The 71116-nt window shown below is 37.5% G+C and overlaps 6 protein-coding genes across 8 annotated transcripts; 3 read left to right on the plus strand and 3 right to left on the minus strand.

Annotated features, from left to right (window-relative positions):
* Nucleotides 1-22752: 22752 nt before the first annotated feature.
* Nucleotides 22753-23295, minus strand: LOC138872754 (uncharacterized). Its single transcript, XM_070151172.1, has one exon. The coding sequence runs from the start codon at nucleotides 23293-23295 to the stop codon at nucleotides 22753-22755; it is 543 nt and encodes a 180-aa protein (XP_070007273.1).
* A 3329-nt stretch (nucleotides 23296-26624) lies between these two features.
* On the minus strand, nucleotides 26625-27666 carry LOC138872755 (uncharacterized). Its single transcript, XM_070151173.1, has 2 exons — nucleotides 27354-27666; nucleotides 26625-27076 (listed from the first exon to the last, which is right to left on the minus strand). The coding sequence occupies exons 1-2, from the start codon at nucleotides 27664-27666 to the stop codon at nucleotides 26625-26627; spliced, it is 765 nt and encodes a 254-aa protein (XP_070007274.1).
* Nucleotides 27667-33227: 5561 nt separating this feature from the next.
* Nucleotides 33228-33593, minus strand: LOC104210468 (zinc finger protein ZAT4). The gene has a single exon (XM_070151174.1). It carries the CDS (start codon nucleotides 33591-33593, stop codon nucleotides 33228-33230), a length of 366 nt encoding a protein of 121 aa, XP_070007275.1.
* Nucleotides 33594-35153: 1560 nt separating this feature from the next.
* On the plus strand, nucleotides 35154-40957 carry LOC104210469 (OVARIAN TUMOR DOMAIN-containing deubiquitinating enzyme 11-like). Of its 3 annotated transcripts, none has more exons than XM_009759373.2 (10): nucleotides 35154-35256; nucleotides 35497-35731; nucleotides 36890-36963; nucleotides 37278-37332; nucleotides 37448-37522; nucleotides 37884-37957; nucleotides 38038-38086; nucleotides 39151-39235; nucleotides 40549-40605; nucleotides 40708-40957. In XM_009759373.2, the coding sequence occupies exons 2-10, from the start codon at nucleotides 35546-35548 to the stop codon at nucleotides 40752-40754; spliced, it is 702 nt and encodes a 233-aa protein (XP_009757675.1). In that variant the 5' UTR covers nucleotides 35154-35256; nucleotides 35497-35545; the 3' UTR covers nucleotides 40755-40957. The 3 variants fall into 3 exon arrangements, with proteins under 3 accessions (XP_009757675.1, XP_009757676.1, XP_070006930.1); XM_009759374.2 differs by having other exon boundaries at nucleotides 35156-35256; nucleotides 35531-35731; XM_070150829.1 differs by lacking the exon at nucleotides 35154-35256 and having other exon boundaries at nucleotides 35309-35731.
* Nucleotides 40958-43579: 2622 nt separating this feature from the next.
* On the plus strand, nucleotides 43580-52979 carry LOC104210470 (protein PAT1 homolog 1-like). Its single transcript, XM_009759375.2, has 5 exons — nucleotides 43580-43971; nucleotides 44097-44251; nucleotides 45185-45241; nucleotides 46037-46112; nucleotides 50114-52979. Exons 1-5 carry the CDS (start codon nucleotides 43911-43913, stop codon nucleotides 52207-52209), a joined length of 2445 nt encoding a protein of 814 aa, XP_009757677.1. The 5' UTR covers nucleotides 43580-43910; the 3' UTR covers nucleotides 52210-52979.
* Nucleotides 52980-65372: 12393 nt separating this feature from the next.
* On the plus strand, nucleotides 65373-69992 carry LOC104210471 (UDP-arabinose 4-epimerase 1-like). Its single transcript, XM_009759376.2, has 10 exons — nucleotides 65373-65512; nucleotides 66829-66953; nucleotides 67070-67183; nucleotides 67262-67369; nucleotides 67503-67594; nucleotides 67817-67958; nucleotides 68185-68279; nucleotides 68685-68814; nucleotides 69004-69148; nucleotides 69451-69992. Exons 2-10 carry the CDS (start codon nucleotides 66831-66833, stop codon nucleotides 69666-69668), a joined length of 1167 nt encoding a protein of 388 aa, XP_009757678.1. The 5' UTR covers nucleotides 65373-65512; nucleotides 66829-66830; the 3' UTR covers nucleotides 69669-69992.
* Nucleotides 69993-71116: the final 1124 nt, after the last annotated feature.

A 71116-nucleotide genomic window follows, 5' to 3' on the forward strand; every position in this document is an offset into this window, starting at 1 on the left:
GCTACGCAGTGATTTGGAGTTACGAGGTAGTTGTTGACGTCTGCAGCCCCTTGTCTCTCTTATCCTCTATCATTTATGTTTTCATTAGACTGTTGTATCGGATTTCATACTTTGTAGACCTATAGCTGATTCTGTAGTAGCTCATGACTTGTGACACCCCAGTTTGGGCTGTGTCGGGATGGTTCCTGCTGTTATTATCGTTAAATTCCGCAATTTATGAGTATTATATTATATGTTATTACTGTTTATGATGATTAACTATTTAAAAGAGGTGTTCCGTTTTGGTCTGGCTGGCCTTGTCTTCACGAGAGGCGCCATCATGACCGGGTTCGGGGATTGGGTCGTGACAAGTTGGTATCAGAGCCTAGGTTACTTAGGTCTCACGAGTCATGAGCAGGTTTAGTAGAGTCTCGCGGATCGGTACGGAGACGTCTGTATTTATCCTCGAGAGGCTGCAGAACCTTTAGGAAAAATTTCATATTCTTGAAACTCTTGTCGTGCGAACTTGTTGGTCCGAGTACTAAACTTCTGATATTCCATTCTCTGACATATGGTGATGACGCGAGCTATTGGACGAGGTGGACGACCACCAGTGCCACCCACTGAGGCCACCAAAGGTAGTGGACGCGGTCGTGGACGTGGCAGAGGCAGAGCAGCGAGGGCAGCACCTGTTGATACACCGGCTGCCCCGGCTCCAGATCAGGCTCCCGCTATGGATGCTCCAGTAGCACCAGTTCAGGCACCAGTTGTGCCTATCGTGGTTCCGGGTCTTCAGGAGGCCTTGGAACAGATCTTATCAGTTTGCACTAGCCTAGCTCAGGCAGTTTCAGCCACTACAGCAGCAGCTACTTCACAGGCCGGGGGAGGCAACCAGACCCCCGCTGCTCGCACACCTGAGCAGGTAGTGCAGGGACTACAGACACCGGGGGCACCTCTAACTCAGTCGGTTGCACCAGCTCAGGAGTTTATTATGCCAGTTATGCCGGATGATGAGCAGCATCGTCTTGAGAGGTTTGGTAGACTCCAGCCTTCATCATTCAGTGGTGCCGAGGGAGAGGATGCCTAGGGTTTTCTTGATAAGTGTCAGCGGATGCTCTGTACAGCAGGAATTCTTGAAACTAGTGGTGTGGCATTTACTACCTTTCAGTTTACGGGGGCTGCCTTGACATGGTGGGAGGCATATGAGAGGCGTAGGCCGGTTGGAGTAGCGCCCCTTACTTGGTAGCAGTTCTCCACTCTCTTCCCGGAGAAGTATGTGTCGCAGTCCCGCAGAGAGGAGTTGCTTAGATAGTTTGAGTGGTTGCGACAGGGGGATATGACTGTGTCACAGTATGAGTCGAGGTTTTCTGAGTTGGCTCGTCATGCCATTTGGATGGTTCCGACAGATCGTGAGAGGATCAGGAGATTTTTTGATGGCCTTAACTATCACCTCCGTATTCTTATGACCCAAGAGAGGGTGTTGGGTGCTACGTTCGAGGAGGTGGTCAATATCGCTCGCGATATTGAGACGGTTCACCGTCAGGATCGAGAGGAGAGGGAGGCCAAGAAGCCTCGAGGATCTTCTAGTGATAGTGGTGCTTCTTTGAGGGGCCAGTTTCAGCATGGTAGAGGCCGTTCTTTCAGGCATGCTCAGTCAGCCCGCCTAGAGTATCACGGGGCATCTTCGGGTCATGGTCATCATGGATCTCAGCGGGGCCAGTCATCACTCAATGCCCTTCCAGCCCAAAGTTCATCTCGTGCCCCGTCAGCTCAGGGTTCTTCTATGTCGAGTGCATCAGCTGGTCATTTCGGTGTGAGCGGTTCCCTTCAGTCCCCTTCTCCAGCACCTGGGAGTTGTTATAAGTATGGAGAGTTTGGACATGTGTAGAGGCAGTGTCCTCGTCGTATGGCTAGTTCATCTTAGCAGAAGGGTCAGCCCTCGACTACTACTCCAGTTACCTCACCACCCGCCCAGCCAGCTAGGGGTGGAGGTCATGCAGCTAGGGGTCTCCCTAGAGGGGGAGGTCGGTCAGGGGGAGGTCAGGCCCGTTTCTATGTACTTCCTGGCAGGCCGGATGCTATTGCTTCAGATGCTATCATTACAGGTATTGTTTCAGTTTTCCACAGAGATGCCTCTGTATTATTTGATCCCGATTCCACCTTTTCTTATGTGTCATCATACTTTGCTCATTATTTGGGTATGCCCCGTGAGTTTCTGCTTTACCTGTTCATGTATCTACCCCAGTGGGCGATACTATTATTGTAGACCATGTGTACCGGTCATGTGTGGTGACTATTGGGGGTCTGGAGACCAGAGTGGATCTATTGCTATTGAGCATGGTGGATTTTGATGTCATCTTGGGCATGGATTGGCTATCTCCATGTCATGCTATTCTAGACTGTCATGCTAAGACAGTCACTTTGGCTATGTCGCGTGTACCGCGAATCGAGTGGCATGGTGTGACTGATTATATCCCTAGTAGAGTGATCTCTGTTTTGAAGGCCCAGCGTATGGTTGGGAAGGGTTGCCTTTCATATCTAGCATTTGTGAGGAATGTTGGGGCTGAGACTCCTAGTATTGATTCTGTCCCAGTTGTGAGGGATTTTCCCGATGTTTTTCCTGCAGACCTGTCGGGCATGCCACCGGACAGGGATATTGATTTTGGTATTGACCTGGTGCTGGGCACTCAGCCCATTTCTATTCTGCCATATTGTATGGCACCAGCAGAGTTGAAGGAATTGAAAGAACAGCTTCAGGAACTCCTAGATAAGGGGTTCATTCGGCCTAGTGTGTCCCCTTGGGGTGCACCGGTTTTGTTTGTGAAGAAGAAGGATGGCACGATGAGAATGTGCATTGATTATAGGCAATTGAACAAAGTAACAATCAAGAACAAGTATCCTTTGCCTCGCATTGATGATTTATTTGATCAGCTTCAGGGAGCGAGGGTGTTCTCCAAGATTGATCTCCGTTCGGGTTATCACCACTTGAAGATCAGGGATTCAGATATTCTTAAGACTGCTTTCAGGACCAGATATGGTCATTATGAGTTTCTTGTTATGTCCTTCGGGCTAACCAATTCCCCAGCAGCATTCATGCATTTGATGAACAGTGTATTTCGGCCTTATCTGGATTCGTTTGTTATTGTATTCATTGATGATATTCTGGTGTACTCGCGCAGTCAGGAGGAGCACGCGGAGCAATTGAGAGTTATATTGCAGAGATTGAGGGAGGAGAAGCATTATGCAAAATTCTCCAAGTGTGAGTTTTGGATTAGTTCAGTGGCTTTCTTGGGGCACGTGGTGTCCAGCGAGGGTATACAGGTTGATCTGAAGAAGATAGAGGTGGTTCAGAGTTGGCCCAGACCGTCCTCAGCCACAGAGATTCGTAGCTTTCTTGGGTTAGCAGGCTATTATCGCCGGTTTGTTCAGGGATTTTCATCCATTGCATCGCTCTTGACCAAGTTGACTTAGAAGGGTGCTCCATTTGTATGGTTGGACGAGAGTGAGGAGAGCTTTCAGAAGCTCAAGACAGCCTTGACCACAGCTCCAGTGTTGGTTTTGCCATCAGCTTCAGGTTCATATACTGTGTATTGTGATGCTTCAAGAGTTGTGATTGGTTGTGTGTTGATGTAGGAGGGTAGAGTTATTGCTTATGCTTCTCGGCAGTTGAAGCCCCATGAGAAGAACTACCCCATTCATGATTTGGAGTTGGTTGCCATAGTTCACGCATTGAAGATTTGGAGGCATTACTTGTATGGCGTATCTTGTGAGGTATTCAGTGATCATCGCAGTCTTCAGCATTTGTTCAAGCAAAAGGATCTTAATTTGAGTCAGCGGAGATGGTTAGAGTTGCTTAAGGATTATGATATCACTATTTTGTACTATTCGGGAAAGGCCAAAGTGGTGGTCGATGCTTTGAGCCGAAAGGCAGTGAGTATGGGGAGTTTGGCATATATTCCAGTTGGGGAAAGACCTCTTGCAGTTGATGTTCAGGCCTTGGCCAATCGGTACGTGAGGTTGGATATTTCGGAGCCCAGTCGGGTGTTGTCTTTTGTGGTTTCTCGGTCTTCTTTATATGATCGCATCAGAGAGTGCCAGTATGATGATCCACATTTGCTTGTCCTTAGGGACAGAGTCCAGCATGATGATGCCATAGATGTGACCATCGGTGATGATGGTGTGTTGAGGATGCAGGGCCGAATTTGTGTGCCTAATGTGGATGGGCTTAGAGATTTGATTCTGGAGGAGGCCCATAGCTCGCGGCATTCCATTCATCCGGGTGCCGCGAAGATATATCAGGATTTGAGGCAGCACTATTGGTGGAGAAGAATGAAGAAAGATATTGTGGGATTTGTAGCTCGGTGTCTCAACTGTCAGCAGGTGAAGTATGAGCATCAGAGACCGGGTGGCTTGTTTCAGCAGATGGTTATTCCCGAGTGGAAGTGGGAGAGAATCACTATGGACTTTGTGGTTGGACTTCCTCGGACTTTGAAGAAGTTCGATGCTATTTGGGTGATTGTGGATCGGCTGACCAAGTCTGCGCACTTCATTCCTGTGTGTACTACCTATTCTTCAGAGTGGTTGGCAGGGATTTATATCCGTGAGATTGTTCGGTTGCATGGCGTTCCTGTTTCCATCATCTCAGATAGAGGTACTCAATTTACTTCCAGTTTTGGAGAGCTGTGCAGAGAGAGTTGGGTACTCAAGTAGAGTTGAGCACAGCGTTTCATCCTCAGACGGATGGACAGTCCGAGCGTACTATTAAAATATTGGAGGACATGTTGCGTGCTTGTGTTATTGACTTTGGAGGTTTATGGGATAAGTTTCTACCACTTGCAGAGTTTGCTTACAACAACAACTACCAGTCGAGTATCCAGATGGCTCCATATGAGGCTTTGTACGGGAGGCGATGTAGATCTCTGGTTGGTTGGTTCGAGCCCGGCGAGGCTAAACTATTGGGGACAGATTTGGTTCAGGATGCCTTAGAGAAGGTAAAGGTGATTCAGGAGAGGCTTCGTATAGCGCAGTGACGTCAGAAGAGTTATGCGGACCGGAAGGTTCGAGATGTGTCCTACATGGTCGGTGAGAAGGTCTTGCTGAAGGTTTCGCCCATGAAGGGTGTTATGAGATTTGGGAAGAAAGGCAAGTTGAGTCCTCGGTTCATTGGGCCTTTTGAGGTGCTTCAGAGGATTGGGGAGGTGTCTTATGAGCTTGCTTTTCCACCTAGCCTGTCGAGTGTGCATCCGGTATTTCATGTTTCTATGCTCCGAAAGTATATTGGGGATCCATCTCATGTTTTGGACTTCAGCACGGTTCGGTTGTGTGATGATTTGACCTTTGATGTGGAGCCAGTAGCTATTTTGGATTGCCAGGTTCGGAAGTTGAGGTCAAAGGATATAGCTTCAGTGAAGGTGCAGTGGAGAGGTCGGCCCGTGGAGGAGGCTACCAGGGAGACCGAGCAGGAGATACGGAGCAGATATCCTCATCTGTTTGAGGCTTCAGGTATGTTTCTTGACTCGTTCGAGGATGAACGTATGTTTAAGTTGGGGGGGATGTGACGACCCAGCCAGTCGTCTCATGAGTTACCGCTCCATTTCCCCCATTTCAACTTCTTTACGCTTCGTTATCCATGTTTTATGTGATCGATTTTATTAGTTCGAGTTCGGAGAGGATTTGGTAAGAAATGAGCCACTTAGTCTCTTTTAAGAAGGCTTAAGTTGGAAAAGTCAACCGGATGTTGACTTATGTGTTAGGAGGCTCAGAAGTGAGTTCCGAGGGTTCGGTTAACTTCGGGAGGTGATTTGTGACTTAGGACCGCAATCGGAATGGGTTTGGGAGTTATAGAGAAGATTTAGGCTTGAATTGGCGAAATTGATATTTTGGCAAATTCCGGTTGATAGGCGAGATTTTGATATAGGGGTCGGAATGGAATTCCGAGAGTTGCAGTAGCTTCATTGTGTCATTTGGGATGTGTGTGCAAAATTTCAGGTCATTCGGACGAGATTTGATAGACCTTTTGATCGAAAGCATAATTTAAGAGTTCTTGGAGTTCTTAGGCATGAATCCTATGTTAAATTGGTGATTTGATGTTGTTGTAAGCGTTCCGGAGTTTTGAGCAAGTTTGAGCGATGTCATGAGATGTGTTGGTACAATTGATTTGAAGTTCCGGGAGTTCCGGGTAGGTTCCGGGATGTTTTAGTGCAAAAATCATAGCTGTAGTAGGTCTACAGGGGTTGCAGGCCCCAGAACTCACCCATGCGGTCCACACAAAAGTGAATGCGCCCGCGGTGAGTGTCGTGCGGCCCGCACAAAATGGTGTGCGGCCGCGGTAGGTATCATGCGGACCGCACAAAATGGTGTGCGATCGCGGTGGGGAACGATCCGCTGGTCCTACTTCGGAAGCTCATATCTTTTGATCTATAAGGAATTTTCAGATGATTCAAAAACGAAAGTTATAGCCCTTCGTGTCTAGTTTCCATAAAGATAACGATGTTGCAATTTGGACATCTTTAGCAAAGGTTATGGCCAAAATACTAAAGCCTATTACTGCAGAGGGAGGCCTATGCGGCCGCACGTTGCCTTTGCGCGGACCGCACTGGCTTGCGCGGACCGCGTGAGTTTTGGTGCGGCCCGCGGTAGCTGATACCTGAAGGGTACCTATAAATATGAGGTTTTGGGTTTTATTTAATATTTTGACCTAGAGAACTCGGATTTTGGCGATTTTTCGAAGGTTTTTCAAGAAATTCACCGGGGTAAGTGATTTTAACTCAGATTTGGCTAGAGTACATGAATCTATCACTGAATTCATCATTTAATTCGTGATTTGAGATGGAATTTGGGAAGAAAATTGTGAAACCTTTCAAAAATATAAATGATGATTTGAAGGACCAAATGGTATCAGAATTGGATAATTTTTGTATGGTTAGAATCGTGAGGGTATGAGGATTTTGGAAATGTAAATTTTACCCGATTCCGAGACGTGGGCCCGGGGTTCGAGTTTCGCTAATTTCGAGATTTTTTATATTTTTCGAATGTTTTCTCTTGGGCTTTGTTCCCTTAGCATATTGTGACGTATTCATTCTGATTTTGGATAGATTCGACGCACGTGGAGGCCAATTCAAGGGGCAAAGGCGTCGCGAGCTAGAGAATTAGCCAGTTCGAGGTGAGTAATGGTTGTAAATGATGTCCTGAGGGTTTGAAACCCCGGATTGCACATCGTAGTGCTATATTGAGGCAAGATATGCGCTGAATGATGAGCGTGGGGTCTTTCACTACTGGGGATTGTGACTTGGTCCATCCCGATTGATGACTTTACTGAGTATTTGACTGAAATTCATTTGTTATCATCATGATTTGGGCTGCTTGCCAACTATTTGAACCCTCCGGGGATTTTTATCACTGTTTCCTTACTGCTTGACTTATTATTTGAACTCAGTCCTGTTGATATCTACTGTTTTACAAATTCAGCCACTTTTACTCAGATTTGAAACTTAAATGATATTTCTACATCATGTTTTGGGCTGAGAACTACTGTTTTACTAATGCCCAAGGGGCTTATGATGATTTCAGGACTGATTGATATGAGGCCAAGGGCCTGAGATACTATTTATGCCATGCGGTGGCTTGAGTGATGTGAGATATGCTGAGTGATGATGCCACGATGTGGCTTGATATAGCGCTTGGGCCGTAAGGGGCCCCTCCGGAGTCTGCACACCCACAGTGAGCGCGGGTACCCATGTGATTTGAAACAGTGGTAACAATGACACTGTATGATGCAATTTGGTCAGGTAACAATGGCTAACCATTATGCTGAGTGATTGTGAGGTAGCCCGAGGAGCTGATACTATACTGAGAGTGAGCCCGAGGGGCTGATACTATGCTGAGCGATTGATACTGTGCCCGAGGGGCGGATTTCTACTTGTTAATTACCTATTAAATTACCTATTTTACTTGTTTTAAAAAGGAATATCATTTGATTTCTTCACTGATTTACTGCTTTAAGTGATTTTACTGCTTGATATGGAATTGTTTTGTGCCTTTACGTGTTTTCATACTTTCAGCCATTATTTGTAATTATTACTCACTGAGTCGGAGTACTCACATTACTCTCTGCACCATGTGTGCAGATTCAGGTATAGCAGAGTTCGCACCTGAGCGTTGATTCCTTCCAGGCTACGCAGTGATTTGGAGTTACGAGGTAGTTGTTGACGTCCGCAGCCCCTTGTCTCTCTTATCCTCTATCATTTATGTTTTCTTCAGACTGTTTTATCGGATTTCGTACTTTGTAGACCTATAGCATATTCTGTAGTAGCTCATGACTTGTGACACCTCGGTTTGGGCTGTGTCGGGATGGTTCCTACTGTTATTATCGTTAAATTCCGCAATTTATGAGTATTATATTATATGTTATTACTGTTTATGATGATTAACTATTTAAAAGAGGTGTTCCATTTTGGTCTGGCTGGCCTTGTCTTCACAAGAGGCACCATCACGACCGGGTTCGGGGATTGGGTCGTGACAACGGACTATGAAATGCATAGGTGTATAATATGAATGAATCCTATAGACGGTCTATGAAACACATAGGTATATAATATGCAATCCTATGGACGGTCTATGAAATGAACAGGTGTATTGTATATGTGATCCTATGGGCGGTCTATGAAACACATAGGTGTATAATATGAATGGATCCTATGGACGGTCTATGAAACGCATAGGTGTATAATATGAATGAATCCTATGGACGGTCTATGAAATACATAGTTTTATAATATAATATGTAAATCCTATGGACGGGCTATGAAACGCATAGGTGTATAATATGAACTAAATCCTACGGACGGTCTATGAAACGCATAGGTGTATAATATGAATGAATCCTATGGACAATCTATGAAACGCATAGGTGTATAATATGGATGAATCCTATGGACGGTCTATGAAATACATAGGTATATAATCTAATAAGTGAACACTATGGACGGTCTATGAAACGCATATGTGTATAGTATGGGTAAACACTATGGACGGTATATGAAATGCATAGGTGTATAATGTGCATAGTAAGAGGGGGCTATGGATGGTCTAGTAAGACGCATAGCAAACATGAAACATAGGTGCCACTTTCATTGCCCTTGATTGCATATGTTGTTACATTTACATTATATTTTGTATCCCACGCATAATTCATATGGCTCAATTGATCCCAAAAGAAGTTCAGAATGATGTAAGTATAATAAGACTTGAAATGTGATTCTATGGGACATTTCGTAGTTTCTTGATGTACTTTATTTGCCTCTTATTTGAGTTACTGTATTTTCATATGTTGTTCTGTCTGTCTTACATACAAGTAATATTCCACATGTACTCACGTCCCTTTTGTCGGAGGTGCTACATCTGTTAGTGGATGCAGGTATACATCTACAGGATGATATGGATCTTTGATAGGGATCTTCTTCACTACTCAGCTTATGGTGAGTCCACTACAGTTCTAGTGGGTGTTTGAGTCTAGTTCGCTTTATGTACTTAGGTATCTATTGTCATAAAATGTCCATCTACACTGTGGGTCATGTAATTAAAGTTTTGAGTTTTGTCATATATTTATGTTCACAGTATTTACAGCTATTTATAAAGCTGTGTACCCATCATAAGAAAGAATTTTAGGCCATTAAGCCAAATGTATTCAATTTAAAAGTCAAGATCTAATTATGTTATAATAAATCATGCATGAGTAATGATGAGAGGTTGATGTAACATAGGCTTGCTCGATTGGGTTTACTCGGTTGAGCGCCGGTCGCGCTTCCTAAGTTTGGGGCGTGACATGTATATCTTTGGATAAAATGGTCGGTCTTGACTAGAGCTCAAACTAATGGATTCCACAATCCTTATGACTTGTTTTATAAACCATATGCGAGTTTCTCAAAGGTTGGATTGAGGATTGTTTTATGAAAAACTCGAGTTAGATATGTGGAGATGTCTAGACTAAGATCTGTACGGTGTTGAACGAGTAAAAGAATGAGACACACGCGCCAATATAAGGTGAGAATACCATAGCATGTGTTTCATACCACATGTTCTAGCTATTAGTGGGATAATAGAAGAATGAATCCCTGCTTCTTTACTATGTGAGATCCCGAAAAAGTTAAATTAACTTTTATTGGAATACCCTTTGATCTTTTACTGTTTCTTGAAATGCCAATCGGTGTTGCTACTTTAGCATGGCACTAATAGCCATGGGTGATTCGGCAATGCAGTGCATGTCTAGGAAAGCAACTGATTTGGAATGGATAGATTCGAGTAGAACGAAAAGACAACTAAAATAAGTATTTAACTTGTATCCACAGGTCAACCATTACAGTTACCATAAGGGTATCAACTTTAATTGTGGGTATAATGTTATATATATGAACTAGAGTTCACCTCTTTAGAGGATGAGGGATATGATAAACAGCTACTGGATTAGCAGATGATGTTTGGGTATTGTGAGTAATAAGATCCTCATGTTAGTAGCGAATCCTTTCCGTATGTGATTGGATTTCTACTAGAGCTTTTGTACGACCTTGATGGGTTTAAAATATTATAGCTCTGGATGCTCGCAGGTTGCATGAACTACTTATCTGTATGAATTACGTGTGTTATTTCCATGAAACTAGGTTGAGTTAGCCCATCATGAGCGACATGGGAGATGTTGGTTATTAGGTCATGGGTCGCTCTATGAGGGCTGACCCGACCCGGTTAAATAAGAAAAGAGTGGGAGAAGTTATTACCTAGAGGAGAGTTACCATCAAATAACATTAAAAAGAAGTTGGGAACAGTTTTTCCCATAACTTCTATTTCTTTCCTCTTCCATAAAAATAGAAGTTATTGTTATGCCTAATAGTGAGGATTTGAGAATCTTCCTTCTTCCTTCTTCCTTCTTCTCCGTGGAAAGAGAACATGTGCTCTCATTCTCCACACGAACAAACACACAAAACAAAAGAGGACATCTAGTTCATGGATTAAAACTTCGTTTCCTAGTGAATCAAAGTTCGATTGGGGCAATTTTTCGGTGGTGAGTTTGACGATCTCCATTGTATCATAAAGGTACACAATTTGTTGTTCTTGCCCCGTAATTTAATCTAACATTTTGATCCAAAATTGGATCTACATAAAGCAACACTTTTTTTTAGAGAAAGAGTTAGTGTTTACATGTTCCTTTTCAACTGTAAATTCATTAAAATCAAATAATGCTTTATATAAAATATCATTTTTCTCTCTAAATTAAAAATATAATCATTCCTAGACTTCCAAATCATCCATAAAATAGATGCTGCCAGTTACAATAAGGTATTAACTTCCAAGAATCTTTTGGTGTCTAACACTAATTTATACCACCATATAGCAAATTCAGAGATAGTATGCAAATTTGGCCGACAAATCAGATTTATTTTGCACACATTAATTGATCTAGGATATTTAAAGTACATGTGCTCTAAAGTTTCAGGTTCCATGTCACAAATAAGACAAATGTCATCGAAAAATATAACGACCCGATTGGTCGTTTTGAGCATTTGCACTTCGCTCGCCAGTTCTCGTGCATAACTAGTCCCATATTATGTATTATGACTTATGTAGATTGTTGGTTTTGGTTTTCAGGTTAATCGGAACAGATATGGAAGAATGATTCTCAGCTTGAAGCTTTAAATTTGAAAGGTTTGACCAAGTCTTGACTTTTTAGTATTCGATCTCGGATTTAAATTTTTATGATTTGGTTAGTTCTGCTGGGTGATTTTGGACTTAGAAGCGTGTTCGGAATGTATTATAGAGGTCTGTGGTAGATTTATACTTGAATTGGTGAAATTGGAAATTTGGTGTTTTCCGGTCGGCAGTGGAAACTTGTGATGCGTGTGCAAAGTTTCAGGTTATTCGTATGAGGTTTGATGGGTTTTTAGATCGGTTGCGGAATTCGGAAGTTTGGAAATCCTTAGGCTTGAATCCGAGGGTGATTTGATGTTTTGATATTATTTTGAGTGTTTCGAAGGTTGGAATAAGTTTGAATGGTGATATGTGACTTATTCGTATTTTTAGTTGAGGTTCTGGGGGCCTCGGGAAGAATTCGGAAGGTTCTCGGAAAGATTGGACTTAAATTGGAGCAGCTGAAGCTGCTGTTTCTGTCATATCTGCACCTGCGGATTGGGGACCGCAGGTGCAAGGTCTGCAGAAGCGGTTATGTAGCGTAGATGTGCAGCAGGGGTCGTAGGTGCAATTTGGTCCCCACATCTGCAATGACCGTAGGTGCGGTCAGCCAACAAATACGGAAGTACTAGGCAGAATGTATATAAAGGCAGAAGCAGAGATTTTTTGTGCAGATGCGTAATAGGGACCGCAGATGCGGAAGTGCTAGGCAGAATGTATATAAAGGCTCCTTCGCGAATTTTGGTCATTCTTCCACCATTTTTGGTCGATTTTGGAGCTCCAAGTAGTGATTTCAAGGGGGAATCAAGTGTTTTTAGTGAGGTAAGCAACTTGGACCTTGTACCTTGTGTTTATGGCAATTATTCCCTTGCTTAATCATGATATTAGTAAGAAATTTGAGAAGAAATTGGGAGATTAGGGCTTGAAATGGGAGAGCTAAAATTAAGGATTTTAGGGGCCATTTGAGGTCTGATTTTGATGATTTTGGTATGTATAGACTCGGGAGTGAAAAGAGCTTCTAGTTTTGTGATTTTGGTTGGATTTCGAGATGTGGGACCAGGGGCCGGGTTTGAGCAAATTCGGAATTTTGAGTTTAATTTGATAATTTTCGCATAGGCTTTGTCCCTTTGGTATGTATTGATGATATGATTTTGATTTCGGATAGATTCGCGGAGATTTGAGGTCGAGTCGAGAGGCAATGGCATTGCAAAGTAGATTCTCGTCCGGTTTGAGGTAAGTAATGATTGTAAATCTTGTCCTGAGGGTATGAAACCCCGGATTTCACTTCGTTTCACTATATTGAGGTGATGTACACGCTAGATGACGAGCGTGGGGGCGTGCACCGTTGGAGATTGTGACTTGATCCATCCCGTAGCGATTCTTAAGTTGTGTATTTACCTGAAAACTATTTAATACACTTGTGTTTTGTAAAATATTATTATGTTTTGGGCTGAATGCCATATTTGGGCCTTGTGCCAAGTTGTTTGGACCCTTAGGGATTTTTCCTTATTATTTCCTCACTGTTTTGACTTAAGATCTGTACTCAGTCATGTTATGTTTTTATTGATTTTATAACTCAGTATTTATTATTCCTTTGATGCGTAAAAATGATATTTTGGGTTAAGCACCCTGTTTTACTGATAGCCCGAGTGGCTTGTGAGGTTGATGACTGAGAGAGGCCGAGAGCCTGGTTGTGAGGATTATATATTTATGGATTGGGTTGCATGCCGCAGCAATATATATATATATATATATATAGATCGGGTTGCACGCAGCAGCGATATGTTGGATCAAGCTGCACGCCGCAGCGATATAGTGTTTGGGCTGTAGAAGCCCCTCTGAAGTCTGCACACCCCCTATGAGCATAGTCAACTATATATTTACGGATTGGGCTACATGCCACAGCGGTTATTATAAGATACCTATTGAGCGTGAGTGTTGAGCGTAAGTGCTGATTGATGAGAGTTGAGTCTCGAGTGATTGAGAGACTTGCCCGAGGGGCTATATATATATATGAGTGATTCTTTGCCCGAGGGGCTTATTTTTATGAAATTACTGTTCTCACTCCTTTTTATATTGATCCCCTGTTGAAAATGTTTAACAAATGATTTTAAACAACTTTCATTGAAACTGGAGTTTTTACGAGTTGTTCGGAATTTAATCACTGATTTGGCCTTGTTATTTCCACTGAGATTTTTATGTTAGGAGATGTATAGAAGTGATCGAGAGGTTTTTTCCAAGGGGTTGTATACGAACTATGTTTTGCCTGAGGGGCCGATTATCATCTTCATCAGCTTTACTGTAAACTGCATTGAACCTCTATTGAAATTGTTAGAAAGCATCTTCAAATGATTTTTAACAAAAAACTGGATTTTAAATGAGATGATTTGACTCATATTCTGATTAAAAGCATATTGTGCTTACTGAGTTTATCATGATGTGGATCTTATTTATTTCCTACCGCTCGGTCTCTATTTATTTTTATTACTTACTGAGTTGGTGTACTCACATTACTCCCTGCACCTTGTGTGCAGGTTCATGTATTTCTGAGCTCGGTGGCAGGTTCATCGAAGTTAGCAAGGTAGCTGCCTGGCGATCGTAGCCCTGCTTTTCTCCCTCCTTATTTTCCCTTAGTGTATTCTTGTGATTTTCCCTGCCATATTATTCTTGATGTTGTTAGACAGTTGTAGTAGATGCTTATGACTAGTGACACCCTGATGTCGGGCTTTCTTTCCGCACTATGGTTTTGTTTTAAACACTTTATAAAGGCTTATAGCTAAAAAGCTTTGATTTTATCCTAAGAATGAAAAAAATATTGATTGGTTTTGGGCTTGTGTCAGCTGGCCTAGTTCCATGATAGGCGACATCACGGCCGGGTTGGTTTTGGGGTCGTGACAAGTTGGTATCAAAGCCTAGGTTACATAGGTCTCACGAGTCATGGGCAGGTTTAGTAGAGTACCGTGGGTCGGTACGAAGACGTTTGTACTTATCTTCGAGAGGCTGCAGAACCTTAGAAAATCCTACATTCTTGAATTCTTTTCGTGCGTCACTGATTCAGCTTAAAATGTAACTCTTTGAATTCCTTCCACACGTTCGTATGCGTGCATGAGCAATCGGCATCAGCTGTGCATCGACGGCTTTGATTCCCTAATTGAGGGGCAAGATGTGATTTATATGTGCTGATGTTGGGCCAGTCTAGAGGACTTGAAGCCGGGCTCTGCTTGTAGCTTGAGCACTGAGGTGTGGATCGTGTAAGCACGTACTTTTGGATTTATATTCTCGGTAGTGTCCCTATTAGTGAAAGTGATAGCTGGATGGCTACGTGATGAGCATGAGGTGACTTCGAGATGTGTTCATATGATTTGAATGTAATGAGAAGGGTCTGCTTGAGGGTAGAAATAACTATCTGGTGCTTAGTTTCCATCTTGATTTGATGTATGGCCCCGAGTTGTGGGTGTGTTGAAGGATCTTTTCATGTTGTCTAGTTGGAAAGTGAAGTAGATTTCATGTTGTGATATGAGTTCAGACTCAGGAAGATTAAGTGATTGCGTGATATTTATGACGGTTGAAGGGTATAAAGAGATGTTAGTTTGAGGCAAAGTAGGTGGGTTATCTCCTACGGAGTGTTCCGAAGTTTGTGTGATCCTTATATTGTTTGTTGGAAGACCTCTTTTACTAGTGAAATATATGTGTTGCAATTTGAATATGGATCGCTTAAGAGAGTGGTCTTGACTATTACGAGGGTGAATGCGAGATTTGTAGAAGATTTGAAGTACTAGATGGTATGTGTTGCACGAGCTTATGAGGGATTGAGTTTAGTCTCACTATGGTATATGGCAGTAATAGAGTATAGGCATTATGAGTTAGTGTGTGTTTTGATCTATGGCTTTGAGCCAAGTGGGGGAGTCTGCTATTGATCAGTTGATTGCACGATTATGTGCTATGTTGATTCCAATTTGAGGCATACTGGTGAATTAGTTATGGCTTACAAAGGTTGAGATCGAGGATGACCCAAATAAAGGAAATTTTGGATATGGGTTGTGTTATGCTTTATGGGTGTATAAGAATCATGGAATGACTTGAGTTGTTATTGGTGAAGGATGTAATATACATGGAGCAGGAATATATTTGGTTGCATTAAGGTAGGGTTACTTTCTGCGGCATTGGAGTGCTAATGGAGCACATGTCATCCGGTCTGTTTGATTAGTCTAATTGAGGTTTGAGCAGAGTATATGACTCTCGAGAATGGTTCTAATGGATTCAAGATTTATATGTAATAATTAGAGATTTTCATATGTGTATTTAGCTAAAAACTGAGGTTTACATTGGGGGATGACAAGACTTGTGGCATTCCTATATCATTATGGATTCTATATCAGCATCAGGAAGGTGAAGGTAATGGCTTTAGATTCACAGGAAGTCTCTTCAGGGTAAGTACTTTGAATGTGGTGCTATTGGGGGATATATAAGAGAGTATTCAGCGACTTATGAACCTTTAAATGGTGTAGTTTTATGCTTGGGTCTCGTGTGGTGAATTTTAGTTAAGGATAGTGGTGTACTAGCAAGGAAATATATCAATTTGAAGGTAATTCCGAAAGAACTCAGACAATTTGGACAGCTTGGTAGTAAGTTGGATCGGCATGGTAATGGATATGATCGGTTCTTGGGTGCTTATGAAGCGGTGGGTTTCTACAGGTGTTTCGTGGCAATGCTCTTAGGTTTTGATGGCTTGCGTAGCTTGGCTGAGTTAGAAGGAGTCAATCCTGATGGTTCGGTTTTGTGCAAAGGGGATTCGTAGAGTTCTTGATGATTTCTACCACGATTAGAGATGTATATTTTCTGCGGGCATGAGGAGCATGTGATGTATAGTGATTTTCTTCTAGATGGGATCAAATGGAAAGTTCCTGATTAGTTGAGTACGTAGTTGCTTGTGGCTAAGAATGGATTATGAAGTCCTCATAATTGACATAGGATGACATGGCATATGCGGTATGTTGTGTAGGGTTGAGATTGCATGTGTAAGGTCAAAGTTTAGTTCTTAAAGGAAGTTCATAAATTCTTAGGCAACACGGGCAGTTTTAGATGATTAGGCAAATGATATTGCTACTTGGTGTGGCTTGATGAAGGTATACACTTCATAAAGGGCAATGTGGTGGAGTTATGGATACTTTATTGGTATTGCAGCACTCTCTTGTTTGATCGATTGCTGGAGTTTAGATTTTGCCTTGTGGCACAAAAAATAATTTAGGAGTACTCCTCGTAGAATGACCGTGTAATCAGAGAAGTGTGGACATTCAGGCGGTGGAGTTGAGACCAGAGATGGTGATTCGTATGTTCTAATGGATTTGGAGACTGAGAGTTTTCGCAAGTAGATGGTTTCGTGATTGTGGACCATGAAAATGTAGCTACAGTTAGTCAGAGGGTAGTATGTATTGTGATTCAGTCACTGTGGACTTTCGGAGGGTTATTTATCTATTGTGGGTGACCAGAGTTGATTTGGGGTTCATTGGTAAGCCCAACATGGATGTGTGTTCTACACCGGGCCGAATTTGTTGACTCTGAACTGCTATTGTTGAGAAATGTGACATTCGATTGTTGTTGAGCTTATTCATGTTCTGGAGTGATCTACGAGTTACTCTTCTGTGTTATGAGGAGTTGTGATTCGTTAGTTATATGCACATATGGTGCAGTTCAATTTGAGCTTTATAGCGAAATTTATGCGAGATGAGTATTTGGGCATTGTACGATTGATTGCACATTGGGTATGTTCTTTCGGGTCGGTGTGTCATTGTATCATTTGTTTCTCCATGGTTACGGTGATTCACTCTTGGTTCTAGACATTAAATTGTGCGTGGTTGTTGATTTTGAGGATGGTAACCTGAGGTGTTTCGTGTGGACCAGTATTTGGATAGGATCGCGCATTGCAGCGAAGTTATGTGGAGGTATGATCATTCGGGTTAGATTCGTGTGTTCTGGTCCTACGTTGTGTGATGAGTTCTTAGCATTGTGTTGTGGTGGTACTGGTAAGCTTGCGGTACAGCTCTCTTATTTGAGTCATTTTTTCATGATTTGAGTACGTTCGGATTATTGCTTATTGGTGTGCGGATTGCACGGGTTGTGGCTTTAGATTGTGTTGATGTGTCATGTCACTAGAGTAGTCGTGTTGGATGAGATGAGGTCACTGAACCTAGAATGAATACTATTGGATTCGATTTCAGCATATTGGAAGGATAATATCGGGATTCGGCTTAGAAATTTACTATGGTCCTTGCCAAAAGAGAGGAAGCTTCATGAATGGTTGATCTGAGGAATGGTTATTACTTTCTGCGTTTTTCATTCATCATTGGCAGTATATGAAAGTGTTGGAATGAGGCTTCATTTGATAAGAGGCTTATTATCGGTATTTGGTTATTTTGAGTAGCTATCGTGATTAGAAGTTATTGCTATGAGTGTTTGAGTTATGTGGTATATCATGTAATTGCATCTAAGGTTACATGTATGGTTTGTTACAGCTTGTTCGGACTTATTCAGAGTATAGGTGTGAGATTCTGATCTTATAGATGATTTCGAGAGTGGAAATTTGGTTCTAAGGTTTATGGGCTACATTCGATTACAAAATTTCAGTTATGTTGTGCTATCGGACCAATATGGGATGGGGTGACGTGGGATCACCCCCGGGTATGTGCCTGGTAAGGTTATACAATGATTTGTTGACTTTTGGAACAACTCTGGACACGTTCGAGGACGAACGTATGTTTAAGTGGGGGAGGATGTAACGACCCGATCGGTCGTTTTGAGGATTTGCACTTCGCTCGCCAGTTCTCGGGCATGACTAGCCCCGTATGATGTATTATGACTTATGTAAATTGTGGGTTTTGGTTTTCAGGTTAATCGGAACAGATATGGAAGAATGATTCTCAGCTTGAAGCTTTAAATTTGAAAGGTTTGACCAAGTCTTGACATTTTAGTATTCGATCTCGGATTTAAATTTTTATGATTTGGTTAGCTCCGCATGGTGATTTTGGACTTAGGAGCGTGTTTGAAATGTATTTTAGAGGTCTGTGGTAGATTTAGACATGAATTGGCGAAATTGGAAATTTGGCATTTTCCGGTAGGCAGTGGAAACTTGTGATGTGTGTGCAAAACTTTAGGTCATTCGGATGAGGTTTGATGGGTTTTTGGATTGGTTGCGGAATTCAGAAGTTTGGAAATCCTTAGGCTTAAATCCGAGGGTGATTTGATGTTTTGATGTTGTTTTGAATGTTTCAAAGGTTGGAATAAGTTTGAATGGTGATATGTGACTTAATCATATTTTTGGTTGAGGTCCCGGGGGCCTCGGGATGAATTCGGAAGGTTGTCGAAAAGATTGGACTTGAATTGGAGCAGCTGAAGTTGTTGCTTCTGTCATATCCGCACCTGTGGATGGGGGACCGCATGTGCGAGGTCCGCAGAAGTGGTTATGTAGCGCAGATGCACAGCATGGGTTGTAGGTGCGGTTTGGTCCCTACATCTGCGATGACCGCAGGTGCGGTCAGGCAACCGCAGAAGCGGGAATGGCCTTTTTATGAGATTCCGCATAAATGGAGATTTTTATGCAGATGCGGCACCGCAAATGCGTAATGGGGACCACAGACGCGGAAGTGTTGGGCAAAATGTATATAAAGGCTCCTTCGCGAATTTTGGTCATTCTTCCACCATTTTTTGTCAATTTTGGAGCTCCAAGCAGTGATTTAAGGGGAATCAAGTGTTTTCAGTAAGGTAAGCTACTTGGATCTTGTATCTTGTGTTTATGGCAATTATTCCCTTGCTTAATCATGATATTAAGGGGAAATTTGAGAAGAAATTGGGAGATTAGGGCTTGAAATTGGAGAGTTTAAATTGGGGATTGAGGGGCCATTTGAGGTCTGATTTTGATGATTTTGGTATGTATAGACTCGGGAGTGAAAGGAGCTTCTAGTTTTGTGATTTTTGTTGGATTCCGAGACGTGGGTCCGGGGCCGAGTTTGACCAAATTCGAAATTTTGAGTTTAATTTGATAATTTTCGCGTGGGCTTTGTCCCTTTGGCATGTATAGATGATATGATTCTAATTTTGGATAGATTTGGGGTGATTTGAGGCCGAGTCGAGAGGCAAGGGCATTGCGAAGTAGATTCTCGTCCGGTTTGAGGTAAGTAACGATTGTAAATCTTGTCCTGAGGGTATGAAACCTCGAATTTCACTTCGTTTCACTATATTGAGGTGATGCACATGCTAGATGATGAGCATGGGGGCGTGCACCATTGGGGATTATGACTTGGTCCGTCCCATAGTGACCTTTAAGTTGTGTATTTGCCTGCAAACTATTTAATACACTTGTGTTTTGGAAAATATTACTATGTTTTGTGTTGAATGTCATATTTGGGCCTTGTGCCAAGTTGTTTGGACCCTTAGGGGCTTTTTCTTATTATTTCCTCACTGTTTTGACTTAAGATCTGTACTCAGTCATGTTATTTTTTTATTGATTTCATAACTTAGTGTTTATTATTCCTTTGATGCATAAAAATGATATTTTGGGCTGAGCACCCTGTTTTACTGATAGCTCGAGTGGCTTGTGAGGTTGATGACTGAGAGAGGCCGAGGGCCTGTTGTGAGGATTATATATTTATATTGGGCTGCACGCCGCAGTAATATATATATATATATATATATATATATATATATATATATATATATATATATATATATATAGATCGAGTTGCACGCCATAGTGATATATGGATTGGGCTGCACGCCACAGCGATATATGGATTGGGCTGCACTCCGCAACGATATGTTGGATCGGACTGCACGCCGCAGCGATATAGCGCTTGGGCTGTAGGAGCCCCTCTGGAGTCTGCACACCCCTTGTGAGCGTAGTCGACTATATATTTATGGATCAGGCTGCATGCCGCAGCGGCTATTATAAGGTACCTATTGAGCGTGAGTGCAGAGCATGAGCACTGATTGATGAGAGTTGAGTCTCGAGTGACTGAGAGAGTTACCCAAGGGGATATATATATATATATATGAGTGATGTTTCTACCGAGGGGCTTTTTTTATGAGATTATTGTTTTCACTCCTCTTTATACTGAGCCTCTGTTGAAAATGTTGAACAAATGATTTTAAACAACTTTCATTGAAACTAGAGTTTTTACGAGATGTTCGAAATTTGATCACTAATTTGGCCTTGTTATTTCCAGTGAGATTTTTATGTTATGAGATGTATAGAAGTGATCGAGAGGTTTTGCCCAAGGGGTTGTATACGAACTATGTTTTGCCCGAAGGGCCGATTATGATCTTCATCACCTTTACTATAAACTGCATTGAACCTCTACTGAAACTGTTGGAAAGCATCTTCAAATAATTTTACCAAAAACTGGATTTTAAATGAGATTATTTGACTCTTATTCTGATTAAAAGCATGTTGTGCTTACTGAGTTTATTATGATGTGGATATTATTTGTTTCCTACCGCTTAGTCTCTATTTACTTTTATTACTTACTGAGTTGGCATACTCACATTACTCCTTGTACCTTGTATGCAGGTTCCTGTATTTCTGAGTTCGGTAGCAGGTTCATCGGAGTTAGCAAGGTAGTTGTCTGGCGATCACAGCCCTGCTTTTCTCCCTCCTTATACTCCCTTAGTGTATTCTTGTGATTTTCCCGGCCATACTGGTCTTGATGTTGTCAGACAGTTATAGTAGATGCTCATGATTAGTGACACCCCGATGTCGGGCTTTCTTTCTGCACTGTGGTTTTATTTTAAACACTTTATAAAGGCTTATTGTTAAAAAGCTTTGATTTTATCCTAAGAATGAAAAAAATATTGATTTGTTTTGGGTTTGTGTCGGCTGGCCTAGCTCCATGATAGGTGTCATCATGACCGGATTGGTTTTGGGGTCGTGACCAAAAAATTTATTTTGTGCCTCACACAACTGACACTAGTTGTGTGAAGCCTCTTTTTTGTCTCACAACTTTGTGGTTCCAGATTTTTGTGGACCAAAATATGTAAGATATGGGTCCAAAAAAATGTGAGATAAAAAGAGGCCTCACACAACTAATGTTAGTTGTGTAAGGCACACCATAAAATCACTCGATATCATCCATAGAGTGAATTATTTCCATAATAATATTCCTAACCTGCAATGTATTTAAGACACATATGCTTAAGAAATGTTTGGGTGTGGACTTTGTTTTGATAGAATAATGAGATGTATAAAATTATATGTTTTGTTACATCCTAGCAGTTGTTTGAACCGGTTGGACTACTCCATCTCTCCCTTGTTCAACTCTCCCTTGTTCAATTCAATACTAACTAGCAAATAAGAACAATGTTATTATCCAAAATAACTTTCGAATTAGCAAAATGACCATCGATTGCTAATCAATGCATGCTGACCAGCAAGTTTCACCTCCCTCAACACTTTTGGCAACTACTGTGACAACCCTTTCAGTAGTTCCTATCATTAGCTCTATAGTCCGAACGGTAATCACGAAAAATAAACAATTTTTTTAATACATAAAGACTTATAGAGTTTCTTGTACCTCAATTGCTCTCAAGATTACGTAGGTATATTCTGTTGGCTAAGGAGTCTGAAGCAAAATTAATAACTTAATAACTTGAGTTTAAAGAGAGAAGCATAGATCAATAAAGAGATAGAGAAAAACAATGGTAAAAACAGGTTTACTGATGTTTAGTTATGATAACATGTGAAAAAAATCAAACATATTTAAGACAATGAACTAATGGCATAACTAACTTTGAAAATATTTATACAATAGTTGAAAGATAAATGTATTTTCCTAACATTTCTTTTTCATTTTTTTGGTGAAGAAAATTTTTTATTGATTCAACACCACAACCTGTTACATGATTCCTTTCTCTCCTTTCTATCTATTTCTTCCCTTTCTATGTTCTATCACATGACTCCTATCAAGAGATAACAAAACAATAAAATAATGTACCAAAAGACAGCCACAATGCCAGCCACATGCAAAAACATAATCATATATCTCTCTTATCTAATTACTCTATCTATCCATTCATTTTCTCTAATACTCAGGTTTTTAGTTACAAACTTTATCTTCCTCGTTCTGTATTCTTGCTTGATCTATCTATCCATTCATTTTCTCTAATACTCAGGTTTTTAGTTACAAACTTTATCTTCCTCGTTCTGTATTCTTGCTTGATCTGTTGTATCACATACCTTGTAGTTGGTAGTTTGTACTCCCACACTGCTTTGTTGCGTGCCTTCCATATCCAGTAGACCAGTGTTGCTACTATAGCCAGCACTACTTCTCTGCATCTCTTCCCTTTGGTGATTCTGGCCATTCGTCTCCAAATTCCAGCTATATCAATTTGTTGTATATGTATCCCTAGCCACAGTAGTATCTCATGTAAGAATATTTTAGAAAAAGGACATTCAAAGAACAAATGTTGTGTAGTTTCCTCATGCATTCCACACATTCGGCATCTATCATCTTGGCTTATGCCTAGATGGCATAGTCTAGTTTTGGTCATCAGCCTTTGGTGCATAGTAAGCCAGCATATAAAGTTGTGCTTGGGTATATTCAGTTTTCTCCACACCCATCTTCCCCATGGCCATGCTTCTTTAACTCCCATTCTCCATTTGTACCCACTTCTCAAAGTGTACTGTCCATTTATATTCTACCATCCATCATGTATGAAGCTAGGTTCAAATTCATCTCTAATTTTCCATATCTTCTTTCAGTACCAGCAACAATCAATTGGACATATGTATTGCCACCATGCCTTTCCTTTTAAGTATATGTTGCTTATCCATTTTACCTATAATTTGTCAGCTTTCTGTGCCATATTCCATACATATTTTGCAATTGCTGCTTCATTCCTTTTAATACAATCTGTGATCCCCAATCCACCCTCTTTCTTGTCCCTGCAAGCAATGTCTCATGCCACTAGACAAGGTCTATTTGTGACAACTTTTCCATCCCAGATGAAATTCCTATATATTGTAGTGATGCTTTTAAGTAACTGCGTTGGAAGCATGAATATAGAAGACCAATAACTGTGAATGTGTAGCAGTACAGAGTTGACAAGCAACACTCTCCCAGTATAGGAAAGATGCCTAGTACCCTAACTTTTAATTCTTGTTGTCATCTTGTCAAGCAAAACTTCACAATCCATTTTTGAGATTCTCTTTGCTTAAACGGGCACACCAAGGTATCTAAAGGGGAGGCTCCCTTTTTTGTATCCAGTCATTTCAATCAGGTCATTAAGACTTTGAGGGTTCATATTTAAACTAAAGATATTTAATTTGTTGGCATTTTGTATAGACCTGTTTGTGTTGGAGAATGTCTTTAATCCCCTAAGCAACAGATGTACTGATCGGAAATCCCATTTGCTGAAGAGCAAGACATCATCAGCAAAACATAAGTGGTTAAGCTTCAGACTCCTGCATTTGGTATGATATCCAAAGCCCTCCCGTTTAGCTACTACCCCCATTATCCTAGTGAAGTACTCCATGCATATAATAAATAGTAGTGGGGATATTGGGGCCCCTTGCGTCAGCTCTCTTTCCATTTTAATGCTGCCATACATTCCTCCATTTATAGAAATAGAGTAGTGCACAGTTGTATTACAGTTCATGACCCATTTGATGTATTTTTTAGGAAACTCCATGGCATGTAGCATCTCCTCTACAAACTCCCATTCCACTGTATCATATGCCTTCTTCAAGTTTATTTTAATCAGGCAATTACGAGTTATTTTCTTCCTGTTGTAGAGCCTCACCAAGTGTTGACATATGAGGATATTTTGTACTATGTTTCTTCCAGCTACAAATGCACTTTGGTTGGGTAAGATAATCTCTGGTAAGACCAGCTTCAACTTGTTAGAGAGCATTTTGGATACTATTTTATATATAGTATTGCAGCATGCAATTGGCCTGTGGTCACCTATTGTGACCAGCTTCAACCTATTAGAGAGCATTTTGGATACTATTTTGTATATAGTATTGCAGTATGCAATTGGCCTGTAGTAACCTATTGTATCTGCATGGTCTGACTTTGGGATCAATGTAAGAACTGTATTGTACCAAACTTTTAGTGGTTTCCCTGCTCTGAAGAACTCCATCACTCATGTTATTAAGTCTTCTTTGATAGTGTCCCACCAGTCTTTGAAGAACTGACTTCCATATCCATTAGGTCCTGGAGCTTTGTCCTTGCAATATCCCATAATGCTTCCTTCATTTCCTGAATACTGAATTATGTTGTCAGCATTCTTCTTTGTTCAGCTGAAACCACGGGCCCTTATTTTACAGTTGCACTACATTCTTTTGTTCTGCTTGTGCATTTTGTGCCTAGCAGGTTCTTGTAATACTCCACAAATGCCTCTGCTATGTCATGTGTAGTAGATCTTGTGTTCCCTCCACCATTTCTTATAGTAAATATTTTGTTGAAATTTCTTCTGGCTTTTATCATGCTATGAAAGAACTTAGTGTTCATGTCCCTTGCATTCAACTAGTGCATTTTGCATTTCTGCTGCAGGTACTTATTTTTTGCTTGTGTCCATATCTGGCATTGCTTGGAAAGCTGGCCTTCCTTCAAAATTAGTTCCAGATTAACAGGGTCCCTCTGTATTGCCTTTTGACATTCGTCCAAGTCCCTTTGTGCATGTATAGTTTTGCCTTCTACATCACCAAATTGGCATATGTTTATTGCTTTGAGAACAGATTTGAGCATGTTGAGTTTTCTCACCAGTCTATACACACATGTACCCTCTATGCTCTTTTCCCAACTTTCATTCACCTGTTGTTAAAAATTTATGGCTTGACTCCACATGTTATAGTATCTAAATCTATGTTGGTCCTGCTGAGGTCCATTGCCCCAATTTATCAAGGCAGGACAATGGTTTATGAGACCCTCATTCCCAAAGTGCACCTCTAATCCTGGCAATGCACTCAGTCACTCCCTATTTACTAATACTCTATCAATTCTACTATAGACTCTACTATTGTCCTCATGTTTATTGTTCCATGTATAGAATGATCCAGAAGACTTGAGTTCTTTGAGTGTGCATTTTCCCACACATTCTTTGAAGTCCTTTATTTCTAATACTGATACTGGTCTCCCCACTCTCTCATCCCTATGTAGGACACAGTTAAAATCCCACATTACTGCCCATGGACCTTGCATAGCATTGTATATTTGTTCAAGTTCTTGCCACAATTCTCTTCTTAGTCCTTGATCATTAAAGCCATATACCATTATTATTTGAAACTTGTATCGAGTCCTCTATGTTCTACCATACAATGTATTATTTGAGCAGACACCTTTGTGATATTCACACTGAATATTTATGGCTTCCATAGTACCCAAATTCTATCACCTGGATGGTGGTTTAGATTTGTACTGAATGATCATCCATTACAAAGGTTAAGAGCAGCTGATGATGCCTTAGGCCTCTTAACTTTTGTCTCTAGGAACCCAAATAGGCCAACTTTAGAATTGTGCAGAAATAGACTCATCTCTTTCTGCTTGTCTTGCCTATTTAGGCCCCTAGCATTCCAAAATCCTATTCTATCCATTAGTTGGAGGGGTTCCTCCTCCCCTCACAGTACTTAGCCATGTTTCACTTTTTTTCTGTGCACCTCTGTTGCTAGTAGACTTTACTGGTGTACTACTTGTATGTTGTATTCTTTGTCCCTCTGTTGTACTGCTACTATTTTTCCTTTGTTCATCTGGTATTCCAGTCTGATTTCTCTTATTCACCACCCCTATATGAGCTTCAACTTTCTCAGGTTGCTCCTCTTAAGTAGCAAATGAGTTTCTCAAAGTGATGGTAGTTGGTTGGACTACTGCTTGCCTTGTCTTTCTCATCTCTTCCTGCACTTCCTTCTTGCCTTCACCTCTTTGCATTTCAACTTGTACTTTTCCATGTATAGGTTTCCATGCTTGTGCTGCCTGGTTTATTTATGTATTTGTCTGTAGTTTCCTACAGTGTTCCTTTATGTGTCCATAGTTTCTGCGATGGTCACACAGTGTTGGCTTCCATTCATACTCCACTGTCTGTTCTATTATTTGCCCAAGCTCATTCTCAAATAATATTGCATCTGGATATGTTTTATTCATTGGCATTTCAACCATCACCCTAGCATACATTAGTTTATCCTTCCCTTTAGTTGCAGTATCAGCTTTTATAGGTTTACCTACTAATCCTGCAATTTTGGCCAATGCAGCCTGACCCCAGTATTTGAGATCCAATCCCACAAGCCATGTCCAAATTGGAACCTGTTCCACCATTATTTTACTCATTTCCATTCCTGGCTTCCATGTCCATGGCTTCACCACCACTGGTTTTCTATCAAAAGTTTGGGTTCCCCCTTCAATTGCTTTTGTTCTTCCTTCTACACTGTGAAATCTTACTATAAAGACCCCTTTATTAGTTTGAGCCACCTTATCTAGCCCCAAATGACCCCATATTCTCTTGAAATACCCCTCTATTACCGTTAAAGGGGGATTCGATCCCAAAACATATCAAATTGTCGCAGACTGCCAATACTCAATTTCCTCTTGCACATCTGCCAAAGTAATTTTGACATTTGCAGAGGTTTTCCCTTCCCCTCCAAGTAAAATCCCTCACTTATAATTATTTTTCCACTACATTACTCCACGATTTAGGTTTTAGGGTTTGATCAGTACCTGATTCACTTTGGGATTTTGCTTCATTTTCAACATGATCCGCCCAGGAATTCTTCCCAGAGCTCTGTGCATGTTTTTGGTTGATTGTCCCCACTGAGGTTGTCAATTTATTGTTCTTCATTGGGGTCACCATTATTGATAGACCAACCATTGGTGTTTGCTTCAGTTCCAGCGGTATTATGCCTTGTATCACATTCAAACTTTTAGTTTTCTTTGCATCTTCCGATTGGGGAACACTTTTTCTAGCCATATTCCCCTGTTGATTTACACTTCCTTCTTGCCCTCGCCCTCTAGTCCGTGACTTCTTCGCCATTTAGCCTTAGCTGAGAGTAGCTCTCATTCCAGAGGGAGAAAGCTAAAATGTGTATATGCCCGACACTTTTTCTAACATTTCTTCCACACCAGATATGTTTTATAGTTCTCATCCATTAATTTCTCTGTTAGATTAACTTGGAGTTATTATTTTATTCATTGTACTACCACAAGTATAAAAACAGAAGTTAAATTAATATCTTAAATTATGTGTTAAATTAAATAATCTATATTTATTTTATCCTAAAAGAACCCCTAAATCAAATTAATTTTCCTACTTTAAAAAAAATATCAAATTTATTTGAAGGAGTATAATCCTCCCCCCTCCCCTCTTTTTTTCCCTATTCTCTATTTGTCTTCTTTACTTAAAAATATGACGTTTTTCCCCAATAGTTTTGAAGATTGCTGGATTACTTGGATATATTCTTGAGATTTTTACATTCATATGCCATATAGTAAACTATATTACCCTCTATGCTTAACTTTTAATATAATTACATTTTATATACATAATTACCATTTATGTACATTTTAGGGGTTTTAATGGTATTAATTAGCCTCCTAATTTAACTCTACCATATATTTCCACTCCCCCCCCCCCAAATTTCTCTCTCCAAATCTCACCCCTTCACCCACGTATCAAACCACACCCCACGATTTCCTCTTAATCACCCACTATTTCTTCTTCTCAAAACCAACGAAAATTTGTAACCCCTCCACCATTGACAACCATTAAAAAGCTTTGAAGCTTTGAATTCGAATTTGGGTTTTCAAAAGACATTGTTTGTTTGGATTGGATGTTGTTGCAAAGAATTGAGAATTCTCTCTACGTCTCTCTCTATCTCTCAATCACAAATTTCAGTAATATAAAGCAAAGGAAAAGAGAGCAGCAATTCCACCATTGACAACCATTAAAAAGCTTTGAAGCTTTGAATTCGAATTTGGGTTTTCAAAAATCATTATTTGTTTGGATTAGGTGTTGTTGCAAATAATTGGGAATATGGTTTGGAGTTTATATCTCAATTTTGAGGGATTTTGGTGAATATTAGACTTGATTTTGGCTGAATTTCAGATTGAAGAAGAAGAAGAAGAAGACATGACATACATTATATTGCAGAAATTGTAGTAAAATTGTAGAAAAATTGTATTCTGTTGTTTATTTATTTTTCTTTTATTCATTTAACTATCGTATGAAAGTTGAACAACATTATATAAAAATTATATTTAAGTTGTATGATATTACAGTTGTATATAACTAAGTAGAAATAATGTACGAAAATTGTAGATAAGTTGTATAATATATAATTAGTTGTATGAAATTTATTTTTACTATGTATAAATCATATACAAAATATACAAAAGACATATTGTATAAAGTTTGTATTTAAGTTGTATGTTATTGTAGTTGTATTTAACTGGGTAGACTTGATTTTGGCTAAATTTCATATTGAAACTCGAAGAAGAAGAAGACATGACATACATTATACTTACGAAATTGTAGTAAAATTGTAGAAGAATTGTATTCTATTGTTTATATATATTTTTATTATTTAACTATTGTATGAAAGTTGAACAATATTGTATAAAAATTATATTTAAATTGTATGATATTGTAGTTGTATATAACTGAACAGAAATAATGTATGAAAATTATAGATAAGTTGTAGATAAGTTGTATACATATAATTAGTTGTATGAAATTTGTTTTTACTATGTATAAATCAGATACAAAAGACATTGTATAAAATTTGTATAACATTTATATTTACGTGGTATGATATTGTAATTGTATATAACTGGATAGAAATAATGTATGACAGTTGTAGATAAATTGTAGATAAGTTGTATAAAATAAAATTAGTTGTATGGAATTTATTTTTACTATGTATAAATCATATACAAAATATACAAAAGACATATTGTATAAAATTTGTGTAAAAATTGTATTTAAGTGGTATGATATTGTAGTTGTATATAACTGGATAGAAATAATGTATGAAAGTTGTAATTATATATCAATTGATAGATGCTCTATAATGGCTGAAAGTAATGCGTCGTAACTTGACTCCGAGTTTATCACAATTTTGCCGACATTGAAATTAACATATAAACCACTACTATCCCATACATATGAACATATAGCAAAAGAAATGCAAGAATTTAATTATAAGAGAAGATGGTGCAATGGTAACTTTAAATTTTCCTTGAGCATTCTCCAGTAGATTTTGTTCCTTTGTAGAATTAAGGGCATGGTAGTTGCCGGTCGGAACAACAATTCATAATATTCATCTTTGTTAATTAAAGGACAAGATTTAATGGTAAAACGGGTTATCTCAAAATAGTACTTGAACTTTCTCTAGTTGTGTTGCAGCCACTTAATCAAGAATTATATGGTGTGTCAGATAAATTGTTGGGGATAATTTTGCCAATAGTGGTGTATTGGGTATATTCAGGATTGTATTGTATGCTTGGGGGTATGGAGAATTATAGGTTGCATACCACGAAAGATGAGAATGAGAAGAATTTGTTTATAAAGAAAGAGATTGTTAAAGGGGTTCTTCTTCAACAGGTTGTTCAGGTTGTTGTTGCCATTGTTCTCTTCGCGGTTTGTAACCCCATCACCCCTTTATTGCAACGTTTTTGTTTTTATGCAATTTTTCTGGTTATAAAAAGCACTTTGTTTACTCGAGATTGGGGGAGAAAGAGAGAATCTAGAGAGGAGGGAAGAGAGGAGAGAAAAAAGGAAAATTGTGTAACTAAATCTCTCGATTGAAGACACAAATAATGGATTGGGAGTCTTTTAAGATGGACTGTATATATTTTGTAACTAAAATACGTTTAGGTCGGATAAATATCAATACATGGACATTTTTCGTAATAAGGTTTCAAATAGTGTATAGGAATGAACAAAATCCCTATATTCTTTAGAGGAAAGGCTTCATATCGCTTCAACATCTTAGCCGGTGATGTTCTTGTTCATCTTCTTATCTTTCTTCTCTTTCTTTCTCTTTATAAATTATATTCTTACGCTTAGAGAATTTTTGTAATACCGATTCAGTTAGAGTTTTCTGTAAATAAGACGTTGGGTTTTAAGATACAAAAATTTTACGGCCTTCCACTCCTCCATTTGTGCTATCAAATGCATAGAGAAGCAAAAAAAAAAAAAAAAAAGTACATGAAAAAGAAAAGTTCTACCAATTGGTCGCCTGGAGATAAAAAAAAATCTCAGAATATTAGATATTCCAATTAATGAAGACGACACCATTTCTATTTTGGGGTATTTCAAATATGTGATATTATTCTATACAATTTTATAACTTTGAGGAATTCAAATGCATTAGTTATACTATTAAAATTTTAAACTATAACACGATTGTATGTATATCAAATTAACTTGAAACTTCTACTTCAAATTTTCTTCCATTATCACTAATATGATACTATATAAGTCAGATTAACACTCTAAAAATTTGTGTCCTTTCAATAATGTCATGGAATGAGTGGAGAATTAGTCGTTTGGCACGGTAGATAAGAAAATAATCTTGGAATAAAAATTTAGTACCGTTTATCTTTTGTTTGGTTACTAATTCTATATAAGTTATCCCAGGATTAAAAATAGTACCGAGATTACTTATACCTATCAGTAGAATAGTAATCTAAGAATAAGTTATCTCAGTATAAAAGAGTAAAATTGCAATAAGAAATAATACCATAATAACTAATTTAACTAATCTCAGTATAACTTATCACCCATCATTTTATAATGTATTGTATTATATTGTATTGTATCGTTTTATAGATACAACGTTTGAATAGATTGTATCGTTTGCTGTTGTTAAATAACAATTTTGTTATTTGGTTTGACTGTATTGTATAGTACTGTAACTGATAAGTTCACTAAAATACCTGCAATTATTTTAAATAAAACTTATCAAGAATTACACATAAAAATAATTTGAGAAAATCTGTTTCTACTAATTTATCATTAATTATGTAGCTAGGAAACCAGAGCAAAAACCCAAAGAAAAATGTTAACTAATACATTAGCAACAAAAAAAATTAAAATGATGGAAAGAGACAAAGAATCGAACGGAGACTTGGATACAAAGAATAGGGCGAACCAACTCTAGAAAAGATGGAAAAAACAAAGTAGGTCAATAGGTTGGAGATTTGGAGTTTAAAAAAACTATAAAGGATAAAATAGAATTATAGTAATAAGTAAGGGTATAATTGGAAAAGAAAATAAGAAACGATCACACCACACCAAATCGGATATTTCATAAAGTGGGGCTTTTGGTTATTCCAGAACAATGAATTTAACAATACGATACAATCAATTTTAAATAAACAATTAAAACAAATATTGTTTTAGAATAACGATACAATACGATACGATGGGTAACAACCATCCAAACAAGTTGTAAATCCCAATATAACTTATTTTCAAATCAAACGACTCGGGTTTGACATCATTTTTGAACGATTCTAACTTTAGCCACTAATGAAATGGAGAACAACTTTTTATTGTACTTGAAGAGTAAATTTGAAACTGACATTAAATTCCTATTTTTATTTTCCAATCAGCCCTTGTAACTATGTGATTGCAAATTACCCTAATGGATGACCATTTGAAAACAACTAAACTAGTGTCAAAGGCAAAGGACAAAAGACAAACAAAATCAGAACAATAAGGACTAAAATCAACATCGAGGACAAACTTTAAGGACTACTTCCATAATTTAGCCACTACACTTGAAAATATTGAAACAAAAATAGATTTTCTTCTGTATTACATTAAATTAAGAGGTTCGAACTGGCTAGGAAGGAGTATGGTAAGATGATTGAGATATTTTCACGGAGTTCGAGTCGATGGATAATTTTCTTGATAACTAAATGCGAATTAGTCGGGTTAGTGTGTTAATTATATATTATTAAATAAATAATATATCTTTTATATTTTTAACAAAATGGTCCAAAAACCTCCTGAACTTTACGAAAAAGGTCTATAAATAACCCTGATTAGAACTTTGGCTCATAATCAACCTTGCTGTTACACTCTTGGCTGGAATACCCCTTATTTTCAAATGGCTACCACCGTAAATAAGTCATCCACTCATAAATTGACATGTGTATTTATTTATAATAAATAACACCACCCCTTTTAATTCATACCCAACCGAATTTAAATAACCCGATTCGTTACCCGACACTGCAAACTTAACCCGGTTAAAATCTTCACCTGCTGTTGGAGCCCGCATGTTAAGATCTATAAAGCCATTTGGGAATTTAACATAACCTGATTCCATTAAGATGTGATCATTTATGTCCACCCAGTGCTTGACCCGACCCGTATATTTTTCCACAAAACGGGCATTCATGCACTTTCTGATCCACATTCTTCAATCTCAATTGTCTTGAATTTTCTTTTGACTTGATCCCCTCGTTTTTGTCTTCAATGTAAGAGTTGTTCTTCTTGTGAATTGTTTATGATTGCCTAAAGCTTGAGATGACTTTAACAATTTGTTACAAATCTCACATTGGTACTTTTCTTGTTTTTTATTTCTAAATTTTTGGCTCGTCAGACTCATATGAACTTCTACATATATCTTTAGAAAGTATCATTAGACAAAAAACAATGTCTTCTTCAGGGGAAGTATCGAAAAACGAACTCACTGGTTCTGGTTCTGGTTCTGGTTCAAATTTAGTTGATTTCTCCTTTTTCACTTCCATTGCTTCTTCTGATATGAACAGTCTTCTGGTTCTCTTCGATCTCCTCCGAGTTGGCTTCTTTGTTGACTCAGTTTCAGTTTCACTTTCCCTTTTATGTACTACCACTGACCTAGCACCATCCAAACACTTAGGATCTATAATTTTACAAGTCTTCTTTGGATTCTCTCTAAGCCCATAACCCAAATACTTCTCTTCCATAATTTTTCTTGTTATTTTAAGGAATGGAGTGAGAGAGTTGACTCGCTATGGCCGCCGGAATCTTGTTTCTGCGGCGGAGGTTTTGGGTTAAGTTTGTCGGGTCGAGTAATGAATCGAGTTATCTAAATCCGATTGGGTATGAATTAAAAGAGGGGGTGTTATTATAAATAAAAATACACATGTCAATTTATGAGTGGATGACTTATCCTCTATGGCAACCGTTTGAAAATAAGGGATATCCGAGCCAAGAGGGTAACGGTTGATTATGAACTAAAGTTCCAACAAGGATTATTTGTAGACCTTTTCGTAAAGTTCAGGTGATTACAAGAAAATACATTTGGCTTTACACCATAACAAAAAATGGTTCATATTTTTTAGTTTTATCGACCTAACTTATATTGTACATATCTTGAAAGTACTAGAAAATTCAAATTCTGTTTTCTTACAACCATTGCTTCTAAAAGCTATGGAGTTAAATCTATGTTTTCATAAACATTGTTTTCACTCTCTTTTCTTCTCACATATTCTATATATGCTTCAAGGAGTCGTCTGCCATTACTGCTTCTCCCTGTGTCACCTGGTTGCAATGTAAGAAAATTGAAGATTCAACATTTCACCATTGAAGGTCATTCAAAACTTGGCTTTCAAAAATAAAATATTTTGAGTTTGTTAGTTGTTTGGATTGGTGTTGTTCCAATTGATTGAAAATATTAAAAGGAGCTCAAAATTTAAATTTGGAGTAGATTTGAGCAAGATTTGAGTTAAATTTCAGAAAAAAACGCAATGAAGAGACGAAGTCAGTTTTTTGTATAATTATGTATAATCTTGTATAATAGTGTATATGAGTGTATAAACACATCTTATACATCTTTATACAAGCGTCTGTAGACGAACTTCTTCTATGATTTTCAATTGCAATTCTTGTTCAAAATCAGTCTAAATCTCCATTAAATGACTTCAAATTTTATATACAACCTCCTTATATTGTTTCTAGCAATTCTAAATAATACACACTCCAAATTTCTCACAAAATTAAATTCGGAATCTAAACCCACATATTTAAGCTTGTTAAAAATCTAATTTTCACCATCCAAATGAATTTGGTTTGTTGAACTAATATTTGGGTTACAATTACTGATTCGAAAATTAACTTAAAAGCTTGAGCAATCGTTTTTAAAAATTAAATAGTAATTTTGAGAACATATTGGAGTTGGATGTTGAATCTTAGCTTATTATTTTTGGGTTAGTTGATTGTAAATTAAAATATGAGCTATAAAATGGAAAAGCAGGTTCTTATGTGAAATTTTTCATTTTTTTTTTTTGGACCTTTTCCGTTTTTTTTTTTTTTGAAAAAAAGAAGATAAATGTCATGATTTTCGCAAACACGGGATGTTTGTTTAACAATGAAATAATCAGGCAAAGCAAAAAGTCAAGTGCTTTGACACAAAGAAGAAGCTTCTATTTCTCGCCCCTACACGCTTCCTGTTTTCTGTAGGCGTTGTTTGTTTACCGAAACATTCAATCAATCTCTTTATAGATTTGCCTGTTGGGTTTGTAAGAGAATGACGTTTTATCTTACTCTTCATAAATATTTTACAAGCTATTTACTTCCCTCAACCAACTCTTTCCTTTTCCTTTCCCTTCCGCTATCTTCCCTTCACAGGTATCTCTCTTTCTTTTCTTGAAATCAAACTCACACACACTAGAAAACCGTTGTGTTTCCTTTGTCAATTTCCTCAATTTGGTTCTTCATTTTGGATCTTTTTTGTTGGTTGTTTTGTAGTTTTTTTGGTTTTTTTATTTGGGTATTTTTAATTTTGTGTATATATGCTGACAGTTATCTGATTCGATCCCTACAGACTTTTAAAGATTCTACTTTTTTTTCGTGGATGTTGTTTAATAGGAAATTTCTTTCTCCTTTTTTGGTGTGTTGAGAGGTTGTTTGATATAATATGAATGAATCCTATGGAAATTCAAGAGCAAGCTCGAGTTCTACTACATCTAGTTTGAATAGTAGTTCACACGGTACTGAGGATGATCATACCATTGCAAGAATTTTAGCTGAAGAAGAAGAAAATGCTCTCAAATATGGTGGCAATAAACTTGGGAGGAGACTTTCTCATTTGGACTCAATCCCGGTATGATTACATTTAAGTACAGTTGATATGATTACATTTAAGTACAGTTGATAGTCTCTTTAAATGGAGATCTTGTGGAAGAAAGAAAGTGATTTTACCACTTTATCTAGAAAGGTATCTGGTATTAGTCTTTTGTGATCTGATGGACTCACTATCTTGACATGTAGAGGTTTGTGCCGAGATTTGCTATTAATTCGTAGTGTCTGCTATGATCTTTGCAGCTCAATGATAAATTGACTTAGGTATTGTATAGTATCTCTCTTTCCCTTTAGCTATCTAGAAGAGAGCTTGTTCTCTTCAACAAGCATACGCCGACCAGAATGGTACTGATATTTTCCGTCTCTGTTTAGCTGACTCCCTTGGGTTATCCCCGCATCATTCCAAAATTTCACCATAAGTGGATCCTTAAAGGTTAATAATCCAGAAGTGATTTGCTTGTTCGATGGTACTTATCACTTTTCTCCGAAGGCTATTGAATTAGCTAAACCATGTGCTTGGCGATTGTCCATTGATGTCCCTTGGGCCTATTCTTCGTCGAATACAAGAGCAGGAAGAGCTTCTGTTCCATCAATGCAAGTGATTCCTGCAACATCCCTTACTGTAACAAAACCAGGACCATCAACTCCAACTGTCCTTATAGATAGGCGAAAACCACCTCCTTGACACTTTATGCTACCAAGCTTCTCTTAATGCCAGCTTTATCGAGTTAATGAGGTAATGGAACTTAGGCAAAGATGGCTTGGCCCCAGCTAGAGTGTAGGCTTGCTTTGCATAGGTTCGGGTAACTAAATCCAGATAGAAGAAAATCTCAAGCTTGACCAAGGATGCGAGAAAGGGAAAAAGGTTGTTGCGAAGGGGACACTTGATCAGTTTCTTCTCCTTTCTAACTGATCCATTGCGCGTCACGTCACCCTATCCACAGAGGAAGAAGGAGAATGTTCAAGAAGTTTAGAAATACGGGGAACTTTTGACCTTTTTATGAACAATTATCTAAATTTACATTTTTGGGGGCAACTCTTTCAAATTAAATGAGTATAATGTGACCACATGTATGTATCCAAAGGTTGCTTCTCTATATATTCCTTTTTGAGCTTTAACCCATGAAAACCCATGTTGCACTATCTCTACATGCTACTTATAGTCTTATTATCCTTGCAGCACACTCCACGGGTAATTGGGGAGATACCTGACCCAAATGATGCCACACTAGACCATGGGAGGCTCTCTAGCAGGTTATCCATCATAGCATGCTATAGTTGTTCAGCTTGAGGTCATTGGTTGACTTATTTTGTGAATCCAGTATTATGGAACTTAATTGACATGATTCTTACTTCATATTTATTGATTAATTTTAGTTTTTCAATTCTTTGTCCAAATTATTATAGTTTCTGCTCATAGGTTATCTTTTTCTTCATTAGTGTCTTTCTATATAGCTTAATTCATGCTTTAATTGCACTTAGCACTTACAGGGTGAAATTTCTTGGTGCTTTTCTATGTTTTTCGCCTTTTGGCAACTCGGATCCTATTTGTAACTTCTTTGTTTCAGGTTAGCGACATATGGTCTTGCTGAAATGCAAATTGAAGGAGATGGAAATTGCCAGGTCGGTCTCTTTTGACTAGTCGACAAACTCTCATTGAACTTGAGACCCACCTGCTACTTATTAATTCACAGGTGATTTAATCCTGCTATATGACTGTCTACTTGGCTTATTGTAGTTTCGGGCCCTTTCGGATCAGTTGTATCATAATCCAGAGTATCATAAGCATGTAAGGAAGGAGGTCGTTAAACAGGTCTGTTTGCATTTTTTCAATATTTGCTTCTCATCTCTTGCCTTTGGTTGTGAAACAGGATGGGTGAAAAGTTGAGATTACATAATGATTATGTTTGAGGATTGTGTTCATCCTAGATTAACAAGTCCTGCGGTTTATATTCTTTTTCGTGAGTTTTAGTAGAACTAAAGTAACTTGTGCATAATAATAGAGTACTAAAAATAAAATATCCCGGTGTTTGCTTGAGACTCATCAGCTCAACTGCTTAACCTAATTTCTGGATCTATTAAACATCAACAGAGTCCTATACTTGCTTGAGTTTGACGCCTATGTCTAGTTTATGTCCTACACGTTTCTTATCCTAGTTGGCAATCCATTTCAGCTAAAGCGCTTTAGAAAGTTATATGAAGGTTATGTGCCCATGAGATACAAAAGCTACTTGAGGAAAATGAAGAGGTAAGCTGTCTGGTCAATTTTCAGTGCTTCTTATTGCGGGAAATCTCAATATATTACCAACATATTCTTGCTCTAACCAGGTTGGGAGAGTGGGGAGATCATGTCACTCTACAAGCCGCTGCCGATAGAGTAAGTTGAAAGTTTCTCTTTTGTCCTCAACTAGCTTTTGAGGCATATATACGGTACACTTGTTAGTATGTAAGACAGCATTTGAACACTACGAACAAGAAAAGGCAACAAATTATACTGTCAATAAAGGTGTATTGCCTGGATAGTGGAACTGTTGCATTGCAAATTTAAGCTTTTTAAATGAGAAAAAAAACAACGAAGCAACTTTGTTAATAGTATCTAACATTGCATAATACACATAGTGGAATAGTTTCCTGTGAAAAAGTTGAAAAATTTTAGGAAGTGAATTTTTGAGTTGGTGTTGGTATATAATATGGTAGCATTAAGAGTTATGAGTATTAAGGCAATTCGGCTCAGCTGTTAACCTTTAACCATTTGGCTTTTATGAAAATTATTTTTCCTTAAGAGAAAACCCCTCAATGTATTAAAATGGTTCCTGATTAGAACTCTTTGACGGTGAAATTTAGAGCTTTATTCTTGCCCAAGGCTGTCGGAGAAAATAACCAAGAACATTTCTAATAATCCTCTTACTTTCTTACAAACGCCGGCATCTTCTTATTTTTTAGCCTGACTTTTTGTGCAGTATGCCTGTGTTGCATGTAGGTTACTGAAATTTAACTGTAGATAATAGAGCAGAAATGAGAAAAAAGTTAAATTTGCCCTGTTTCATCTTGTCAACCTACATTTACGCTTAGAAGGCATACAAATGTCTAAGACATCAAATACGAAGGCGGATTCAGGATTTAAGTTTGGTGGGTTCAGCTTTTAGGTTCTTACCACTAAATTTGCTACACTTTAGAAATTATGGGTTCAAACTTGAATATATTTGAAGTTCAACATAGCATCAAATGCGAAAGCAACTTAAAAGCAGGAGATCTACTACCTAAAGAATTTCCCGCAATATGACCATTCTCTTGCTCTTTTACCTTTGTGGAACTGCTTTAGATATTTGTGTTGTTAATCAGCCTTTCGCCCTTATGCCCTCTGCATTTTTTTTTTTTTTTTTTTGCTTTCCCATTTTGGGTGACTGATGGTACTTGTGTTTGCTTGTATTTTGTTTGCAGTTTGGGGTAAAAATATGTTTGGTCACGTCTTTCCGAGACAACGGCTACATTGATATTCTTCCCAAGGACATACAACCTTCTAGGGGTACATACATTTTATGTTATTTGTATCTAATGATCATGGCACAATCAATACTTCTGATTATTAGTTCTTTAACTTCCTGCTTGAGTTTTTAAACTCAAAAAATAAAATAAATACTTGAAATTTACAAATAACTCTAAAATAATGATATTATGATATAAATTCCAGAATTTAAATAATAGTACTTGCTGGTTTTGTTTGAGACACTAAACCAAAAGTATTCTTCTGAACTTTGTAGCATGGTCCTACTTTGAACCCTCTAGCATGCTCCCACTTTATTATAAAAATACATATATAAAACAAAAATGAAAAAAAAAGGAAAACAAAAATGAAAAAAAAGGAAAACAAAAATGAATCATTTTGTTTATGTTTGACAAATGGATGTGCTTTTCTCATTTAGGAGAAAGTATCATCGTATTGCTTGGTACCACACACAATAGATTGTGAGTGGAAGTATGTCGAAGTGAATTGGTACTAACTAATTTTTAAATAGTAAAACTAAAACACCTTTAACTTGTAATGACATTGTTGCATCATTGAACGAGGCTGATTCTAATGACAAGAATCCTTAGCTGTCATTTGTGAACTGTGGATCATTTGTATGTTTACAATTAGTGAAAGTAAGCTTTGTACAGAGTTTCCTGATGCTCTTACTAAGAGCAGTATTAGTTGCTATCAGGAGAATTTATCTCCAGAGTCTTGCTTCACGTGAAACACACAATTTACTGATGCAAGCACTTATTAAGCGTTATTTGTTACAGACGATAAACTTGATCCGCTGCCAATAAAGTAACATCAGATCTTCGCTCCTGTTTTAATAGTTCTCTTTTGTTATGCTAAAATTGTTTTCTCAAGAAATTGAATATGCTGAACATGTTTAATGATTAAAAAAAGGGCAGCCCGGTGCATAAGGCATCCCGTGTTCATGCAGGGTCCGAGGAAGGGATGTATCCCAAGGAGTGTGATGTAGCCGGTCTATCCTAATGCGAACATTAGTGGCCGCTTTCACGGCTCGAACCCGTGACCTATAAGGTCACATGGAGACAACTTTACCGTTGCTCCAAAGCTCCCCTTTAACATGTTTGATGATGTTCTGCCGATTATATTTTCATAAACAAACACATCCATGGTGTACATCCATGGTGATCTTAGGAAAGACTGAGTAAACCTGATCAGATTAACTCTTATCTTAACAAGTAAATAAATTCCAAATCACTTGTTCGGAAATGTGTTGGTGTGGTGCTGACGAACATTTCTTCTCGATATGTTTAATCTCTTGAAGACAAAACTTTTGACTTGTTATTCTTGATTTTCAGAATTGTGGCTGAGTTTCTGGAGCGAAGTTCACTACAATTCGTTATACGAAATTGGAGGTAAGTGTCTTCTTGCTTTAACTATTTCTGAGTTCAGAATTTTTTGTCATAGCTATTCTTGAATACTAATTTTTGCTTTACTTTGAACATAATGTGCCACAGAGGTTCCAGCTAGAGTGCGCAGAAAGAAGCATTGGCTTTTTTTCTAAGGCATTCACCACCAAAAATACTGCATACTGTATATATTAATACATCCCTGAAGAAATGCTTTGTCCGGTCGCTACAAAGCATGGCATGCACATATAGCAAATCATATGTATAATATTTATTGCTGAGTTTGTAAAAAGAAGAAAAATATGATTCAATTTTACCCGATTTCGGGATATATTAAGTACTATTCTTTTGGTTCTTATGTTAAATTCTTTCACGTTCACGTGATGTTAAAAATCTTTGATATGCCAGTAGAGTGGAAAATATAGAGAACCTCTAAAGAATCCTAAATTATTGAATATTTAATGAAACTGGTTTAAATAGAGCAAGTTAGATAGTGAGAAATCTCTTTCGATTTCAATACATATTTTCGTGAAAACAGCACGGGTTAGCCAGTTTTCAGGACGGTAATCCAAAAATAGTTAGTATTTGTAAAATCATCTAAAAATAGTCACTATTTTAGCTTAAACACGGAAAATTTCAGCATAATATATTGTATTATGGAGTTCCTGCGTATAAACTCCCAGCGTATTATGTTGGAACTCCAGCACATTATGCTAGAATTTTATATGTAAAAAACTTGAATTTCATTATATTATGCTAGAATTTTTCAGAATTTTTAAGGGTATTTTTGTTCAGATTTTATTTTTACACGAAAAAATGGCTAAAGAAATTTCGATTACTTTTGAAATTGTGAATATTTTTAATAGTGTTACATCTAACTATTTCTGATTATTTCCCCGTATTTTCCGCAGTATTCATGTTTTCCTTCTTTGATTTATCTTATAACCACTAGCTATATACCCTCGCACTTCCTATTATATGTATTATTATTATAATTTTGAAAAGTTACTAGAATTGGGAATTTTCTATTCGTACTTTTGTTTGCTGAAGTGTTAAACGTCATTCTCCATTTCAACATTATTGAAGCATATTTTTATTCCACTCGAGTAGGATCAAATTTTAGAATTTTTGTTAAAGCATATTCTTATTCCACTTAATAGATTGTTGTTATTACATGCAAGTAGTGGTGATTGTAATTAGTATTAAAGCATTGCTTCTTCTCAATAACAAGTACCCTCTAATTCGGTCATGTATATGATAATCTATCTAAATAGTTTTGTAAATAATTGGATAAAATATCTAATATTTAGTAAAATTGATATATATATATATATATATAATATTTAAACCAAAGTTGGAGAGATATAATAATACAAGAGGAGTGCTTTACTCAGATCTCCTAATGTTTTAATGACTAGAGATGCCTCTTGTAGTCTCAAGATCACTAAAATGACTAATTTGTCCCTTAAGAATAATAAATCAATTATTAGGAGGAAAACAAGTTCAAATAGCATATAAAACAAAGCTTTTACCATTTAATGAAAAGTTTTTATAACCACACAAATGTCATGGCTCCACAAAACTTTTACCCCTTAAGCTTTTAATATCACAAATTTTAAAAATCTTCTTCTTTTTTCTTAAACTCTGTGTCGAGTCAAACTACCTCATCTAAACTGAAACGAAGGGAGTATGAAAGAATATAAATTCATGTGATTCCGTCACATTATGAAACGGCAGCCCGATGCACAAAGTATCTCACGTTCACGCAGGTTCGGGAAATGGCACATCATAAAAGGGCAGTCGATTGTACAAAGTATCTCGCGTTCATGCCGGTTTGGGAAAGAGCCGTATCCAAGAGGTATGATATAAACAATTTACTCTAATGTAAGCATTAAATGATGTTTTCACGGCTTAAACTCGTGACCTATAGGCAGAGGCGGAGCCACTATTTGAAACTTGAGTTTAGAGTTCTAGTCATTTTAAGTTACTGGGTTCTAAATTAATAATTTGTACATATTCAATGGATTTTTTTAAGACAAATACATGGATTGGACCAAAACGACTAGGTTCAGCAGAATGCGTACTCGATAGGCTAGCTATGCCCCTCCTATAGGTCACACGAAAATAATTTTAGTGTTGCTGGCTCCCCTTCATAATAATCAAAAAACTAACTTAAACTTGTATTTAGGGGTGTTCATAAAAATCCGAAAAACCAAACTAAACCGACCAAAAAAACCGATACTTTTTGGTTTGGTTTGGTTTTGTTTTGAAATTTAAAAGCCGATCAAATTTGGTTTGGTTTTGGTTTTAATATAAAAAACCGAACCAAATCGAATATAGGAGTAACTATTTTAAATTTAGAATTACACCTGTATATATGTATACTTTTATACAAAGTTTCAAAAATTTTATAGAATGTTAATCGTTTGCACTTTTAGTATAGTTCTTTACCTTTACATTCTAGTTTGATCGGTAGTTTTTTTTTGTTAAGTGTAAGAATCTATTTCTTGTTAAAAATAATATATTTTTAATTGAGTCCTTAAATTATTCATCACTATTTGATTCAATTATCATCAATATATCTTGGTAAATAATAGATTTCTCAAAGGGCAATTGATTTGATAGTGTTGCGTTAAAAATGTGGTCCCGAAATATGTGTTTGGTAATGTATATCTTATATTTAAGAAAAAAACCGACAAATAACCGGAAACCGACATAAATCGAATCGAGAAAAAACCGACTTAATTGGTTTTGTTTGCTTCTAATATTTGAAAAACCGATTTACTTGATTTGTTTGTTTTTTAGGAAAAAATCGATCCAAACCGAATCATGAACACCCCTACTACTTGTATTGTTAGTTAATAAATTAATTTAATTTAGGTGTGAATAAGTATTTATTTATTTATTTTCTACTACTAGTCACAACTCAAAAACAAACCTAAAATCCTTCATGGGGCTAGGTGTTCTTTTATAGTATGTGATATCAGCATCCACTCTCGCTTTTTCAGGGGAGCAAAACAAAACAAAAATTTGACCCCCTCTCCCCTTTTTTCTTCCTCTTCGATTCCTCGAAAAACCTACTACTTCATCTATTACTTACACTCACAAACAACACACCTATAATAGTTAGATATACGTATATTTACGCTATGTGCTCTTCTCTTCACATATTGAAAACCCTATAAAAGCTCAGTTCTCTTTGTTGATTCGGTGGAATGTTCATATTTTAATCGTTTTTTCTCTATGTGTGTATGTATGGTTAGGTTTAGTATACTTTCCAATTCTTCAGTTTGAGATTTTTGCTGTAATTAATGGAGAAATTCGATAGTAATGATTTCAGCAACTTGGCTAGCTCCTCCAGCTCTATATCAGGTTGAATTGATTTTACTTTTATCTCTCTGGTTCTAATTTTGTGCAAATCTACTTATTACTTCTATCAGTTTTTTTTTTCTTTCCTGATTATTGGTTTTCTTTTTTTTCTTTTCTATTTGATACAGAGGGTGCGCTGTTTGATGCATCACAGTATGCCTTTTTTGGGGAAGAAGTTGAATTGAGGGATTTAGAAGAGGATGAAAATAATGGTGTTCCTTTGTTGGGAGGTGGATTTGGTGATGACGAGTTACCGGAATACCATTTGTTTGAGAAAGATGAGGTACATACTCCCTCTGTCCCAATTTATGTTTCGGTGTTTGACTGGATATGGAGTTTAAGAAAAAAAAATCTTTTGGAACTTGTGGTCGAAAACAAGCTCCACATATTTTGGCTATAAATCGCGTCATTGGGGGAAAATGGGAAGTTTAAAATTATATTGTTTCTAAATATAGAAAGATATCATTATTTTTTGGGACAGACTAAAGGAATTAGTGTCACATAAATTGAAACAGATGAAATATATGTTTTACAATTGTGGTAGGATATGGACCCTCTTTCTAATATATGGTGAGTTATGTGTTATCAACTTGAGAAAGGAAAATATGAAAGAGATTTAACTTATACGCTAAAAGATTGAGTCTTTCTACCTAATTGTTGATCTTGTGATTAGAAAGATTTGACATGTGAAAATCCATTATATCGTCTGTTTGGCTATAACACATAGGAGTTGTTATTTGTGATGAAGTAAGGTGTTGTATTGCTGGCATCCAGAAGATAATGCAAATAGTACAAACACAGGAGCTATTATTTTTCATAAAACAGTAATTTGTGGGTCGTGTAAATGGCGAGAGAGTAGCCAGTAATATTTTCTTAACTACTCCTAGGTGCTAGTCAAACATTTTTTGCACTTTACAATCCTTATTTTTTACTAGGTGTAATTGTGCTTAGCACATTTGCCTTTCAATCAATTAAGAAACGAGCTTGGCACATCTTTCCACTGGGGAGTCAATACAATAATATGAAAATACTGCAGTTCCGCATCCCAGAACTTACCCTACTGTGCCTATTACCTTGATTTGATACTGTCTTGTGAACTTGTACGTGCTCTTTTGAATATGATACTGTGCTTATTAGCTTGGCAAGTTGCTGATAAATTGTAGAGTTTTGTAATATAGTTTGCTACCACTAATTAATTCAATGCTTTTGTTTCCAGGGATCAGCTTTGGGGTCTTTATCTGACTTAGATGATCTAGCAACTACATTTTCAAAGGTCAGCCATGCTGCACTAGTTTGAGTGATGGTTATGATTCTCTATTACCTTCATAGTATTTCTTATGTTTAGGGTTGGATGTTTATAACGTTCTCTAATTTTCTATCTTCCTAGCTGTATGGGTCTGTTTATTTTCATTCTACAAAGTGGGGAGATTTTTTGCAGCGAGATTCCTAATAGATGAAATTTTTTACTAACTTTTATTGTCTTCCATCAAAGGCTCCTGGAACTAGGGGTTCTAAACTTTATGCCAGCATCTCTTTGTAAATACTTCGAGATATTTTCTGTAATTTCAGGAGGTGCTTAGTACTAGTTCTCTCTGTCTCCCCATTTACTAGAGATAGTTTGTTTTTCTTAAGGAGTAACACCTGGGACTTTTAAGAGTATTCTATATGAATGCTTTCACAACATTCTGTGATTTCTGTAGTATGTCTGTTCAGCTGTATTCTCTAAATGTGCTTTTATGGTATTGGTACCTTCCGGGTTTATATGAATGAAACAGTAACTCAATATAATTAATTCTTTTGATTTGTAACTCTTGTAAGAGACAACAGATCCTGATGTTACATGGGCTTGCTGCTTTGGATTTACTTTTTTATCCTTTATATTATGCAGTTAAATGCAATATAATTCTTGATCATCACTAATTAAAATAATACCATAACAACTTACTTGTACTCAATCAAAGAGAATGGTTGGTATTGAGATGCTCCCTTTTTTTTTTCCTGATAAGTAAGGATATTGAGATGTTCTTTCTTGAGACTTACGTGAATGCTTTTCATTTGTCTCTTCTAGTTGAACAGAAATGTCACTGGGCCTAGGCATCCTGGAGTTATTGGCGACCGTGGATCAGGATCTTTTTCCAGGGAAAGTAAGTGCAGGCATTGATTCATCATTCCTAAAAGTTTTAATTTTATTTGCTGAATCCATTTTGGGATTTTTGGGTACATATATGTGAAAAGAGAATCCATATTGGATTAAGTTGTGGACAAAACATAGGAGATTTCTTTTTTAGGAGTTTGTGTTACATGGTAAAAAGAAATTTACCTTTCTGGATTCCTAGTTACGGCGTTCCGAATTATCAGAATTCCTGATTATGGATACAATCTTTAAGAATATTCTATATGCTTAACCTTAGCATATAAAATAAATTTAGCCCATTCAACATATAACTTAAATAATTCTCCTGACATTCAACAATGCCTCAAATTCAAAGAGGTAAATCAACTTGAGTTTGTGAATTGAATTGGGAAGTCAAATCAAATATGTAGGAGAATGTTACTGCTGAAGGAACAATGTATATTTTCCTCATAATAGTGTTGGGGAAATTTACTTGCCATTGCCGTGAGACAGAACTTATTGGGCCATGGTACTACAGTAAATGCATAGACATGGCTGATTTGAGGACATGCATGCTGCCAGCTTGACTTGATCTCTGGCAAAGCAAGCATGACCATCACAATCTTTCCCCTTGTCTGCCAAATGGGAGTTGGATACTCCAATTGAAAAAGCAGAAGATGTCTCTGTATTGCATTGATGAGTGTGTTTACTTGTGGAAGTTCTTTCAATATTGATCCGTTTTTCCTCAATGCCACATTTCAACTTTGTGTCCTTTTCTCTACGTTGTTGCTGTCCAATACCTATACTGTAACTACCCTTCCTAGATCCCACTTGTTGGATTACATTGGGTATGTTGTTGTTTCCCAGTGTTTTGGATAGTGTGCGGCGACAAATAGCGACGAAGGCCCGCTTCACTGAGACGAGAGGCGCGCAGCGAAGCGCTCGCCTTTTTGATGTGAAGCGACAATTTATACAAAAACGTAAAATATTATATACATATATAAGACTATAATTCTACTATGTAAGACTATAAGTTAATAATTGAAAAAAGGCAAACAGAACCAAAAAAAGGGCCTCAAAACAGCCTCTGTTTCTGAAAAAAAGGGCCTCAAAGCAGCCTCTGTTTCTGATAAAAAGGGCCTCAAAGCAGCCTTTATATTTTGCCAAAACAGAGTCAAAAAAAAAATTAAGAGAAGAAGAAAGAGGAAGTGAAGAACCTCTGTGTTTTGCTCGAAAATTAGAGCACAAAAACAGACGTCTGTTTCTGCTCTTTTCGTCAAAAAACAGAGGAAAAAAGAAAAAGGAAGAAGAAGAAAGAAGAAAGAAGAAAGAAGAAGAAAGTAAGGAAACTCAGAGCTCATACCTGGTCTTTCAATGACAGAAGCTTGATGAAGAAGAAGATGACACTTGGAAGAAACCTCAAGCTTTGAGATGAAGAAGTTGAAGAAGTTGTTTTGTTCGAGCCCTAATCGCAGTTCCGACCTTTTCTTGTTGTTTTTTGTTCGAAGTTGAAGAAGCTCTGAACTCAAGCCCTAATCGCGACCTGTTATTTTAAGTTTTGCCCTTCTTTTTTTAAAATAGCGACGCTACAGTCGCTACTCGCTACAGTGTCGCCTCACGCAACACACCCTGAAGCGACCGCTATTTTGAAACGCAACGCAACAGTTGCCCTGTAGCGATACTGCCTCGCCTCGCCTCACGCTATGTGCGCTGAGGCGAGCCCTATTTATAACATTGTTGTTCCCTAAAAGGTCATTTTTAGAGAGGCTTATTTGGCATAATTACCTGCGGAAAGATACATGCGACACAACATTTAGGTTTTAGAGTGGAAAATTGTTGTTGTTCTTTGACAAGTGAGTAGCAGTTGTGGCAAGACAACTCCACCTCCGACCAAGAGGTTGTGAATTCGAGTCTCTAAGGGAGCAAAGTGGGGAAGGGTCACTATTGACCTCTAGGAAGGGGTCTATTTTGGGGGTTGGGGGGGGGGGGTTAAGGATTTACCATATCCGAAAAAAAGGGAAAGAAAGAATTATCGCCATTCTTCACTGGCTGTCCAGCTAAACCCAATTCTGTAAAGAAATTGACCATAAGGCATAAAGTATCTTTTCCCTTCTGTCTTGTTGGTTATTTTATGTTGGATTGCTATACATTATGTGATCTAGCAGCATCTGAGCTGGGCGAACCTGTAGTTTCTTCTTTACCAATTACTAATTATTTTTCAAAAGAATCTTTACCAATTTAATTGTTTGATTTGATTGGTTTGTGGGGTTCAAAGGAGCTGTTGACTCGCGCTTGACTTCAGCTCCTACATCTTCCATGTTCTTGAGGCCACCGTTTCTCCTTTTATCCATATCTTGTGTATTGAAACAATGATATATCACACATACAATGCACCTATCGAATTGCATGCTATTAGAGGGCAGCTTTAAGAGATCTGTGTATGTGAAGATTCTTTTGGTTATCACTATCTCTTCGGAATGTTCACTAGATTAAATATTCTGTTCATAATAGTGTTAATAAAGGATAACTTAACGCACGCTTAAGCTCTGAAGCTCAAGTTGTGCGCTTCCCCTCACTTATTTGGCGCTTTGGTTTAGGTGCCAAGGTGATAAGGGCGCACCTTTGTACTGATGGTCACTGTCTTTAAGAGCATAATACTAGACATATAAAGATAGTTGACAAAGTGATACATTAATTGTTAATAGAACATCATGACTGAACTTTTCATCTATTAGATAACAACAACAATAACAACCTAGTAGAGTCCCACAAGTGGAGTCTGGGGAGGGTAGTGTGTACGCAGACTTGACCCCTACCTTGGGATAGAGAGGCTTTTTCCGATAGACTCCCTGCTCAAGAAGATGAAAAGAAACAATTGAAACAAGCAGTAACAACAACAAAGGTCAGAAACATAAAGATAGTACGAGCAGCCTAAGAGCCAGAAAAATAGATGGAAGAAAACAATAGCAACAAGTAGTAACAATGACAAGATACTAGGAAACCGTAGCGGAAAATAACATGTAGTACTAGCAATCTACGGTAAGACGCTATCGGACTAGTCCTACACCCGGTACGGAATAGAAAAACGCTCAACTACCTACTAGCTTTCAACCCTAATTCTCGACCTCCATACATTCCTATCAAGGGCCATGCCCTTGGTAAGCTGAAGTTCCGCCATGTCCTGCCTTATCACCTCTTGCCTATACTTCTTAGGCCGCCCTCTACCTCTTCTTTTACCCGCCAAAGACAACCCCGCACACCTCCTTGTTGGGATATTTAGGCTTCGCCTTTACACATGCTCGAACCATCTAAGCATGCTCGAACCATCTAAGCCTCACTTCCCCATCTTGTCCTCCATGTAGGCCACACCCACCTTCACACGAGTATCTACATTCTTAATCTTATCCAACTTAGTATGTCCGCCCATCCATCTCAACATCCTCATTTCTGCTGCTTTCATCTTCTGCATATGGGAGTTCTTGACCGGCCAACACTCTGCCCTATACAACATGGCCAGTCTAACCACCACTCTATAGAACTTACCTTTAAGTTTTGGTGGCACATTCTTGTCACACGAGACGCTAGATGCTAACCTCCATTTCATCCATCCCACCCCTATACGGTGTGTAACATCCTCGTCAATCTCCCCGTCCCGTTGAAATATAGGAATTAGGATTAAGAAAATTGAAATTTAGTATTAGACTTGCCACTAAGAATTTAACATCTTTTCAGCTAAATTAGAAATTTAAAATGGTTTTTGAACTTAATTATAGCTTTTACCTCTCTTTTTTTCCAAAAGAATTATTGTTTGCATTTATATTTACATTTTTTTTGCGTTATTTTTTAATTTTAAACTTTGCTTCATTAGCTTATTTTCACCAAACCCCACACTTTAATTGCGCTTTGCACTTAAAGCCTCAGTAGACTTTAATGGTATTCTCGCTTTTTGCTTTTTACGTCTCTGGTTCATGATTGTCATTCTTGTGATGGCTTGCCATGCGTGTCTTTTTGATTGATGAAAGTTATTTGCAGGTTCATCTGCCGCTGAATGGACAAAGGAGGCAGATTTTCCTGATTGGTTTGATCAGAATTTGTCTGACAGTGAATGTTACCAGGAAAGCAAAAGATGGTCTTCACAGCCACATCTCTCTGCTGTGCATCTTGCAGAGTCAAAACCATTGTATAGAACATCCTCATACCCTGAGCAACCCCAACAACTTCAGCACTTCTTAAGTGAACCCATTTTAGTACCGAAGTCATCGTTCAGTTCTTTTCCTCCTCCAGATGGCCAGTCTCAACAATCCTCACCTTGCAGCCATTTACGTCCGCAAAACATATCATCTCTTGCTGCTGGACCTCAGTCTCCCTATTTCACTGCTAATCTCTCTTCTTTGTCAAACTCTAATATGCATTTGGCAAGCTTTTCTCATGGGCTCCATTATGGTGGAAACATGTCACAGTTGAACACCACTGGCCTTTCACTTAATAACCGGCTGCAAAATCAGTGGACCAGCCATGCAGGACTCATCCATGGGGACCATTCTAGTCTCTTAAACAGTATCTTACCACATCAGTTTCCTCATCAAAACGGGCTATTATCCCCTCAGATAATGTCCCCTCTGCAGCAGCAGAGACTGCATCTTGCAGTCCAGCCGTCTTTAGGTCATTTTTCAGCACTACAATCTCAATTATTTAATTCCTGCCCTTCACCATTGCATCTGAGCAAATATGGATTGGCGGATTTCAGAAATCCAAGATCTAAGTCATCACATAAAGGTAGACAGAGTGAGTATTCATCCAAACAAGTTACTGACGGTAGTAACCACAGAAGGGAGAGTAATGTGTCACAGTTCAGATCTAAGTACATGACTGGTGATGAAATAGAGAGCATTCTGAAAATGCAGCATTCTGCAACACATCGGAATGATCCATATGTAGACGATTATTATCACCAAGCTCGGCTTGCAAAGAAAGCAGCTGAGTCAAGATCAATGCGACGGTTCTGTCCAAACAAGGAGCAATCTTCACGGTCGCGCAATAGCACAGAAACACAGCCTCATCTTCATGTTGATGCTCAGGGGCGGGTTTCATTTTCTTCTATCCGCAGGCCTCGTCCTCTTCTTGAATCTGATCCACCAGGCCTTGTTTCTAATGATGGCAGTGGTGAACAGAAGATATCTGAGAAACCTTTGGAGCAGGAACCAACATTTGCAGCTAGAATTACTGTAGAAGATGGTTTCTATCTTCTGCTTGAGGTCGATGACATTGACCGGCTACTTCTGTTTGCTCAGCCCCAGGATGGTGGTGGTCAACTCAGGCGGAAACGGCAAATCCTGTTAGAAGGCATGGCAACCTCGCTTCAGCTCGTTGACCCCCTTGGAAAAAGTAGCAGTTCTGTAGGGCTTACCGCTAAAGATGACATTGTATTTTTATGGTTGGTATCTCTTCCTAAAGGCCGAAAGCTCATATCAAGGTACCTTCAGCTTCTTATTCCTGGAGGTGAGCTTGCCAGAATAGTTTGCATGGCAATTTTTAGACATTTAAGGGTCTTGTTTGGTGGCCTTCCACATGATGTGGAAGCAGCAGAGACCATTACTAATCTTGCAAAAACAGTCTCTGCATGCGTCAGTGGCATGGACCTCAATTCGCTAAGTGCTTGTCTAGCTGCTATTGTTTGTTCGTCAGAGCAGCCTCCTCTCCGCCCACTTGGAAGCCCTGCTGGAGATGGAGCCACTGTTATTCTAAAGTCTGTTCTTGATAGGGCAACTTATCTGTTAACAGATCCTCAGGTTGGTGGCAGCTTCAGCATGCCTAATCCTGCCCTTTGGCAGGCGTCTTTTGATGCCTTCTTTGGTCTACTTACCAAGTATTGTCTGAGTAAGTATGACAGTATAATGCAATCAATACATGCACAGACTCCGTCAAACACAGAGATGATTGGTTCAGAGGCTGCAAGAGCCGTAAGTAGAGAAATGCCTGTCGAGCTTCTACGTGCAGGTCTTCCGCACACGAATGAGCAGCAGAGGAAGCTGCTGTTCAATTTTGCTCAGCGGTCCATGCCTGTTACTGGATTTAATGCTCATGGTGGAAGTAGTGAACAAATAAATCCCGAATCCGTAAGCTGCTAAGATAAGCAAATACAGTTGTACATTCGTAACTCTCAGGGTGGTCGTCTAGATGCTTTTTGCCAGAAACATGGTATTCTGATCCAGAAGAAATAGAAGGCTGGAAGCAAGGGTATGCATATATATTAGGCATCGCTTTAATGCCTGGAGTTCCTCTTCCTCCTCCATCTTGTGTTTTCTTTTTTCTTATGTCCCACCTTCCTTTCCCGGTTTCTTTTTCTCTTCTCGTTCACTTTCTTTTTTCAGCTTTCCTTGTTCGTTATTGAATTAGTAGGTGGGGTTTCTTTTAACTTTTTCCTTCTTTTGTCTTACTAGCTGTGTATTATGTGCAAAGGTGAAGCATGTATTAATTGTTCTTTTAAGTTTCTTCGTCTAGAGAGCTTATTTTTATGCTCTTTTGGTTAACTGGGATAAAGGCTGGAAAGGTAGAATGTCAGGTGGTTTATGGAGACTTTTGGCAACTCTTGGACTTTGGTGTTTCCCCTCGTTTCTTTCAACAAGGTAAAAAGACGTAAACTTTGATGGCTAGTAAGAGAACAGGATTCTCCCCTGTAGTTTCAGTTGGAGACATTTGCTAGAACTGAAACTTTTATTGATTAAATCTGTATTAAGTAGATGTTCCTGTTCATTGACAATTACTCAATTACCTTCCCCCGAATTGTTTATAATGTTGCTCTGAAATGTCATCCCTATTGTAAATTGAAGTATATGGGGGTGGCATAGAGGTGAACTACTGTTGATCACATTGTGTATACAATACTGCTTTGTCTTTATTGTTGCACTGCTAGAAGGGCAGCCTGTGGTGCATCAACACGGGCGCCCTTTCTCTGCTGTGTTTGTGTATGATGATGCTATTGCCCGTTCAGTAGCTAGGAAGAGTGTAGCAGTTTCTGTTGATAATAGATGCAAATGCTGATTTTTCTCTAGTTAAAGTAGATATATGTCATTACCCTCCCCAGATCTCACTTGTGGGATTATATTGGGTTTGTTGTTGTTATTGTTGCAAAGTAGATACATGTCAAAGCAGTTCCTGTTGATAATTGGTGGAGGTTTCATGTCAACTTCATGCAATATATAATATTATTATGGCAAAATACCTTACCACCCCCTAAACTTGTCACGGATTATTAGTTACAGCCTTAAACTATTTGTGGTCTTAATTACTCCCCTCAATTAGGCCTTTTGAGAGCTATTACCCCCCTGGATGCTGATGTGGCAAATTTTGTTGGTGCACTATATGGATTTTTCTGTATATGTGATATGTTTTTGAAAAATAAAATATATTTTTTACCTTTTTAAGTATGTTACTTTTTTAGATAAATTTTTTCGAATACAATTTATAATAAAACTTGGATAGAACTACATTATTTAGGCTAAAAAAATTTATTTGGCTAAAAATAATAAAGTTTTAGTTAATCTTTTTTTGAATTTGACCTGAAAATAAAGATTTATACAATTGAAATAAATAGCCAAGGCATCTAAAAAGTTATAAAAATACATAGTTTGAAATTAATTATTTTGGCTATAGTTTTTTTATATAGCTCTAAATTATGGTGCTCTAAAAGTTTTTACAAATTTTACCTGAAAAAGTAAAAATACACAATTGCAATATATAGTCATTGTTTCAAAAGAAGAAATAAAAAGAGTGTACAATTGCAACAAAAATAACTAACTCTATGAATACATTTTTAGAGCAATAAAAAAAAAAAGGCAGCCCGATGCATTAAGCTCCTGCTATGCGCGGGATTCGGGGCAGGGCCGGACCACAAGGGTATATCGTATGCAGCCTTATCCTGTATTTCTGCAATAAGTATTTTTTAGAGCAATAAGTATGTTAGAAATAATAAGTTATTTCTTGCAATTGTTCACTCTTTTTATTTCTTCTTTGATGTAATGACTATTTATTTCAACCGTGTATTTTTACTTTTTCAAGCAAAATATGTAAAAAAATATATTTTTAGAGCACCATATTTAGAGCTATATAAAAAATTATAGCCAAAATAATTAATTTTCAAACTATGTATTTTATAACTTTTTACATGCATTGACTATTTATTTCAATGGTATAAATCTTTATTTTTATGTCAAATTCAAAAAAAAAGATTAATTAAAACATTATTATTTTTAGTCAAATAAAAATATTTACCCTAAATAATGTAGTTCTATCCAAGTTTTATTATAAATTGTATTCGAAAAAAATTATCTAAAAAGGTAACATACTTAAAAAGGTAAAAATATATTTTATTTTTTCAAAAAAATGCCACATATACAGAAAAATTCACGTGGCAGATGAGTGCACCCATACAATTTGCCACATCAGCGTCCAGGGGGTAATTGTGCTTATATAGTAGATGATTTAGTGTATAGAATTTAGTTTATACACGGAGGATGAAGAAGGATATTGTTGCATATGTGGTTCGGTGTTTGAATTGTCAGCACGTAAAGTACGAGCATTAGAGACCTGGTGGTTTGTTCTAGAAGATTGAGATTCCGGAGTAGAAGTGGGAGCGTATCACTATGGACTTCGTTGTTGGACTCCCACGGACTCAGAGGAAGTTCGATGCAGTGTGAGTTATTGTTGATAGGCTGACCAAGTCAGCACATTTAATTCCTGTGGCAATTTCCTATTCTTCTGAGAGGTTAACTAAGGGTTGGCCTGGTGGCAATTGACTTGAGCCTTGGGGTTTGCTCCCTTTCAAAGTCTCAAGTTCGAAACCCATTGGGTGCAAACAATTTCTGAGGGCCATAGGACTGGGTAAAACCTGAATTAACCTTGGTGCACTTGCAGGAAACTCCTTGCCGAGGGCCTGTGCACCCCTGAGATTAGTTGGGGGCTCTTAGAGATTCGGACACCCGGTGCAAATAAAAAAAAAATCTATATCCGGGAGATTGTTCGTCTTCATGGTGTGCCCGTGTCTATCATTTCGGACCGAGGTACGCAGTTTACCTCACATTTCTGGAAGGCAGTTTAGTGTGAGTTGGGCACACGGGTCAAGTTGAGCGCAACATTTCATCCTCAGACGGCCGGGCAGTCCAAGCGTACTATTCAGATTTTGGAGGATATGCTCCGAGCTTGTGTTATTGACTTTAAAGGCTCGTGGGATCAGTTCTTGCCTTTAGCGGAGTTTGTCTACACCAACAGCTACCAGTCGAGCATCCAGATGGCTCTTTATGAGGCTTTATATGGTAGGCGGTGTCGGTCGCCAGTTAGGTGGGTTTGAGTCGGGAGATGCTCGGTTGTTGGGTACGGATCTAGTACAGGATGCTTTAGACAAGGTCAAGATCATTCAGGATAGGCTTCGTACAGCTCAGTCCAGGCAAAAGAGTTATGCCGACCGTAAGGTTCGTGATATGGCATTCATGGTCAACGAGCGGGTGTTGCTTCGGGTGTCGTTTATGAATGGCGTGATGAGATTTGGGAAGAAGGGCAAGCTTAGCCCTAGATTCATTGGCCCGTTTGAGATTCTTGATCGAGAGGGAGAGGTGGCTTACAGACTTGCATTGCCGCCAAGTTTATCAACCGTGCATCCAGTGTTTTATGTGTCCATGCTTCGAAAGTATCACGACGATCCATGCCACGTGTTAGACTTCAGCACTGTCCAGTTGGACAAGGACTTGTCCTATGAGGAGGAGCCGGTAGCTATTCTAGACCGGTAGGTTCGTCAGTTGAAATCGAAGAGTTTTCCTTCTGTTAGTGTTCAGTGGAGAGGTTAGCCTGTTGAGGCAACGACCTAGGAGTCCGAATCCAATATGTGGAGCCGATATCCCCATCTTTTCTCCGACTCAGGTACTTTTCTTATTGATGATAGGCTATAATTACGTATTTTAATCGATTATTACACTCTAATTTACTGCACTTTAGTTGAGTTTGCGCTTTAATCGCTAGTGTTTTGCACTAATTGTGTATTTTATGCCTTGTAGGTGTGATTTCGAGCTATATAGATATTATGGAATGAATTTAAGTGGTTTGGAGCTTTGAAGTCTGAGTAAGAGCTCAAGGAATTAAGCGGGGATCGCGTTCGGGGATCAACGGATGATAAAACAACAAAACGAAAACTCGAAGAGACATATTGGGCACTGTCTAGTAAAATAGACATAACGTTTTACTCAGAACTCCATTTGAGCTCCACAATATATGGTTGGAAAGCTAACTCAAAGGGCTACAACTTTCATGTTTTACGTGTTTCCAAATTCCAAACGGAACAGGGTCAAAAACCGCGATCGCGACAGAACCGCGACAGAACCGCGGCAGAGGGCAGTCGCGGACAACTGAAGAATCTGAGAGGGTGTTTGGCCGCGGTTCCGGCGCGACCGCGGTGGAACCGCGGCAGGATGCGTAAATTTCAGGGACCAAAGTGCAAAACACGGGATTTTAAGCCCTAAACCCTATATTAAACCAAGGAAGCCGACCAAGAATTGGAGAGGACATATTTTTGGCATAGATTTGACCTAAGGAGGCAGAGACACAATAGGAGCAAGGCTTGGGAATTCTTCCACGAGTTTTTTCCTTCCTCTTACTATTTTTCATTGTTAGTTATGACTTTTAGTATTGTAGTTTTACATACTATTATGAATAGCTAAGTTGTTATCTAGAGTTTTGATAGAACCTTTTGTAGGATAAATTCTTGTTATGTTTTTATATAATTGAGCCGTAGTATAATCTCTATTTGTTCAACTACGTTCTTATTGTAGTTAATTGAAGAGCTCTCAATTAGCTGTGCCTATTTAGTGTGCATAACTCGGGAGAGAGTGCATATTTAGGTAATTGTTGAACAACACCACTCCCAGAGTATATGAGGGATCAATAACCGAGGGTTTAAAGGCGGGATTAGGGATAACGAAGCCTTGGGTGCGATCTGAAGTGAGCTGTATCAAAAGCCAGCTAGCGTAGCTCGGGAGAGTGCGTCTAGTAAATTGTTGTGATTACTCGGGAGAGATTTACGGTAATAAGAGTGCTCATGATCGGTAGAGAATACTTAGGCGAAATTATAGAAGACATAGCGGGAAGGATTCCGACAAATGGGGAAATCATAACTCTAGACCTCCTTAATCTTGTCTCTAACTCTTAGTATCTTTAGTTGTTAATTTATTATTTTAATTTATTAATCAATTAGTTAAACACAAGAATCTAAATATCTATAAGTTAGGAACTGTTCAAGCTTGTCTTCTTGGTGATAGTGAACAACTGTAGCTAAGCCTTAGTTCTCTGTGGGATTCAACTCCGGACTTGTAAACCGGATTATATTTGCAACGACCGCATTGTCCTTTTTATAAGGCATAGTTGGGCGTGATCAAATTTTGGCGCCGTTGCCGGGGAACTAACGGTGTAGCTGTAGGTGTACATATTGCTAGGTTTCAAGTTTGAACTTTTATTTTTATTTTTTGTATTTGATTTTTTTTTGTTTTACTTGTTGATTTAAAAAAAACATGGCATCATTGAATTATGAAATTTTTGATGTTGGTAATTCTACTTTTAATCCTCCTTACGAATATTGTGATGAAAACTACCCTTGGCAAAATTATCAAAATATTCCCGAGAGCGAGTTATGTGCACCAACTCAATCTTATGTGTAGAATATGTGTGATATGTGTGGTGGTCAAGATGGTCACTTTCATGGGTGTGCTTATATTTCTTATCTTCCCCCAACCCCTTATTATGATGATTCTACGTTTTCTTGTGAGGATAACAGGAACAAAGAACCTAGGGAAGCTGACCTAAAGAAGATCGAAGATATGTTAAAGTGCATTATAGAACAACAAAGTAAAATACAGCTGCAGGTAGAAAGGCAAGATGAAACTATTCGCAACTTAGAGGCTCAAGTGAGTCAACTAGTTGAAGCTTTTAATGCTCAATATGTTCGGGCAGTCTAAGCGTACTATTCAGATTTTGGAGGATATTCTCCGAGCTTGTGTTATTGACTTTAAAGGCTCGTGGGATCAGTTCTTGCCTTTAGCGGAGTTTGCCTACACCAACAACTACCAGTCGAGCATCCAGATGGCTCCTTATGAGGCTTTATATGGTAGGCGGTGTCGGTCGCCGGTTAGGTGGTTTGAGTCGGGAGATGCTCGGTTGTTGGGTACAGATCTAGTACAGGATGCTTTAAACAAGGTCAAGATCATTCAGGATAGGCTTCGTACAGCTCAGTCCAGGCAAAAGAGTTATGCTGACCGTAAGGTTTGTGATATAGCATTCATGGTCGACGAGCGGGTGTTGCTTCGGGTGTCGCTTATGAATGGCGTGATGATATTTGGGAAGAAGGGCAAGCTTAGCCCTAGATTCATTGGCCCATTTGAGATTCTTGATCGAGAGGGAGAGGTGGCTTACAGACTTGCATTGCCGCCGAGCTTATCAACCGTACATCCAGTGTTTTATGTGTCCATGCTTCGAAAGTATCACGGCGATCCATGCCATGTGTTAGACTTCAGCACTGTCCAGTTGGACAAGGACTTGTCCTATGAGGAGGAACCGGTAGTTATTCTAGACCGGTAGGTTCGTCAGTTGAAATCGAAGAGTTTTCCTTCTGTTCGTGTTCAGTGGAGAGGTTAGCCTGTTGAGGCAGCAACCTATGAGTCCGAATCCGATATGTGAAGCCGATATCCCCATCTTTTCTCCGACTCAGGTACTTTTCTTATGTTAGTTCGAAGACGAATGGTTGTTTTAGAGGTGGAGAATGTGATGACTCAAAAGGTCATCACTCGTTTTGAAAGTAAATTCTGTGTTTCGAGGCCTTAAAATCTCTTTTTGTCTCACCTCGATTTACGTGCACAGTCCGGATGCATTTTCGGAAAGCTTTTATGTGAAAACTAAGTAAAATAAGGAAAATAATCTTTAAAATTGATTAAAGTTGACTTTGGTCAACATTCTTGGTAAACGGATCTGGACCCGTGATCTGACGGTCTCGTAGGATCCGTAGTAAAATATGGGACTTGGGCGTATGCCCGGAATCGAATTCCGAGGTCCCAAGCTCGAGAAATAAATTTTTAAAGAAAATTATTTTCTGAAAAATATAAAGGCTTTTAGAAGTGAATTGATAAAATTTATTGATGTTATCAGGCTCGTATCTTGGTTCCGGAGCCCGGTACAAGTTTGAAATAATAATTAAGTTGAATCTGTGAAGTTTGGTAAGAATCGAAGTTCAGTTAGTATAAATCGGACCTTTATTTGAGAAATTGAAAATTTTGATGTTCTTGAGTGATTTCATGAATTTTCATGAATTTGAGGTTTAATTCATAGTTATTGATGTTATTTTGATGATTTGATTATACGAGCAAGTCTGTATGATGCTTTTAGACTTGCGTGCATGTTTGGTTTGGAGCCCCGAGGGCTCGGGTGAGTTTTGGATAGGTCACAGAGTGAAATTGGACTTGGGAAAATTGTTGTTGTGTTGCAGGTCTGCAGGCTTCGCAAATGCGAGCTCGCATTTGCGAAGAAACATCGCAATTGTGATGATAGGCTGCGATAGGGAGACCTTCGCATTTGCAAGGCTCATGTCGCAAATGCAACCTTATGCGACCTTAGCAGGCACCACAATTGCGAATAGTTGTTCGTATTTGCGAAGAAAGCAGAGGCAGGCCTTCGTTCGCAATTGCGAAGCTTTGGCCGCAATTGCGAGTTCGCATTTGCGAACCTGGCATCGCAAATGCGATATTTGTGCTTGTGCAAATTATAACTTAGACGAAAATTCTTCATTTTTCAAACTCCCTCAAATCCTAAGCTCTCTTGGGCGATTTTCCATAGAAACGTTCTTCTCTAAATCAATTGTAAGTCATTTCTAACTCATTTTCTTTAATCTATAACATCTTTTCACATGATTTCAATTCAAAATCAAGGGTTTTCATGGGGAAATTGGATGTTTTGGGTAGAACTTAGGATTTTCAAATTTTGGGGATTTGGACCTCGATTTGAGGTCCGATTTCAAAACAAATTATATATTTGAGTTCGTGGGTGAATGGGTAATCGGGTTTTGGTTTAAACCTCGGGTTTTGACCATGTGGGCCCGGGGTCAAAATTTTGACTTTTTGGGGAAATCTTTAGAAAACTTATTTTCATGCATTAGAATTGATTCATTTAGCATTTATTGATATCCTTAAGTAAATTATGACTAGATACAAGCGAATTGGTGGTGGAAACAAGAGGTAAAACGGTAATTGATGCTTGAATTGTTCGTGGTATTGATGTAAGTGTTTGGTCTAACCTTAGTTTGAGGGATTAGGAGTTGTGTCTTATTTGCTATGTGTTAATTGTTGAGTACGACGTATAGGTATGTTGATGAGTATCTATACGTCGGTGTCAAGCATGCCCGTGAGTTTTATACTATGATTAATGTGACTCCGTTTCGTATTGTTCATGCTTTATATGATAAATTCTATTGTTGAACAAGACTTGTGGAAGTATTATTGGTAGTTGAACATTGTAGAGCGTTTGCACAAATTGAGAATTGAGTTGTAAAATAATTGTGGAAAAGAGAAGAGGTTTATGATATTGTCTCCCTTGCCGGGATATTATTACTCATGATATTATTTCCCTTGCCGGTATATTGTTGTTGCTATTGTTCCCTTGCCAGGATTTTATTGTGATATTATTGATTCCATTGCCCAAATTGCTTTGTGATTGTTGCTTGGGTGAGGAAGAGTGTAAAGCATGAAGGGTGATGTCGTGGATGATCTTGAGAGTGTTAATGCACGAAGGGCGATGTCGTGCCGATATTGTGAGGTAAAAGCACGAAGGGTGATGCTGTGCCGCACGATGTACAATGTCGTGCCATGATATGAGTGATAATGCATGAAGGATAATTCTATGCTATGATTATGTGAGGTAAAAGCACGAAGGGTGATGCCGTGCCGATTATATTTATTCTTATGGTGAAGACGAGAGTAAAAACACGAAGGGTGATGTCGTGCACTTGCCTTTGATTTCCTTATTCTTGCTTACAATTGAATTTTCGTGTTCCTTTCACTTCTTTACTGAGATTTTGTTTGTACATGATATTCCCCGCAACATGTTTTCTTTTCCCATCTTTAACTACTAGTTTCTGTCATTATTACTTGCTGTATATGATATAACTGCATAGGTTTATTTGGTAGTGTTGTCCTAGCCTCATCACTACTTCGCCGAGGTTAGGCTAGACATTTACCAACACATGGGGTTGGTTGTGCTGATACTACACTTTGCACTGTGTGCAGATCCCGATGCTGCATCTTTTGGACCATAGTGAGGTTGCTGACTTCAGTCCATCAAGCGACCCGAGGTAGTCCTGCAGGCGTCCACAGACCTTGGCGTCCCCTTCCTATCTAGTTTTTCTTCTGTTCTTTAGTATTTCAGAGACAGACATGTATCTATTTTGTTCGGACCCTATTTGTAGTATTCTTAGATAGTCTGTGAGATTGTGACACCAGTTCTGGTTAGCCTATGTTTATGAATTTGTATCGATTTTATTTTAAATTGTTACATTTCATTCTTCCACTTTATTATTTCCGCTGTTTATAAAGTGTTAACTCGCAATTATTAAGGGATTAAAAATGAAAAGGGTTAAATAATTGGAATAATTGGCTTGCCTAGCTTTCACTAGTAGGCATCATCGCGACTCCCGAGGGTGGAAAATCCGGGTCGTGACAGTAATGGCTCTCAAAAGGCATAGTTCAAGAGGGTAATTAAGACCACGAATAGTTTAAGGTTGTAACTAATAATTCGTGACAAGTTTAGGAGGTGATAAGACCTATTATTATTATCATCACTAACTCATGTATATAGCAACTTGCTCATGTTTTTGTCCTCTCTTGCCTGCATTGTCCTCGTGCTAGTTTGTTCTAAAAATCCCACCTACCCTTCCAAGCACCGAAGTTTAGCCATTTCCGGCTCTAATTCCATCAATTGGCAATTTAGAGAGATTTAATTATTACTCCCTTCGGTTCATTTTAATTGAATTTTTGATTTTTTTTTGTGGTTCATAATATTTGATTTTTTCAGATATCAAGAAGGAATTAACTTTTTATTTTCCAAGTTGTCCTTTGGAGTAAAGAGCCTAGGAGTAGTTTGTGATATTTTCAATGAGCAAATTAAAGTTAATATGGTCAATTTTATTGTTAATTAATGCTTAAAGGTGAATTCCTTAGTATGTGTAAAAAGAGCCAAAAAATCACTTAAAGTGGATTGGAGGGAGTAAAGAATTTGAATTTTATATATATATATACCATAAGTGTAATTTAATCTATTGTAGCAGGACATTTACCGTTTAACTTAAGTTGCCAATCAATCCTAATTAAACAGATTATTTGGCTAATGCATAAAAAGTGAAAAGGTGAATGGTATATGTATTCTCATTAATTTCCTGGAAAAAAAGCATTATTTTACCCTTTGCTTGGTCTTTTTTTTATCTTTAAGCTTGCCCTTTAAAGCTTATTTATTCCACACCCGATATCGATTTTCTTCCCTTGTAACTTTTGATCGTCTTAAGTTGTGTTGACTCAAAGCTTCCCATAGTGCAAAAAGACACAAAATCATGTACATTTTTTTCATTTTAAAATACTTAGAAATGGTTGACTTGAACACTAAATTAAATATTAGCTTATAGTAGTAAGAGAAACTATCATGCATTATGCTGAAACTAGGTTGTAACGTGAGAAGTTGTATTGATAGAGATTGCACGTTTCTTCATGTTCTCATCTTTTCTTCTTATGTATGATACAAGTGATATCCAGCTAAGAAGAATTGAGAAGCAAGGAAATTTTTAATTGATCCCTAAGAAAATGCTTCAAAGTGGAAGAAAATTATTAATCCCTCTGGTCCACAGTAAGTGAGCGATTTGCTTTTTTTTATTTTGGTCCAAAATAAGTGTTCATTTATATAATCAAGAAAAAATTCAATTTGTTTTTTCAAAATTACCCTTATGTACGTATCCTTAAAAAGTCAATTACTCCTCACATTTGAAAAGTGCTACTATAACTATGGTGCAATATTTAATGAAGGGTAGTTTAGTCACACTAACTATTTTCGTCTAGAATTTAGTATTTCCTTAATAGGTGCCCAAAGCAAATTGGTCACTTATTGTGAACCGGAGGGAGTATTATATAGTTTATAGGTTGGGTTATATAGATTGGCGTAAACACCTGGTGCGAGTAAGCTTTTACCGACTATATAATATTTTGGGAAAATGATATTGTATAGCCGCTCTTAAAATAATAGCCGAATGAATATATTTTTTGTATATATATGCATTACATATGTTAAATACCAAAATTATACAAATTTTATACACTTTTTCTGACGTGGGTTAAAAGTGAAAAAAACCCTATAATTTACGGGTAAAAAAGAAATTAGCTCCTTTCCCCAATTATAGCATCTCTTTTATTCACAGTTGTTAAAATTTCTATGAATCATTCGTTGGTAGTTCATCAATTTTTATCATATTTAATTTACTTGGGCTATATAGTTAATAGACAAAGACAAATTAGCTGCTTAAAAATAATTTTTTTCTCTAGTTATAGTATCTCTTTTATTGAAAGTTGTTAATCATCAATTCAAAATTTCTATGATTCATTTTTGTAGTTCATCGGTTTTTGTCATATTTAATTTACTTCCATTTAAATACTTGAAATGGTTTACATGTCGAATTTTCTTTTCTTTATTTACACCAACTTGATGCATAATATTAGACAAGCCAACCCTCAAAGAAGAGATAAGATTATTAGGTTTGTCAGCTAATTAGGAATCCCTTAGCTTGTTCCCATCAACACATTTAGTCAAAATATGAATAGTCAACTTTGACAGCCTATTCGAATACTGCATCCCTAACTGAAAAATGGAAACTATAGGAGTAGTAATATTCTACTCTCTCCGTTAAATAGTTATCTCAAATTATTTATTATTTTAAAAGTTCAAGACTAAATTAATCGTCTTTTTCCTATTCTACTCTTAGTATTAATTATTCTTGAAGACTACAAATACCTCTCGTATTTAATATTTTTTAAGGGACGTGTAAAAAAATACGATAAATAATTTGAGACGGAGGGATTAACTTTTACGAAGAACTGAGACTCTTAGTAAAATTAATCTCTTTATTGTTAGATGTAAGGTACATAATTTACTATATTTGAGAATAATAGGATAAACAGTAGTAATTTATTTTTAAAATGACTCTCTCTGTTACTCTCTCTCATACACACACAATTGTCTTTGTTGTATTAGATAGAATCAAATTTCAACTTTATAAGTTCAGAATTTTAGAACAATAATTTCAAGTATTAATAACTAAGTTCTAAATTTAATGTATATATATATTTAATAAACTTCTTTAATATAAATACATTATTTAAGCAAAAACTTCGGTTGAATCCACCACGTTTGCTGCTTCATATTTATCCTCCACAACCTTCTTATTCTCTTACATTCTTTTGAAGTTTAACCTACAAATAATCAAAGTATGTTATCCTTTGTCCGTGAATCTTCACAAATTTAATAAACTATTGAATATTAAATCATTTAATCATGCATGTATTATGTTAAATTCGTACAGTAAGCGATATTAGGTATAATATAGTTCTAATAATAATCTAAATATAATATATTTTATATGCAAAGGAACAAAAAAAATATGTTTAGTAAAACACAAGAAACAAGAGGTAATAAGAGGTATGATTTCAACTTCTTTTGTTTCCTTAAAAAGGGGAGTAGCTTAGTATTTCGAGTTACACTCAAATAATAAATCATATATGCTTGAGATGATAATAATAAAATCTACAAAAAATAAAAGTCCAACAAATAGGAATATGACATTTTCTCTCACTCAATTGAAAAATAAACCATTCTTAATTCTCTCTCTCTCACACACACACAGAGTCCCCAATAGACCAGGACTCTCTTCCACCAATGTCTTCCATTATCTCTCTCTCACACACACACACTTAGCAGAAGAAAAAGGAGAGTCATCAATAGTAAAACGACTAATGGCAGTTTTACGTATAACGCAATTTTTAATATTTATAATTAATTATAATCCATTAGTTTAATTTTGAGGCTGCTTTGAGTTTATTATTAGTCTCAAGAACATGGTCCACTTTTCTTTCACTGTAATATATTGTCTTTTCGGATTTTCTAAATCTATTTATTTTTATTATTTGACTTCTTCTTCTTCTTCTTCTTATATACTACAAAACTTCTTTGGTCTTAGTCTTTATATTCACAAAATTTCTTCCCTTTTGTTTTCTCTCTCTTTTTTTCCTTAATATTAATACTAGTAATTAACATTATTATAACATACATCAGTTTTGGCTTAAGAACAAATCTCTTCCGTTTCCTCTTTGGTTTCAGGTAAACAATCTTTTATGTCATTCTTTCTTAATATTCATCATCTGGGATTTTCTTACGTAGTTTTTTTGTTTATTATCTAGAATTGGATTTTGCATGTGATTTTTACATTGTTACAATTTTTTTGGCGATCATCTTCTGAGGCTGTAGACGTTTTTTAAAAAAAAAAATACTAATAATTTTTGGTGAATTATATTCTTGGTTCCTCCGCTTTTAAGGTCGTTGCAAAGTATTGACTTTCTGTTTTTATCTTTGTGTCATCTTTCTATACATATTATTATTATTACACACTCACAGGCTCTCTGGATTTTACTGATTTATCTTTTGGAATTGGCAAAAGCTTTACTTCTTTGCATCGATAAGTTTATGTTTTAAGCCATTCCTTGAAATGTAAAGAAGAATTTTATTTGTAGTTCTATGATTGTTTGCAGCTTTTGTGATGTTCAAATCAGTTTCTGATTGATTAGTTCTTTTATTTAAAAAGTTTTCTTTTTAATTTTATATTTATCTTTGCCAATTGGTATTAATGCACCTTCTTATTCATTCTCTTGGTGAGAAGGAGATAACTTCTGCAGTTCTGCTTTTGCATCATGATCTTGAATTTCCAGCTTGGAAACTACTTCTGTTTATTAGAGTGTAATGGCAAAATTGGCATCTAATTCTATTTTAAATATAGGGTATTTTTTTAGGTTGGAGATAGGTGTTATTGTGATATGATTTAATTGGATTATCTCCCTTTTGAAAAAAAAAAAAATCAGCTTTATATCTGTGCTAGTTGATCCTGAATATTCAACATTAGAAATATATTGATTTTTTCACCAATAACCGAGTATTTTTGTCTGTAAATCATGTTCATGAGGTTAATAATCTTTTTAGTAGTTAGGCTTATATACAAGGAAGTTTTGATGGCCAGAATTCTATCGCTGCTGAGCTTCAATGCTGATAATGGCTTCCCCTTTAGCCGAGGGTCTACCAGAATCAGCCTCTCTACCTTCATAAGGTAGGGGTAAGGTCTGCGTACACATTACCCTCCCCAGACCCCACTTGTGGAATTATACAGGGTTTTTTTTTGTTGTTGTTGCAATGGTGATTGGACTAAATTCGTGTAGTGTTAGATTTAATAGTTGCAGGATAAGGCTGTTATAAAATATTATGTTTCCATAGGCAAGAATTTTGAGTATGTTGAATTGTTACGCGGATGAAATGTAGAAGAACTTGAAAACATTTCATTAGACGAATGAATTGAAATACCAATAACTAAAAATATAAAGAGAAGATACTTCAGAAGTGCTAAAGATATTTGCGCACATAACTTTCAGGCATGGATTTTGTGGAGTTAAAGAGAAGGAGCAGCACTTCCCAGAAACTGCTCTTGCTTGCTGGCATTGCTGCAATTTGTTTTCTTATATTCAGAAATTCATCTGGTTTTAGTACCTCCGTCAAGGTGATTGTCTGACTCATAATTAGATCATATGTCTTATGTATTTACAGTCCAGACTTACTATATAGTTTGTTTTAAGAATCCGTCGCTGATAGGCAATCCAAATTTGGTATTTTCAGTTTTCTCAACACGAACCTGGTGTAACTCATGTATTAGTGACTGGAGGTGCTGGCTATATAGGTTCTCATGCTGTACTTAGACTCCTAAAAGATTCATACCGTGTAACTATTGTGGTATGTCCCTCTTCATTTCAACGCCCCATTCATGAATCAAGTTTTAGAATGTGTGATAATCATGGGATTTTCCAACAGGACAACCTTTCACGTGGAAACATGGGTGCTGTAAAAGCTCTCCAAGAACTATTTCCCGAGCCAGGGCGTCTTCAGTTTATTTATGCTGATCTGGGAGATGGTGCTGCTGTATCCTGGATAATTTCTTTTCGTTCATGCTTTAACTTCATGACTTATCTTCTCTTTTAGTTCTTTGTATAGTAACATCTTTGTTACAGCTTCAAATATTGTCAGAATTTTTATCCTTAACCAACGACCTCAGGTTAACAAGATTTTCTCACAAAATGCATTTGATGCTGTGATGCATTTTGCAGCTGTTGCATATGTTGGTGAAAGTACTCAAGAACCGCTTAGGTACCTGAGAATGTTAACTTTGTAATAAAAGAAAATTATATCGGCAACAGCCTCTCTACCCTTCCAGGGTAGGGGTAAGGCTGCGTACATCCTACCCTCTCCAGACCCCACTTGTGGGAATCTATTGTGTTGTTGTTGTTGGACAACAAGTTAGAAAATAAACTATTTTTCTTTTGTTTTTCTCCTTTTTTGTCTGTCTTGAAATACTCTTGTACTGTGCAGGTATTATCATAACATCACATCAAATACTCTGCTTCTAGTTAAGGCAATGGCAACACATGGTGTAAAGACGCTAATCTATTCAAGTACCTGTGCAACATATGGAGAGCCTGAGAAAATGCCTATTACAGAAGAGACGCCACAAGTCAGTAACCAATTTCCACTTCATTAGAAACTTTTTAGTCATACTGATGTTTCATCTCTAAAGTCATATGTCAATAAGAAAAACACCGTCCTGTCAAACTAGAACGAGTTTGCTCCATTAGGCGTTTTCACGTTTGCCAATGTCTGGAATATTTGTTTGTTATTGTAAATATCATTACCGATTCCAATGTTTCCAAACTAACTGATGTAACTGTGAATACAAACAGGCCCCAATAAATCCATATGGAAAAGCAAAGAAAATGGCTGAAGATATCATACTGGACTACTCAAAGACTTCAGATATGGCTATCATGATATTAAGGTTCGTATTTTACGCTTCAATGTCTTGAAAAGGGATGGTCAGCTGATCCTTAGTAAGGAAATGCCTTTCTATGATTGAATTAAACACATTATCATTATAAGAATAGTTTTACTTCACCAACTTGAACTTGAGCCATCTCGCATAAGAATGATACATACATTCATGTGGTAGATAATAGTAAAATTCGCACCTTTAGAAAACCTGTAAATAAGCACCCATATTAGCTTTCCACTGATCCTAACTCATTTTCATCTCTAAGCAGTAAAACAAAAACCATTTTTTCAAATTCTCTGAAGCTTGATAAAGTTATTGATCTGGTGCTTATGAAGTCGGTTCAAGTGTAATGTCGTTGTACATACACATTTCTCAAAGCAAGTATCTGATGGTCTCCAATGTACTAATCAGGTACTTCAATGTGATTGGCTCGGACCCTGAAGGAAGGTTAGGAGAAGCTCCACGACCAGAATTACGTGAGCAAGGTCGGATATCTGGTGCTTGTTTTGATGCAGCCAGGGGTATAATTCCAGGATTGAAGGTAACTTTAATGAGTGCATTACTGAACGTTGCACTTTCTTTTTTTGCATTTTCCCATGTTATTAGTATTATAACATGATTGTTCTGTTTTCTTAGTTATCTCGTTGTCTCCTTTTCCAAAACAGGCTTGCTTGTTTATGTCTAAACAGCATGTAAAACTTAAATCTTTATTCCTATCTGGTAATTACAGATAAGAGGAGTAGATTACAACACACCTGATGGCACTTGTGTAAGAGACTATATCGATGTGACTGATCTAATTGACGCTCATGTTAAAGCTCTCGAACATGCAAAACCAAGCAAAGTTGGCATCTACAATGTCGGGACTGGAAAAGGTTACTTCCTACTACTTATAAATTAATTTTTGATCATTTGGTTCGTTGCAAACTTATATATTCATATTGGCAGAAGCGGATGCAGCCTAAAGGTTATGAGTTCATCTGCACCCATAACTTTCAACACGGAGTATAGATATATATATAAAAACCTATTTAAATCTCAATACATGTTAGATATGAACCCACAATTTTAACAGTACAATGGGTTCAGTGCAAGTTTGAACTCATTAAATTTAAATTCTGGATCTGCCTCTGGTACGCCAGAAGTCATTTTGATGGTCAAGCCCTTGTCATTACAGGTAGTTCAGTGAAACAATTTGTGGAAGCTTGTAAAAGGGCAACAGGAGTGGACATAAAGATTGATTATCTCAGTAGACGTCCAGGAGACTACGCTGAAGTCTACAGCGATCCTTCTAAAATTAGGCGCGAACTGAACTGGATAGCAAGGTATTCACTTGAGGAGAGTTTAGCCATAGCATGGAGATGGCAAAAGGTACACAGAAATGGTTACAACTAAAGTAACTCAGTTTTGCTAACCAGGTTCCGCAGAGAACCATAATGCCTCGAGGAGACAAGATTAGCTTTTGCTAATTCAGATTCTTATCGATATCCCATTTTGTTATAGCTTTACAGTTTACTACATGTATATCCACCTTTGCATATTCTTTGTTTATCAATAGGTAATGTTAAAACCCAAGTGATTTGGATTAAATAGTGTATACATGAGATATAAAGTGACAAGAAGATAGCTGGAAAATGGGAAATATCCACAGCTGATTCTATAGCATCTTAGTTTTGTTTGTAATTCTAAGATCAATAAATTTTGTGCTTCTTCATTTGATCTTTCATGATTCATCTTGTCAAAGTATCTATCAATCAATCAACTCTCCTCAATCTTTATTTGTATGCATTTAACTCTAGTCGGACTAAGTTTATTCCAATATTAGATAGTTAAGTTTTCCAAGGCAAAATGGATTTTTTCAAGTTGTTATCTAAATCTAATACCAATTCCTTAAACTGACGTGCCTCAAATTAGTGGTGGCAAAATGGTTAGAAGAAAACAACTAATCATCCATATTATCCGCTGAAAAATGAGTTGGATAATAAACTTTTTAAAAACGAGTCAAATATGAAAAAGAACCATATTATCCATTTAGAAAATGGATAACCAATAGATAACTAATGGGTTTAACTTTTACATTTGTAAAGCTTCAAATTGGGGTTCCTCAAGTTTGGGAGACTAGGAATTCTCCCAAAAGTGATCATATTCAAGAAGTCATGGAATATGATTACCCGTATTATCTGCCGGTTAACTCGTTTTTTTATCCGTATTAAATATGGGTGGGGTTAGATAATTTATCCGTTTTTTCATTACTTGCTTTCGACCCGTCCCGTATCCTACCCCACCCACCAGTTTGCCACCCCAAACTGTATGGACTCCTAACAAACACTGGACCTAGTGGATTCCGAAATATTAGTTTCGAAATGATTAGGCCTCTAATTTCAGTGAGGACCAAGATTGATTCTGCAAGCACTTTAGTACAAACGAAGAAATTTCGAACAAAAAGATTGAAAGTCGCTGATAGGATAGGGAAGAGAAAAACAAAGCAATGCCAAGAGTAAAACAACTATTCTTCACTTGAAAAAAGAACTTAGAGTGAAAATCATAAATCAAGCCACATTAAGGAAATTCCATTTGTTTAGATATTTGACGAAAGCATAAATGATACTTCCTCTCTTTCAATTTAAGTGTCTTACTTCTCTATTTTTGGTCTATTTAAAAAAATGTCTCTTTTGATATTTAATAAGTAACTCTTTAACTTCGTCATTCCATGTGGCATAATTAAAACCACAAAATTCATGTGCATCTGAATACATTACACATATCTTTAGTTCAAAACCACAAGATTCAATTAAACTTCGTATCTAGTCAAACTAAGACACACAAAATGAGACGGAGAGAGT

The sequence above is a fragment of the Nicotiana sylvestris genome, chromosome 7 (genome assembly GCF_000393655.2).
Source record: "Nicotiana sylvestris chromosome 7, ASM39365v2, whole genome shotgun sequence".
Lineage (NCBI taxonomy): Eukaryota > Viridiplantae > Streptophyta > Magnoliopsida > Solanales > Solanaceae > Nicotiana > Nicotiana sylvestris.

What these genes read in the sequence shown, in the direction of transcription:
- LOC138872754 (XM_070151172.1), bottom strand. Translation starts at nt 23,295, where the DNA reads ATGGGAGTTAAAGAAGCATGGCCATGGGGAAGATGGGTGTGGAGAAAA.
- LOC138872755 (XM_070151173.1), bottom strand. Translation starts at nt 27,666, where the DNA reads ATGGCGAAGAAGTCACGGACTAGAGGGCGAGGGCAAGAAGGAAGTGTA. An exon ending in AAAATCCCAAAGTGAATCAG is followed by an intron (nt 27,077 to 27,353) that starts GTACTGATCAAA and finishes GGGTCTTTATAG; the next exon opens with TAAGATTTCACAGTGTAGAA.
- LOC104210468 (XM_070151174.1), bottom strand. Translation starts at nt 33,593, where the DNA reads ATGGAAGAGAAGTATTTGGGTTATGGGCTTAGAGAGAATCCAAAGAAG.
- LOC104210469 (XM_009759373.2), top strand. Translation starts at nt 35,546, where the DNA reads ATGAATGAATCCTATGGAAATTCAAGAGCAAGCTCGAGTTCTACTACA. An exon ending in CATGGGAGGCTCTCTAGCAG is followed by an intron (nt 36,964 to 37,277) that starts GTTATCCATCAT and finishes TCTTTGTTTCAG; the next exon opens with GTTAGCGACATATGGTCTTG. An exon ending in GGAAGGAGGTCGTTAAACAG is followed by an intron (nt 37,523 to 37,883) that starts GTCTGTTTGCAT and finishes AATCCATTTCAG; the next exon opens with CTAAAGCGCTTTAGAAAGTT.
- LOC104210470 (XM_009759375.2), top strand. Translation starts at nt 43,911, where the DNA reads ATGGAGAAATTCGATAGTAATGATTTCAGCAACTTGGCTAGCTCCTCC. An exon ending in CTCCTCCAGCTCTATATCAG is followed by an intron (nt 43,972 to 44,096) that starts GTTGAATTGATT and finishes TATTTGATACAG; the next exon opens with AGGGTGCGCTGTTTGATGCA. An exon ending in ATTTGTTTGAGAAAGATGAG is followed by an intron (nt 44,252 to 45,184) that starts GTACATACTCCC and finishes TTTTGTTTCCAG; the next exon opens with GGATCAGCTTTGGGGTCTTT.
- LOC104210471 (XM_009759376.2), top strand. Translation starts at nt 66,831, where the DNA reads ATGGATTTTGTGGAGTTAAAGAGAAGGAGCAGCACTTCCCAGAAACTG. An exon ending in CATACCGTGTAACTATTGTG is followed by an intron (nt 67,184 to 67,261) that starts GTATGTCCCTCT and finishes ATTTTCCAACAG; the next exon opens with GACAACCTTTCACGTGGAAA. An exon ending in AGTACTCAAGAACCGCTTAG is followed by an intron (nt 67,595 to 67,816) that starts GTACCTGAGAAT and finishes TGTACTGTGCAG; the next exon opens with GTATTATCATAACATCACAT.